General features: G+C 31.8%; 9 protein-coding genes across 14 annotated transcripts; 8 read left to right on the forward strand and 1 right to left on the reverse strand.

Annotated features, from left to right (window-relative positions):
- The first annotated feature begins 2,132 nt into the window (after positions 1–2,132).
- Positions 2,133–6,655, forward strand: LOC114377027 (protein TIC 62, chloroplastic-like). The gene is made up of 8 exons (XM_028335398.1): positions 2,133–2,248; positions 3,829–3,946; positions 4,542–4,652; positions 4,747–4,805; positions 5,112–5,167; positions 5,257–5,359; positions 5,500–5,688; positions 5,945–6,655. Exons 1-8 carry the CDS (start codon positions 2,133–2,135, stop codon positions 6,138–6,140), a joined length of 948 nt encoding a protein of 315 aa, XP_028191199.1. The 3' UTR covers positions 6,141–6,655.
- A 782-nt stretch (positions 6,656–7,437) lies between these two features.
- On the forward strand, positions 7,438–12,807 carry LOC114377650 (protein TIC 62, chloroplastic-like). 2 transcript variants are annotated; one of them, XM_028336268.1, is made up of 14 exons: positions 7,438–7,735; positions 8,132–8,249; positions 8,339–8,411; positions 8,500–8,545; positions 8,647–8,817; positions 9,116–9,197; positions 9,334–9,406; positions 9,485–9,595; positions 10,669–10,821; positions 11,035–11,168; positions 11,335–11,523; positions 11,765–11,959; positions 12,414–12,480; positions 12,582–12,807. In XM_028336268.1, exons 1-13 carry the CDS (start codon positions 7,468–7,470, stop codon positions 12,466–12,468), a joined length of 1,668 nt encoding a protein of 555 aa, XP_028192069.1. In that variant the 5' UTR covers positions 7,438–7,467; the 3' UTR covers positions 12,469–12,480; positions 12,582–12,807. The 2 variants fall into 2 exon arrangements, with proteins under 2 accessions (XP_028192069.1, XP_028192068.1); XM_028336267.1 differs by having other exon boundaries at positions 7,439–7,735; positions 8,641–8,817.
- Positions 12,808–16,140: 3,333 nt separating this feature from the next.
- LOC114374930 (EEF1A lysine methyltransferase 4) lies at positions 16,141–18,795 on the forward strand. 2 transcript variants are annotated; one of them, XM_028332656.1, is made up of 7 exons: positions 16,145–16,303; positions 16,391–16,487; positions 16,560–16,698; positions 17,242–17,324; positions 17,459–17,593; positions 17,677–17,781; positions 18,471–18,795. In XM_028332656.1, the coding sequence occupies exons 1-7, from the start codon at positions 16,248–16,250 to the stop codon at positions 18,600–18,602; spliced, it is 747 nt and encodes a 248-aa protein (XP_028188457.1). In that variant the 5' UTR covers positions 16,145–16,247; the 3' UTR covers positions 18,603–18,795. The 2 variants fall into 2 exon arrangements, with proteins under 2 accessions (XP_028188456.1, XP_028188457.1); XM_028332655.1 differs by lacking the exon at positions 17,242–17,324 and having other exon boundaries at positions 16,141–16,303; positions 16,560–16,784.
- Positions 18,796–24,829: 6,034 nt separating this feature from the next.
- On the forward strand, positions 24,830–28,638 carry LOC114375878 (probable E3 ubiquitin-protein ligase ARI2). 2 transcript variants are annotated; one of them, XM_028333744.1, is made up of 7 exons: positions 24,830–25,198; positions 25,676–25,708; positions 25,816–26,092; positions 26,279–26,759; positions 26,956–27,501; positions 27,582–27,715; positions 28,056–28,638. In XM_028333744.1, exons 1-7 carry the CDS (start codon positions 25,076–25,078, stop codon positions 28,058–28,060), a joined length of 1,599 nt encoding a protein of 532 aa, XP_028189545.1. In that variant the 5' UTR covers positions 24,830–25,075; the 3' UTR covers positions 28,061–28,638. The 2 variants fall into 2 exon arrangements, with proteins under 2 accessions (XP_028189545.1, XP_028189544.1); XM_028333743.1 differs by having other exon boundaries at positions 24,831–25,198; positions 28,129–28,638.
- A 13,596-nt stretch (positions 28,639–42,234) lies between these two features.
- On the forward strand, positions 42,235–50,557 carry LOC114375134. Of its 3 annotated transcripts, XM_028332884.1 has the most exons (12): positions 42,235–43,017; positions 43,157–43,273; positions 43,774–43,846; positions 44,035–44,118; positions 44,300–44,413; positions 44,507–44,941; positions 45,035–45,441; positions 45,595–45,694; positions 45,788–45,847; positions 45,927–46,013; positions 46,152–46,280; positions 49,830–50,557. In XM_028332884.1, exons 2-12 carry the CDS (start codon positions 43,182–43,184, stop codon positions 50,130–50,132), a joined length of 1,884 nt encoding a protein of 627 aa, XP_028188685.1. In that variant the 5' UTR covers positions 42,235–43,017; positions 43,157–43,181; the 3' UTR covers positions 50,133–50,557. The 3 variants fall into 3 exon arrangements, with proteins under 3 accessions (XP_028188685.1, XP_028188686.1, XP_028188687.1); XM_028332885.1 differs by having other exon boundaries at positions 42,235–43,273; XM_028332886.1 differs by lacking the exons at positions 42,235–43,017; positions 43,157–43,273 and adding an exon at positions 43,321–43,515.
- Positions 50,558–52,868: 2,311 nt separating this feature from the next.
- LOC114375239 (putative pentatricopeptide repeat-containing protein At3g18840) lies at positions 52,869–55,414 on the reverse strand. The gene has a single exon (XM_028333011.1). It carries the CDS (start codon positions 55,170–55,172, stop codon positions 53,094–53,096), a length of 2,079 nt encoding a protein of 692 aa, XP_028188812.1. The 5' UTR covers positions 55,173–55,414; the 3' UTR covers positions 52,869–53,093.
- A 1,735-nt stretch (positions 55,415–57,149) lies between these two features.
- On the forward strand, positions 57,150–59,282 carry LOC114375241 (plastid division protein PDV2-like). The gene is made up of 2 exons (XM_028333012.1): positions 57,150–57,593; positions 58,426–59,282. Exons 1-2 carry the CDS (start codon positions 57,396–57,398, stop codon positions 59,095–59,097), a joined length of 870 nt encoding a protein of 289 aa, XP_028188813.1. The 5' UTR covers positions 57,150–57,395; the 3' UTR covers positions 59,098–59,282.
- A 3,413-nt stretch (positions 59,283–62,695) lies between these two features.
- LOC114375243 (non-symbiotic hemoglobin 1-like) lies at positions 62,696–64,116 on the forward strand. The gene is made up of 4 exons (XM_028333014.1): positions 62,696–62,877; positions 63,053–63,167; positions 63,282–63,398; positions 63,741–64,116. The coding sequence occupies exons 1-4, from the start codon at positions 62,774–62,776 to the stop codon at positions 63,876–63,878; spliced, it is 474 nt and encodes a 157-aa protein (XP_028188815.1). The 5' UTR covers positions 62,696–62,773; the 3' UTR covers positions 63,879–64,116.
- Positions 64,117–67,299: 3,183 nt separating this feature from the next.
- On the forward strand, positions 67,300–68,712 carry LOC114375242 (non-symbiotic hemoglobin 1). The gene is made up of 4 exons (XM_028333013.1): positions 67,300–67,659; positions 67,761–67,875; positions 67,990–68,106; positions 68,347–68,712. The coding sequence occupies exons 1-4, from the start codon at positions 67,547–67,549 to the stop codon at positions 68,485–68,487; spliced, it is 486 nt and encodes a 161-aa protein (XP_028188814.1). The 5' UTR covers positions 67,300–67,546; the 3' UTR covers positions 68,488–68,712.
- The last annotated feature ends 562 nt before the right edge of the window (positions 68,713–69,274 follow it).

The raw sequence follows: 69,274 nt of genomic DNA on the forward strand, positions 1-69,274 counted from the left end.
TATTCAATTGTCAATTAGGATTCAAATTCGGATCACTTGGTTAAGGTATACAAGGAATCACTTGTATCAAATGGTTGTTGGTCTTATTTCACTTTAATTTTAATTACAAATTTTATCGCCAAACTTTCATTATTTTATGAATTTTATCACTTATGTTTTATTTTCACGAATTTTATCATTCAACTTTTAACATTTAGTAAATTTTACTATCCAATTTTTTAACTTTTGTTTATTTTATCATCATGTTGGTAAGAAAACAATGTAGAAAGTCATTTTTCTATATTTTTATACATTGATTGCATGGATGAATCTATGGCTAAGAGAATAAAGGCATTTGCCCTCACTAAGTTTTCATTTTGCTTTAATATGATATATAAATATTAATTATATTATATTACTCTCATTTTCAACAAAACGATAAAATAAAGAAATTTTTTGGCTAAATATCATTTGGAGTTCGTTTTAAATTATTATCCAAAATAGGATAAGTCATACCATCTTTTAGGACTTCTAAGTTAAAAGTCATAACTAATGTTACGACTTCTATTTTTTTAATTGAAGTCCCAAAATATTTTATGACTTCAGTTATTTTTTTTTAATTTACTACTTCTAAGTCGTAGGTCTTTTTTTTTTATGACTTTAAAGTCATTTAAGTTTTTTTTTTAATTTTTTTATAGAAGTCATCAATTCATTTACAACTTCTTTTTTTTTTGTTTTTCTTATAAATTTTTTTAAAAAAATTGTAAATAATTATTTGATTTAATTATCTAATAAATAAATATTTTTTTTTGCTTTTTTAGTTTTATTTAATATTTTTATATATGTTTTATAAGTTTTTATTTAATATTTATATACATTTTGAGTATTGTTTTATTTAATATATTTTCTAAAAAAATTAAATGGTTTTATTTAAATTTTTCTTGATTTTTGGTATATTATTTTATTTAATATATTTTCTATATTTAATGTTTCTATATTTTCTATATATTAAATAAAATGACATACCAAAATTTAAGAAAATTTTAAATAAAACCATATAAAAATATATAAAAAATATTAAATAAAACTAAAAATATTTATTTATTAAATAATTTAAATAAAAAATTATTTGTATTTTTTAAAAAAATATATAAGAAAAAAATAGAAGTTGTAAATTCATTTGTGACTTCTATAAAATTTTTTAGAAAAGGACCGTGTCGTAAATTTTTAAAAATTAACTGAAATCATAAAATATTATACGATTTCAGTTAAAAAAAAATTCATAACATCGATTGCAACCTTTAACTTAGGAATCGTAAAAGATATTAAGCATTTACCCCGTTTTGGGTTATGGTTCAAAATGAACCCCCAAATGGTAATTAACAAAAAAAAAACTTCCCCATTTAGTCACCCTCATTTTCTAACCAAAAGAAATATTGCCCTCATTGTTAATAAATTTTAATATTATTAAAGAAGATAAGCTATCAAATTCTAGTATTATCCTATTAATTATTCAATCTCTTAATGTATTAAATTGAGAAAAAAAAAGTTATATACAGATAATGTAAAATTTTTTACTCATTTATCTGATTACAACCTATCATGTATGATAATTTTATTGATTTTTAGAATAATTATCTTAAAGTAATTCAGAAGGTAATTTAAAATTATTTTAAACTATTATTGTATAAATATTAAACTCTATTATATTTTTATGTAGAAATAAAAAGACTTATATAAATACTATTTTGCTTCTCTTATTTTGTTCAATTCACAATTTTAATTCCTTCATTTTAATATAAAATAGAAATAATTGGTCTGCTTATTTTAAAAAATTTACAATTTTAGAAAATTCAGCCCACCCCCAAAGATATCATGCTTTGAAAGTATTATAGTATGAAATAAAAACTTGCGCATCAGAACTATTCATTCCACGTACAGTGTGAAAAAGTTATGATTGTGGTGAATCTATGTAACTCCTCAAGACTTGAGAGTCACACATGTGGGTATGGGCATCAATCATCATTTCACATTCACGCACAGTAGAGAATGACATTGGTGCCAATGGATAACATACACGATCAAAACTATTCACAAAATTAACAATTCCCCATCTCATTCTCAATCTAAGAGACATCCTTCTACCTTTGGCTATGGAGGCTTTCTCCGTACAGTCACTTATCACAGTCACCATTCCCTCCTCTTTGTCATGTAGAGAAGCCACTGAGAAACCTTTTGCCTCCCATGTCAACCTTTCCCATTTCACGAGGTACCCTTGCACCTCAAGAGCCACAAAGCACAAAATCCGTTGCACCAATGCTCAAGCTTCAGGTGTTATATGTTTCTTAATTTTGAGTGTCATTGCTGTGTGTTCATTTGTATTTAAATTGATTTTGAGGTGAAATGATTTATATTTGTATGTTGTTATAAGCAAGTTAGTAGTAGTATTCATTATAAGTTTTATATATATATATATATATATATAAAATACAAAGGTTATCTAAAATTGTTTTGACTCAAACAATTTTAGAGTGAGTCTAATGTTTGAATCATCTAACGTGAATCCAAAGTCCAAACTTGCATGTTATATACAAGGTTCAACAAAATCTAGTACTAGTACCGCTGAGGGAATTTCTGAGAAAACAGATTCTAAGGATGACAACTTAGTATTTGTTGCGGGTGCCACTGGTAGAGTTGGCTCACGGACAGTGAGGTACATTTATTAGTTCTTGATCTATAGTTCTCTTTTCTAGGATAATAACTTTTTAAAAATGCTTAGGAGTGATAGTCTCTCTCATCCAGGGAGCTTATAAAGCTTGGATTTAGAGTTAGCTAGGGGTGTTCACAGGTATGGGTTACTTACGAATCCGAATCGATCCAAACCGATTCAAATAGTTTAGGTTAAATCATTTATGTATTTAGGTCAAGACCGAACCAAACCAATCAAAACTGTTCATGTATGGGTTGGATTACGGATTTAGATTTATAAATCCGATCAAAATTTTTAGAGTTGTTTGGCTGCTGGTATGGAGCCTCCAAGTGTTGGCTACAAAGTGTTTGGACTAGTAGCATTGAAACCTTTAAGGTATTATTTTTAGGTACATTGTATTTGTTTTACCTTTCACATTTATTTTTTATGTCATATTTATAATATTAATGAATCATATTTTGTTCATTTGTTTCAACAAATCTGATAGTAACAAAATTTATTACATGAAATTAGTTTGTAAGGAATAATTGTGATTCAGAGTAAATTTCGTTGATGAATATTTTGTTTTAATTTGTATTAGTCTATTTTATAATATTATGTCGATGACATTAAATTAATCAATTTTACTACTTTCAGACATTTGATAATATTGCGTTAATTGTATTTTGATGAATCATGCTCTAAAATAATAGTTCTAGGTAAAAAAAGGATCAAATTTAAATGGATAATCTGTTGGTCCGAATCAAACCAAACCATTCATGAATGGGTTAGGTTGGATTTTAAAAAAAATTGTAAAAATCGAACAAATCAAATTTTATTGGCTTGAGTCTTAAATTTGATCAAAACTTACCTGAATCAGCCCACGAATACCCATAGTCACAGCTGGAGTGCAAAATGCTCGTAGGGCTGGTGCGTTAGTTCAGGTAGCGTAGTGATTAATTACGTGAAATGTTATATGACTAATATCTTGTATAAAATAAATATGCATTAAAGATTTAAATATGTACAGAGTGTTAAAAAATTGAAGCTTGATGGTACAAGTGCAAGTGGAGGGGGGTAAGGCAAGAAAGTTTGTAATCAACATGTCTCGGTTTCCAATGACAAAATGCTGCTGTATTGAAAATGTTTTTGGGTTTTAGTCAAGCTGTAGAGAAGCTTGAAATTGTGGAATGTGATTTGGAGAAACCTGAAACAATTGGATCTGCATTAGGGAATGCATCAACAGTGATATGTAGCATTGGTGCCAGTGAGAAGGGAGTTTTTGACATCACTGACCCTTTCAATTTCCAAAAGATTATCAGGCCACCAAAAATTTAATTGAGGCTGGTAACAAGAGCTTTCATTATGTTTTAGTAGTATGCTTATTGTATGTTTCGGTCTTTATTTATCTTAAAACTGAATTTTCTATTGTTTACTGATCAAATTTCGTTTAGCCTTAATCTTGAAACACTAAAACAAACACAAATGTTATCCTTGGAATTTCAATAAGCCAGGCGGTGAATATTTATTATGTTATTTTGTTTATACTTTTGTCTTGACTCTTGAGCAGTCATTAATTTGCATTGTACTAATGTTGAAAACACAAAAATGCGAAATATTTGTTCTCTCTATCTTGCAGCAACTGTTGCCAAAGTAAATCACTTCATATTGGTTACTTCACTGGGAACAAACAAAATTGGCTTTCCTGTAGCTATCCTCTAGGGAGTATGAGAGCTTTCTCAAGTACTAGCTGTGTACAATTTCAATATTTGTAGTTCGTAGTCAAGGAGTAGTTATATTGGCATATTGACATCATAAAGCAGTTTAACTGATTGCTTAATTCTTCTTCTGAAGTTTGTTTTGGGGATTCCAGATTTGGAAAAGGAAGGAAGAAGCAACATTGCTAGCCAGTGGACTTCCATACACAGTGAGTGATAGACCAGGCAACATGCATGAAGCCCAGCACGGAAGGCCTCAGAGGAAGGTCACACCTCCTCAAAATTATGAGACTGTTGATTTTTAAATAGGTAAGTTAGTGCTAGCCAAGTGCAAAATCCACTTATTCTGATTCATTGCAGATTGCTGAACTCATGGCAGTCATGGCCAAGAATCACGACCTTTCATATTGTAAAATAGTGTAGGTAATTGCAGAGACAAATGCACCACCAACTCCCATGGAGAAACTTCTTGCAAAGATACCTTCTCAACGCCCTTACATTTCTTCACCCAAGGTACTTCCATCCTTATATAGTACTGTACAATTTCAGTTACTTTATCAAAACTATTGAAAAAAATGGATGGTTGAAGCTTGAAAATAACTGTTGACCTCCTCCTGCTTATCAGTGCAACTTTGCACAGCAGGTGCTAGTCATTATTAACCATTCTACCTTGCTATTGCTAACAAGTGCTACATGTTAATTTGTTGTTTATTTGGATGGTTCAGGAACCGGATATTGCAGCTGTCAGTGTTCCAGATCCCTCGGCTAATGTTGTGGCTGTGTAAAAGGTCTATAAAGTCCGCTCAGTCAATCCGACGTCACCCTTTTTAATCGTTCCACCTCTGAAGCTACTCAACTCATTGAGGTGAGTTACTTCCTTCCAACTGAACTACCCATCAGCTAGCGTTGCCACTCAGAAAGAAACTGCACTACCTAAACCAGTGACAAATCAGCCACTTTCTCCCTATACTGTGTAAGCCAGATTAGTAATATTTCCTAGAAACAGATATTAAAATATTATGTAGTGAAATCTGTTACTCTTTCTGATTATGTTATAAGGATTAGGATTGTGAACTGTGGAGGCATACACTAATGTGATGTTTATTTTATCAGCTATGATGATTTAAAGCCGCCATCATCTCCTTCTCCATCTCAGCCTGGTGATGGGAAACAAACAAAGATCAGTGAGACAGTGCCAAAACCAAGTGCTTTAGATTCTCCAAGTAGCGTGCTAGGAGTACATGGCATCTCTCAGACAACATCTTTATCTGAAATGGAGAAGCCTCTTTTTCCTTATGTAGCGTAAGCCACCCTCTAATTTCCTGCTCATGTTAAATTGTTAATGCGCATTACTGTCTTTCTTACCTAAACATCCTACCATGTGTTAGCCTAATTTTATTCTTGTTATCAACACTTGGTAGTACTTTTAATTGTGGTGTGTCTATGCATTAGCACCCGACATTATGCAGTTTGGTTTCAAATTGTGACGATTCTGGCACTGCCCTCAGTATGATTTTATTGTTTATGTTTGTTCCCTATGGCCATGTTATGCATGCAGATATCCTGACTTAAAGCCTCCAACATCATCTCCTAATGCATCAACTATACCATTTTCCACATCTGCTGGTGACGGGGTGCCAGAGATAGCCACAGTTTCAAGCAATGGACCAGCCCAACTTTCAATAGCAGATGAACCAAAGGAAGAACATCTCCCAGAACCCAAGTCAAGATCACTCTCACCTTATACCACGTGAGCTGCTTCTGACTTGCCTTTAAGATTTTAATTTTTCTTTTCCAAAGACTCTTCATTCCTTAATGTAATGCATGTCGAGTAATTAAACTTTAGAAAAGAGATATAAGGGGGCGGGGATATCAGCTAATGACTCATTGCCCTGTATAATTGTGAGTTTTATTTTGGTTGGAAATTCAAGCGAGTAAAGAAGTCATACATTGCTAATGAATGGACTTAAGGTGAAAAGGTGGATAAACCAAACACATCAAGGCTTTGGGTCAAAATGTTATATGTCAAGTTCACTTTCACTAGTATGGTTTCTGACCCAACATTTTCGTATTAATTTGTTACTGGATCCATAATTGTTATAGAACTTCTGAAAAGTCTATGCCACAGTTCATATCGAGGATGGCCAGTTGGTCACTCAAATATGAAGAGAAGCATTTCTGCGAATTGAAAATTTCAGCAATGGCGTTTATTTTTCTATGACCTTTTGGTGAATCACAACGAACACTATTGTTCATTTTCGTAATTTATTTTTGGCATTGTACTTTTTACTTCAAACTTTAGGTTTTATTGAATTTATTCCCAAGGAATTAATTTGTCGTGTTTTACTTTTATTCTTTTTAAAACTTTTCAAAACTTGCCAACTTTTCAAAACTTGGAATAAAATAAGACTGGATTTATGTTTTCTTTATTGTACATAAAGTGATAAAACTAGGAAAAGAAGACGATATCTCAGTAGTTAGATGCAAGATCTTAATTACTAGGATTTCACTATCTAGATACTCGACCCTCGGTTTTTTTTAATTTAATTAAAATAATATAATCAAGTAGCATAATAGAAAAAGTTTAATTGGCTATTAATGTAAAACAGTTTTTGAAATTTGGCTAAGAAAAACCTTACTTACAATTTTTCTTTTTTTGACATATCAAAATCGTACGAAATTAAAACTTGTGCATCAGAGAGATAGAAACTATATATTCCACGTAAATTTGAGAAAGGAAAAAAAAAGTCTCTCAAAGTGTTTAGTACTAGAATGTCCAATGAGCGAAAAATTGGATTGATTAGTCCTAAATTATGTTTGTAGGATTAATCTGAGAAACTTCTAATATATTTAGAGATTAATTTTAAAATTTTATTTTTTAAGATTAATTTATCACCGTTTAACACTTCCATGATCAAAATAGATATTTGGAAGAAAAAAAAAACGTTATGATCTTCTCTCGGTGGCGAATCTAAGTAACTCGAGACTTGAGGTTGAGGAGTGACATATGTGGGGTAGAGGCATCATATCATAGCCACACACTGTAGAGGGTGGCACCAGTTCCAATGAGAGAAGATAGTAATGGATAACATAACAAACACGATCAAATTCAAAACTATTCACATCTTCATATTATTATTCTCATTCCCAGATATCATCCTTCTAGCTTCTCCTATGGAGGCTTTCTCCGTACAGTCACTCACCGCAACCACCATTCCCACCTCCTCTCTGTCACGTAGAGCTGCCACTGACAAACCTTCGGCCACCTCCCATGTTAACCTTTCCCATTTCACAAGGTACCCTTGTACCACAAAGCACAAAATTCGTTGCACCAGAGCTCAAGCTTCAGGTGATATATATATATATATATATATATATGATGCTCCTTCTCTCTTTCAATATATGTTTCATTTAGTTCATTTGTTTTTGTATGTTTTCATTCTAAAAGGAAGTTAGCTAGTAACAAAACTCAATATTTTTTTTATAGAATGCAAAAGTTACTTAAATTTGTTTCTAATATGTGAACATTTATCTAAAGTTATGCATTTAAACGGAAACGGAGATACAAGGTTGACTCTGGTTGGGGAAGGGAGAAGGGAGGGGGGATGAGTCGCGGTTTGAATCTTCTAACCGATATTTCTAACAAAAATAACAAATTAACATTTTCCGTTAAGAAAAAAATTACACATTTAAACGTGATTTTGGATCATCTAACGTGAATCTAAACATACATGTTGTATACAAGGTTCAACAAAATCTTGTACGGGTACTGCTGAGGGGATTTCTGAGAAAACAGATTCCAAGGATGACAACTTAGTATTTGTTGCTGGTGCTACTGGTAGAGTTGGTTCACGGACAGTGAGGTACATTTATTAGTTGTTACTCTGCACTTCTCTTTTCTATGATGATAATCTTTTTCAAATTCTAAGAAGCGATAGTCTCTTTCATCCAGGGAGCTTATAAAGCTTGGATTTAGAGTCAGAGCCGGAGTGCGGAGTGCTCAGAGGGCCGGTGCATTAGTTCAGGTAGTGTAATGATTAATTATTTGAAATATGTTATATGACTAATATCTTGTGTAAAATGGATACACGTTAAAGATATAAACATGTGCAGAGTGTTGAACAATTGAAGCTTGATGGTGCAAATGGAGGGGTACAAGGTAAGGCAAGAAAGTTTTGAAATCATTATGTTTCGGTTCTCAATGACAAAATGCTGCTGTATTGAATAACAGATTGTTTTTGGGCTTTAGCCCAGCTGTAGAGAAGCTTGAAATTGTGGAATGTGATTTGGAGAAACCAGAAACAATTGGATCGGCGTTAGGGAATGCATCAACAGTTATATGTAGCATTGGTGCCAGTGAGAAGGAAGTTTTTGACATCACTGGACCCTTTCGAATAGATTATCTGGCCACCAAAAATCTAATTGATGCTGGTAAGTGGTAACAAGATCTTTCATTATCGTTATGTTTTAGTCCTCTATGCTTTTTGTATGTTTTGATCTTTCTTTGTCTTAAAATTGAAGTTTTCATTGTTTACTGCTCAAACTTTGTTAAACCTTGATCTTGAAACACTAAAACAAACACAAATACTGAAATCAACCAGGCTTAATCAGTTAGTGTTTATTATTTTGTTATTTTTTTTATATTTTTGTCTTGAGCAGTGATTAATTTGCATTGTACTAAATGTTGAAAACACAAAAATGTGAAATGGTTGTTCTCTCTACCTTGCAGCAACTGTTACCAAAGTAAATCACTTCATATTGGTTACTTCACTGGGAACAAACAAAATTGGCTTTCCTGCAGCTATCCTCAAGTGAGTATGAAAGCTTTCTCATGAACTAACTGTGTTCAACAATTTCCATATTTGTAGTTTGTAGTCAAGTAGTAGTTATATCCACATATTGAGATCATAAAGCAGTTCAACTGATTGCTAAATTCTGCTTCTGTAGTTTGTTTTGGGGAGTCCTAGTTTGGAAAAGGAAGGCAGAAGAAGCACTGCTGGCCAGTGGACTTCCATACACAGTGAGTCATTCTGAATCTCTGATACTAATTTCACCCAAGTCCAGGTTCTATTTGACTAATTAGTTTGTCACTCTTCAGATAGTGAGACCTGGAGGTATGGAGCGGCCTACTGATGCTTTCAAGGAAACTCATAATATAACCCTATCAACGGAAGATACTTTATTTGGGGGTCTGGTGTCAAACCTTCAGGTACTTATCTTGTGATATGTTTTCATGTATATAGCTATAATTCTATAAATTATGATAGACATATGGAAGTTGTTAACTCTCTGATTTTCAAGAAAGTACCCAAGTACTGATAATAAATAAAAGTAAGTGAATTTCATTTTATGATGAATTGCAAACAAATTGGAATACTTTTGTGTATGATGGAATATGATCACAAGCTAGCTCTCATAGTTTTTTGCAAGCAAGTTGATTGAAAAACAATACTAATAAATGTTATTCTTATTCTATTTTGTTTTTAGCTCTCTTTTAGTTTGCGATTATATTTTCTATGTATGAGCATTGCCAATCTAATTTCATAAAAGTCAACAATGCATTGACTGGAAATTCTCATGAGGGTCATGCTAATGAGTGCCCTAAGACACAATCAACAATCAGAAAGTTTGTATTGGAAATGAGAGTGCATTAGTAGCATCAAATGTTACAATTTGTTATAAAACCACTTTACTTTTGATCCCTTAACCAGTGGATACTGGTTAACATTCTCCTTCTCATAATCCCCACCTTGACATCAGTGCAGTGTCAGTATCCGACAACATGTAGACTATAGTTCTGTTTTTTTTTTTTTTGCATTCTCATCATATCTCTAATCTCTTGTTCATAAATTTTATTTCTTCATTATTTTGTAAGCTTATTCTGAAAAATTCCAGTTATATTAATAAAATTTGAGCTCCCATAGGTTTTCTTTTCCTGTATCTAGCAGGTAATGTACACAGAACTTTAAATTTGAGAGCTACCTTTGCTATCTGCTGTGTTACCACAGCGTATATCTAGTTAGGACTACACATAATCGTATTTACTGAGGTTAATATAACCATTTTAATTTAATCCATGCTTGTTTAATTCTTGTCTGCACATACAGAACAGAATATATATTATTACACGCCGCACCATGTTGCTTGTATGTTTGGAAAGTAATGTAAATATGTTGGCAGTCATTGTTGCCTCTTATAAATGGGAATATATATGCTCTGATTTTCAAATTGGTAAGTGAATGCTAGCCAAGTGCAAAATTAACTTACTCTAATTCATTGCAGATTGCTGAACTCTTGGCAGTCATGGCCAAGAATCGTGATCTTTCATATTGTAAAATAGTGGAGGCAATTGCAGAGACAACTTCACCGCTGACTCCCATGGAGGGACTTCTTGCAAGGATACCTTCTCAACGCCCTTACATTTCTTCACCCAAGGTAATTCCTTCCTTATATAGTACTGTACATTTTAAGGTACATGATCAAAACTAGTCTTGAGAAAAATGAATGGTCGTAACCTGAAACATAACAATTGAATACCTCCTGCTTCTCAGTTCAACTTGCCACTGAGGGTGCTAGTCATCATTAACGCTTCTACCTTGCTATTGCTAACAAGTGATAGTTAATTCATTGTTTATTGGGATTTTTCAGAAACCAGATATTGCAGTTGTCAGCATTCCAGATCCCCCTGCAAATGTTGTGGCTAAGGAACCTAAAGTAGCCACTCAACAAGAAACTGCACAACCTAAACCAGTGGCAAATCAGCCACTTTCTCCCTATATTGTGTAAGCCAAATTCCAAATATTGCCTTGACAAAAGATATTAAAATATTATGTAGGGATATTTGTAAGTCTTTCTGATAATGTAATAACTAATAAGGATTTGGACACAACCAATTTTTTTCATTGTGGACTATGGAGGCATAAACTAATTTGATGTTTATTTTATCAGTTATGATGATTTGAAGCCACCATCATCTCCTTCTCCATCTCAGCCTGGTGGTGGGAAACAAACGAAGATCAGTGAGACAGTGCCACAACCAAGTGCTTCTGATACTCCAAGTAGTGTGCTGGGAGTAGATGGCGACTCTCAGACAACATCGTCATCTAAAGTGGAGAAGCCTCTTTCTCCTTATGTAGTGTAAGCTTCCCTCTAATTTTGTGCTCTTATCTTAATACACATTACTGTTTTTCTTACCTAAACGTCCTACCCTATGTTAGTCTGATTTCATTCTTGTTATCAGCAGCTTAGTAGTAATTTTATTTGTGCTGTGTCTATGCTTTAGCACCGGACCTTATATAGTTTGGTTTCAACTTATGTCAATTCTGTCACAGCCCTCAGTATGATTTTCTTGTTCCCTGAGGCCATGTTATGCCTGCAGATATCCTGACTTAAAGCCTCCCACGTCACCATCTCCTAATGCACCAACTGTATCAGTTTCCACACCTGCTGCAGCTGGGGTGCCAAAGATAGACACAATATCAAGCAATGGACCAGCCCAACTTTCGACAGCAGATGAACCAAAGAAAGAACATCTCCCTGAACCCAAGTCAACACCACTTTCACCTTATACCATGTGAGCTGCTTCCGACTTGCCTTAAAAAACAATTGTTTCTTCTCCAATGACTGTTACTTTATTCCTTATTTAAGGCTTTTTCAACAAATGACTCATTGGCTTGTATAATTGTGAGTTTTATTTACTGGTTGGAACTTGGAAATTCAAGTGACTAGAGAAATCATAGATTGGTAATGAGTGGACTAAGGTAGGAACGTGTAAATGAGAACATGCATAGATCAAATACATCATGACTTCGGGTAAAAAAGTTGTATCAAGTTCACTATTACGTCGTAGTATCCCTTTCTTTTTGTCCACTCTCCTATGTGTAGGGCTCTCTGATATTTATAATTTATTATCATTATGCTTAGGTTGGTGTCCTTAATTTTTAACAAATTTCTTGTTTAATCCATATTTGTCTTATGTTTCTTGGAGGAAATGTTAACATTCCGATCTCATTCAAATGAACATCCAGGTATGAGGACTTGAAGCCTCCTGCATCACCATCACCTTCCTTCAGAAATTCTTAGGAATTGCCTAAGGTTAGAAATGCAAATTATTATATGTATACCCTTGATTATATTCTACAATGGTTTAAGCTTTATTTTTACTGCCAAAATTACTGGACACATAATTTTAATAGAACTGTTGAAGAGTCTATGCGGCAACTCATATGAAGGACAAGGATGGTCACTCAAATATGAAGAGAAGCATTTCTACGAATTGAAATTTTCAGCAGTGTTTCATTTATTTCTTTATGACCATTTGGCGAAACTCAACGAACACTATTGCTCCTTTTTGTAATTTATTTTCCCTATGTTACAATTTAAATGAAGGAAAAAGCATCAGTTTTCATGTTCAATTTTTAATATTTGTTTTTATTATTTTCAGCTTTTCATTTCAATTTTATTTGCGGATAACATGTGACCGTTCCAGACGATTTTGTACGTACTGCAACTCACGTTTTTGCCGTCAACTAATGTACATTTTCTCTTCGAATATGACTTGCAAGCCAACTATGGAAATGTGCTACAACAAGAAATGTTTCTAGTTCATAGTACATGCATCGTTTGTATGCCACAATATGCACGCGTGTTGGGGAAGGAGTTCAAATGTCCAATCAAAATAGAAGTAATATTTTTTCGATTAAGGTAAATAAAATAAATGTGTTTTTAGAAAATAAAAATGATGTTTTATTTATTCATTTGATAAGGAGTAAAATAAAGTTCTTTTTTTATGAAATAATAAAATAAAGAAAAATAGAGTAGATAATAGGCTTATAGTACCCTAGCAATAAATAGGGACATATTAAGTCAATTTTTACCTTTATGATATGTTTCTGCATAAACTCAAACCTGATCCCGTAAAACTACAATCTCGGATCGACAAATGTTAATTGTTAATATATTAGTTTTTGTTAGGAAAAAACTCGAATCCACAATTTATCCCTCCCTCCAACTCTTATATCTCCTAAAATAGAACTAATATAATTTGGGTCATTCTCAACCTTAAGAATAGATATGTTATATAATTTGTTTATAGATCATAAACTACAATACTAGATAAATTACAAAAGCTTTCAGGAAAGAAATATAGATAAATTATTCAGGGACTCGTGAAATAAAATAGAATAGGTCATGACAATTATATAAAAAAAAAAAAAGAAGTACTGAAAGTTTTAATGGTATGAAACAGAATAAGTCAACTAGAATGACAATGTATATAAATATGTACAGATATGTGCTATAAGTTCTTAAAATAATAATATCCTAACTTATTAGTTGGTTGGTTGGTTTTATGTTTAGGAGTCAATTTTAGTGATTCAAATCAATTAAATCTCCATATAATAGTAACTGTGTCCGTCATTTATTGTGTGCTTCTGTCATGCAATGTGTTTTCTGTCATGTTGTATGGGAATGGATAGGATTTTCACTTAAATTCTCTCTAGTAAAAATCTCCACCATCAAAACTTCATATCTCCTTTTTTTATTATTTTAAATTTAAAAGATTATTTGAATGTGTGTCTAAACTTACCATAAAGGATTTACTGAATGTGTATCTAAACAATAATATCACACAGCTCTGTATATATGTGATTGCTTATTCTAAAGCCTAATAAGCTAACAATTAGGGATTCTACCACTAATTCTAACAAAATTCTTTCTCTTGTTTCTAATTAAGGACTGAGATTTCACTGGACAGGAATGCCATGAGGGATCTAACTAAACCCCTTTTGTGTGTGTATTTCTGTCATGTGTGTGTTTTCTGTCACGCTGTATGTGTGTTTCCGTCATGTAATGTGTTGTGTGTTTCTGTCATGTACTATTTAATGAGACTATGTTTGCTTTCCTTCAATTGGTTTCTAAACAACCTCTCACTGACTACTTTGTCACCTCACCCCATCTCAGTTAGTATTACCGTTTGTCCAATCTCTCGTGCTTTCTCCCACATTTCTCCCTCTCCGTTCTCACCCTTTTCTCATGTCAACAAAAGTACAGAACCTTTTTCCTCAGGCTTTTGTCAATATATTCACAATCTTTATCCTACCTTGATGACTCACATGGAACCTAGTATTGTCCAATACGCTTTAAAAGCATCATTTGCTAAATAAGATGTTTTGTTTCACAGTCGTTAACTAATTACCCTTGCAGTCACAGACCTTCAAGTCCCATTCCTAGTCCTAGCTAGTTATTAAGACCCATCCACAAGTAAGTGTCAATTTTTTTTATCAATCTTCATCTTCCTTCTTGGACCCTGAGGCCTCAACTCCAGTCGTTGCTGAGTGCACTTGTGACCAAAGATGAATGACGTGTTAAAGTCCAGGCTCTATGGTACAAAATAGTAATTTTGTTATCAATACTAGGTCTGAGTACTATTGGCGTCTATCTTGAGAACGTTAAGGCTGCTTTTTGTTATGTGATGTTGCACCAATTATAAATGAACATTTATGGGTAGAATATCAGCGTTCTCATTGCTATAGTAGTGAATATAATAATGGGAAGGGAAAGTCACTCATGGATGCACATTTAATCAGATGAAGTGATAGTAATCAAAAGCAAAAGCTCACTTGAATGAAACCATGGACAATATCACATAGCAACAACAAAGACCTTAACAAATGAAGAATATAATTTTGTCAAAGAATAGGATAGACAAAAGTCAATTGCACTAGCAACTAGTATTGATACCAAAACTGCTATTTTGTACCAAATCATTTTAGCTTTCTCAAATCCTTAATTACATGTGCAATCTTAGTTTCTTAGTTGGGATTTGGAAGGGTACCATCTCCCATATACACTCAAATCTACTTCTATTTAATAATGCACTATTTACATCCTTTGTAACAAAATACCTTGTTATCCAATGAAGTTGAAGTTATATGAACAATGAAGTTTGTATGGAGACTTACAGTTAATGAAACTAACCATGGTAACGAGGAAGCCTCATTCTACAACCTTACCCCAGCTTGCAAGTCAGTTAAATCGATCTCCAAATCTAAATCCTTGGCCAGTATAGATGACACCAATAAAGGGTTGGATGGTGAAACCGCAAGATGGTTCAGGTCGCACAAGCAAGGATAAAGCAGTAGACTGGTATGGTCATTTGTGAAACGTTGTAGTCTAACACATGTTGGTCAACGTGACGACGCTGAAAGTGTGATAACAATTACCGAGTTACTACAAAAAAAAACATTATATTTTTCAATTAAATTTGAAATACAGGACCAATTTAGGTCATCTCTCAAGGACACAATTCATCAATGTTCTAATCTAAATTGTAAGGTAACATGGGAGAATTTTTTGTTGATTTGCAAAATTTTAAGAATCGATGAGAATCAATTCAGAATCAATCAAATCAGTCCAAAATTAATGAAAATCGATATAGATAAGTGGTTTGAAATTAAGAAATCAACTAAGAACCGATCAAATCAATTAAGAAACAATGACATTAAATTTGATAAAAAGATATATTTTTGAAATTATTAAAAATTAATTTTAATACTCTAATATTATTAGTGGAAACAATTATGCTATTTTTTAAGAAAAATTATAGCATTTACTAATTAACAAAACACGTTAAAGCAATTATTACAAACAACTATAAATTTGATTTTTTTTTTTATCTGTAGCAATTATTTCAAGCAGCTGATTAGACCCCTAAACATTTGAATTTATAATTAGATAAGCATAATTTCTTTACACCGCCAAGTGTCAAGGGATACTAATAAAAATTCAAGTTAATCTGTTCCAAAGTAGTAGAGTAGAGGGGTTTGGTGTTAGGGTTTTGGATTGAAATTTGAAGAGTAACAATGGAAGATACGCCAACACCTTCAACTGCTTTGACCTACCTTAATCCTTCCTACTGGTAATCCCTATTCACTGATCAAAGCTTCTCAACAAATTTTGTAAATTTCTCAACAATTTAATTTAATTTTCCTTTCGTTGGTTTCAGGGACGAGAGGTTCTCGAAGGAGGAGCAATACGAGTGGTTCAAGGATTATTCCCATTTTCGCCACTTGATTCAACCCCATCTCACGCCCCATTCCGCTGTATGCTTCATATTCACACATTAGGGTACGATTTGTGATTATGGAATATGGCTAACGTGAAAATGTTTGCAGGTCCTGGAGCTTGGGTGTGGAAACTCACAAATGTGTGAACAGTTGCATAAGGATGGCACAACCAACATAACTTGCATTGACCTTTCACCTGTTGCAGTTCAAAACATGCAAAAACGGCTATTGTCCCGGGGATTCAAAGGTCAGCTTCCTCAATTATACTGTTGTCCTGTTTGGATAAGCTTCTCCTTAAGCACTGGAAAGATAGATATCAAAGAAAAAAGCGAAGTAAGCTTCGCCGTAAGCTAATTTGCTTAAGTTAAAATCATTTATTTTTGGACCACTGATAACATAATAGTGTAAAGTATCTGTCAGCTTTGTCTATCATTAATTTCTCTCAGGGAACCTGACTGACCACTTTAGTGGGGTCTTCCATCCCAATCATATTGTTTTCCATTCACAATCCGTGAACCAATCCCACTTATGGGAGAAAAGTTGATTTTAACTTATAGAAGAAACTTATTTCATTTTTTTCTTTTTATTTCTTCTGCTATAAGGTTTTATGAAGAAGTTTATGCAAACGAGGTTTAATTAATTATTACACATGAATGAATATATATATATATATATATATATATATATATATATATATGATTGACTATCTATATTAACTTTGTATTGTGAATCTGTGTTTCTGATTTGTTATGTCTATTTTTATTTTACATGTTTTCATTTCTGTGATTAGACATAAAAGTGCTGCAAGCTGATATGCTAGAGCTACCTTTTGAGGATGAATGTTTTGATTTGGTTATTGAGAAAGGAACTATGGTAAATTGAATAATTTTCCTTTGATCTATGATGGGATTTTGACTTGATGTTTTAAACTAATGATTATGGTTCCTGTATGATCGAGTGTTTGAAGTTTATGGATTAAATGCGATTCTTGGTTTTGAAATTTGAAGGATGTATTGTTCGTGGACAGTGGTGACCCATGGAATCCAAAGCCTGAAACTATATTCAAGGTCATGGCCACATTGAAAGGTGTTCACAGGGTTTTGAAAGCTGGTGGCACATTTATCTCAGTAACTTTTGGCCAGGTTTCAAAAATTGTTAGATGTGTTGTGTCTCTTTTAATGAGTATTGCTGTGATTGATTCTAATCTATCTAAAATTCATGCCAGCCACATTTCAGGCGCCCTATATTTAATGCACCAGATTTCAACTGGTCTGTTGAGTGGACTACTTTTGGTGAAACCTTTCACTATTTTGTCTATGTTCTGAAGAAGGTTGGTCCATATAATCTTACTTCTCGTTTTTCTTATGATGACAAAAGCAAATGTTTGTTCATTGCTATTTTTAAGGTATAGATACCAAAATCCCCATTCCACTGACTGCCTTTTAAAGTGAACAATCATTCTGGTCCTTCAAAGTTAACCTTGATGACTTCACATTACCAAATTGGTTCTTCAATAATGAGGAATATCATCAGTTTTCTACTTCAATGACCAATTTGATTTCATGCATATCTTTCGAGGACAAAATTGTTGAATTTTTAAATACAGGACCAATGTAATGTTGCATATACCTTTGGAAAATCTATTATGCTCTACTTTTTTGCAATTAAAAAGTGCTACTTTTGCCAATGATATAGATAATGATTCTATTCTCATGACGAAGTATAGATTTCATCATGAGCTGTAGCAGTATAATTTTTTTTTTTTTGGGGGGGGGGGGGGGGTGTAGGAGGAGGGGGAGGGACGCTTTAATATGCTATACATGTGAGGGTGATTCAATCTTGGATCTTCACCTTTGATGGGCCGCTAGGTGACATCTAAATTGTTGCACAAATCTAGTTCTGGTTATATGATTTAGAGTGGGATTATGCATAAGAGGTTGATAAGGATTATAATTCGTATGCTTGTGGTTTTAACTGTTCTGCATTTATGTTTTAACTGATTGGTGGAACTTTTTTCAGGGACAGAGATCATCATATGATGATATTCCACCTGTTAAGAGGTTTGAAGCATCACCTATTAATTTACTTCATGAAGAGTTAGAAAGTGAAGATTTTGCTTTCCGGATCAATGTTGACGAGTTGAACTATTAGACTGTATTGTATGAAGTTTTGCCATCAATTTCAATTTATTTTCCTTGCTGCAATTTTAATTCACTTGCTTCAAAAGAGGAATGCAGTTATCTTAACTATTGGATTTAGGCACACTGATGTTGCACCAAAATTGTAATTTTAATTTGTTGAAAAGTAAATGAAACCATCTCAAGTTGCTAGCTATGTTTGCCATTCATCCTAATGCTCCAATGTAATACGGGCTATGTAGAGCACCACTAACTTAGATCTCTCTCGTTCCACAGTGAGTTTAGGCGAAGTGCCTCTTGAATTTTAGTCACTTTTTATAAACGAAATTTGAAATATTAGAAATCTAACATGATGACCATAACAATAATTATAGTTATTTTCATATTTTTCAAGAAATAACAATAACTATTCTCATATTTTTCAAATTAAAAGTTAATAATTCCATAATTGATTTTATGCATTATTAAATTAAATTTTATAAATATAATTCACAGTATAAGCAATGGTAATATGGTGGCACTAATGATGATAGTGGTTATAGTGGCTATTGATGTAATATAATAGTAAATATCCTCACCTTTTTATTATCACCGTGTTTATATTTCTTGTATATATAACATTGATGGTGACTATCATAGTAAATATTTTCACATAAGGGAACAATTAGCTAATTTATACACATTTTTTCCTTATATGTTTACTCGGTTATTTTTACTTGTTTTTTTAAAAAAAATTCTTATTTATATATGGCAATAAAGTAAGAATGATTATAATAATGATTGTTCTCATTTTAAAGGAAATAATTGACTTCATGATATTATTGTTACTAAAAACATATGCATCACCCTCTTTCATTTGTTTTCTTCTTCTTCTTTTTTTCCCTTCCATTTGAACAAGATATAATATGTATTAAATCTATATTAGTAGAAGTTAGAATAAATGCATGAGAACTTAGATTTGATTCTCATTGTTGGCAATGTAAAAAAAAAACTAACCAAATGTTATGTAATATGTAACACCTTTTTCAATTTTATCTAATAAATCTTTCTTCTAATTAAAATAAGAATAACTATAATATGATAATAGCAACGAAGATAACAATAGTTATGATAACAATAATAACATGATCAACGATAATGATAACAATAATGATAATTATCATTCTGAATACTTTAAAATTTGGAAATTAAAAATGTTACCTAATGTACATATTACCTAATGTACATAGAACTTTTTGTGCTGTAGTTTTTTTTTTTTTGTTCATTACATGTATCCTCCATAAATAATCTTGTTTTAGGCACTAAATATGTAGGCACTTCTCCCAGCAAAGATCCAAGCCTTGGTTCTTCATGTTGTGAGTGATTAGCTTTTTCACTGGATTCCCCCCCCCCCCCCCCCCCTATCAGTTATATTGTTGTAGTTTGTTTTACGTTACCATAGATTGAATGGCTATTTAAGAAATTCCTTTAGAAGGGGCAGGTAGTAAGAACGGTTTGTTGGGTGGCATGGAAAACAATGTGTAGAGATAAGAAAGCATGTGGGTCGGGGGAAGGGTGGATATACGGGCCAAGGTTTGCAAACCATGTGAATAACAATCTCTTTTTTTAAATCCACATAACTATAGGCGAATTTGGACTGAGTCTGTGAAACCGACAGGCTTCACATGCTAAATCTGCGGGCTCACGGGTTAGCCTGCAAAACCCACAAAGGATATACTAAGACCTTGATATTTAATTTATAAGGTTTGAATGTTGGATGTTGTTATAAATCTTGATATGTTTTAGTTACAAATGTTGGTATGTTTTTGTTTGATAGATTTTAGATTAAAAAGAAAAAAAAAATCTCCTATTTTGATAGATTTTTCGCTTTTCGGGTTTTTTTAGATTACCAGTTGGGCCCATAGATTGGCCCTTTTATTTGCAGACTTTGCATATCGGATACATTTATGAAAAACTAATAATTAGGGTTATCCGATATGTATAAAATGTGGGCCTTGCACACCAGGTCTTAAACGGGTTGAATCAATTCATATACTCATTCCTAGTTGGAGGTGAGGAATCTAAGAGCATATATCTTTGATTTCCTAGGCAAATTGAGATGGGAAATGTTAGTAGGAAAGTAGAGTTTGTGGCATCAAGTAATTGAGGGTTGTTGAGATTAAATGACAACTGAAAATATGTGTATTTCTTTTCACTCGTTGACTCAAAGACTGTGTGTATATAGATATAAAAAAAAGAAGACAAGATTAAATCTAATCAAAATCTTAGAGATTTAATCTTATTAGATAGGATAAAAGTGTCCTACTTTCCTAGAAATAAGCTATCATTTCTCTTAATCTATGCCAAAACATAAATAGAATCATATCTTAATCTCTATCATATTATAACATAATCATATCTCCTTAATTTCTATCATATCATATCTTAAAGAGGGTATCATGGGACCATATGTGGGGAATTATGCAGGGTTGAACCTAAATGAGAAAGGTGGTGGATGGACATTTTTTGCTAAACATAGCCTTAGGATATGTTTGGCAAAACTAGGTGAAAAGCTAACTGAAAGTTGAAAAATTAGTTGAAAGTTGAAAAACGAAAAATCAACTTATTAAATTACAAAATAACATAAAAGCAATAAAACTGTGATTTATTTTAAAAAAATAATTAAAAATTTTGATAAATATATTAAGGATAAAAAGGAAAGAAGTATAAAAAGTTAAAAGCTAGCATTTTAAAAAAATTTAGTAGCTACTAAAAAAACTTATTTGTTGAACAGGCAAACAAACTTTTCAGTTAATAAAAAAATTCTAAAAACTAGCTGAAATATCTTGCGAACATAGTCTTAAGGGTTGGATGATGGTGGGAAGAAGGTAAAACCAGATTGATTTAGTGAGGTGACAAGCAAAGTGGTTGTTGATGGTCAGAGTACTTGGTTCTGGTTGGATAGGTAGGTGGAGGAGGCCACTTTGTGTTCAATATCCTAGATTGTTCTTGATAGCTAATAGTAAGGATGTTAAAGTTCATGAGATAAGACTTTGGGTGGATGGGGTGTAGGAATGGTCTCGGAGATGGAGGTAGAATCTTTTTCACAAGGAGGAGGAGTTACTTATCAATATCAAGATGAATATGGATTAATGTAAGCTTGTGTTGGGAGTTATGGTCATGTGAAGGTGGACAAAGGAAGTAAGCGAAGTGTATACAATACAATCTAACTATAACTATGGTGGAGGATGTATTGAATGTGGAGGATGATTTGAATAGGGTATGGAATAAATATGTCATCTTGAAAGTTAATAGTGCTTAGGTGGAGGTTGTAGTGAAAGAGAGTCTCATCCAAGGATAATTTAGGTTGTAGGAGAATTATGCCAAAAGAAGAGGTAGTTTGTATTCGTTGTGGCAATCAATTAGAATTTGTGGATCACCTTTTCATTTAGTATTCTTGAGCTAATGCAATATGGATAGAATGTTTGAAGCAGTTAGACATTTTCAATAGTGCTTCATTTGGAGGTGGTAAATATTTCTATCAGGTTCAGGGTTGTTACAACTTCACAATGTTGCTGTAGAAAGGGGTTAAATGTAAATCTTTTGGTTGATACTATGACTATGTTTAGTAAAACTAGCTGAAAAGTTAATTAGTAGTTGAAAGCTGAAAAACTAGTTTATTAAATTATAAGTGTTCGATAGAACTAACTATTGAAGTAGCTGAAAAATATAAAGTGACAGAAAAATAATAAAACCATGATTAATTTAAGAAATGTAATTAGGAAATTGAATAAATATATTGAGGATAAAAAGGGAAGAAATATAAAATGCTAGAAGCTAGCATTTCAAAAAAACTCTAGAATCTAATAAGACTATGTTCGACAAAACTAACTGAAAAACTTATTTGATCGTTCGGTAAATAAACATTTTTTTAGTAGTTTCTTAGTAACTTTTTAGGTTATATTTGACAAAATTAGTTGAAAAGCTAGCATAGAAGCAAATAACATAAGAATGAGAGGTTAAATTGTGTTTTTAGAAATTTTAAACTTTTTCTTTGACCAAAAACACATTTATTGTTGTATACAAGTTTCACAAAAAAAAAACAAATAAAAGGATGTTGAAAGAGCTTTATCAAACAATGATTTTCTTTATTATATCAAAACAAATATAAGATCTAAAAACAAATTTAAAGCCTTTATTAGTCAAACACAAAGAAAAGCAGTAAAGAATAACACACAAGAATTTATATTGTTTCCTTTCTACCACTTAGGTTACGTATAGTTATTTTTCAAAATTTATAAGTATTTGTCAGTGACACTTTCGACTCTTACAAAGACAAGCTCTAGCACAAGCTTGACTTTAACCTAATATTTTTTGTCTTATCAATCCACTGCTGGCTCTAAACAAATTATTAAGATTTGTTGAAACTTTACTAAGTGACTAAGATATGATCATCTTAGAGACATATATATCACTCAATATTTTTAATATTTTCTCTCAATATTTACAAGATGTTTTGAGAGTTTTGTATCTATACATAAAATTTACAGTAAGTTTTACAAGAAAGAATATTTTCAAGTTGATTCGTGTCTTATATTTTCAAAGTTTCTTCTATTTATAACATTCATCTTCAAGTATTCATTGTCTCTCAATGGATGAATTCTTCACTCTAGTTCTTCGTCTAAAGTCTTGTGGTTGTTGGAACATTTAATTGCATTAAATGTGTTTCCCTTCTTCCGTCAGAATTCATGTCTATAGGTTGGCGTGTTACGCACTTCAGCAAAAAGTCACTTCTTCTACTCAGAGTAGGTCTAGATAAGCATAACATATCTTTTGATGAAGATCTTTACTTTCAAACTCTAGACTTCATTTATTCTTCATAAGACTTTCACAAATCCTATGATAATGTTTTCTGCAAGAAAGAATCTCACAAAGTATGAAATGAAGGTATTAAAAACACTACTTAATGTTATGCCATATTGTCTTAGATGGGTGTATCTTTTGAAATTTTAAGACATAGATGTATTTTGACTTAAGTTAACTTATTAAATTATATGTATTTGATAAAACTAGTTATTAAAATAGTTAAAAAATATAAAATAATAAGAAAATAATAAAATATAATTTATTTAAAAAATTAATTTTATCAAACATAACCTAAGAAGTTACTAAAAAAAACTTATTTATTGAATAGTCAAACAATTTTTTTAATAAACAAGTTTTCAGCTAATAAAAACATATAAAAATCAACTAAAATGTCTTATCGAACCTAGGTTATAGTAGACCACTTGTAATGTAATAAATAAATTAATTTTTAATACAATAAACATAATTAAAATCAAACATTTATTGCTCTTATGAAAATAATAATTATTTATTCAAACAAAATACATATCTTGAATTTTTTTACTGCATTTATTATAAATTTTAAATATATAAATTAAACATTTATTGCTCATATTAAAATATTAATTATTTATTCAAACAAAATACATATCTTCAATATTTTCTACACCATTTTCCTAAGAAAGTAAGAAACGCATGCAACTTATTTTCCTTGCATTAAATGTACTTTGTTTATAATCAATGGTATAGTGATTTATTGTGTTATGATTATACGAAAATGAAAAGTTATGAAAATTCAGAAAAGAAAAAATAATGTACTTCAGTTATTTCTTTTTATCATTTTTTTTAGCGAGACAACTTAGCCTCTAAGTTATCAAAATCTCAACAAATTTCTTAATGTTTTATTTTTTTTTTAAATTCTGTCACATCTTTTAGATTTTTCTAAATCACCAAAAAATTTAATAAAAACAAAAAAATTCTTATTGTTCTGAATCCCAAATTGTTTTTTTAAGAGGAATCATAAATTATGAAATAATATTTACTGATTATAAAGGAAAACGTTATAAAAAATAGGCAAGTTTTCAAATAATATAATTTTTTTAGGAAAAACAATGTGACCTGTACGCAAAAATAAGTGAGGAAACAGGAAAACAGACAAACACTGCTATAAAGTGAAATTCTCAAACCTCTTATTTTATTTTCTGTTCTAATAATTTTATTTTTTTGACGAATTCTGTTCTAACTCTAACCTGAGGCAATCAATGAAATTAGACTTCAGACCAGAGGAAACAATGAATTATTATTATTATTATTATTATTATTATTATTATTATTATTATTATTATTATTATTATTCAATATAATAATCATCCTTATCATTAATAATAATAAATTTGTTTATATAAAGCATGCAAAAACTTGCAAAGCTAGAAGAAAAGGTTCTCTCCCTCTCTCTCTTCTTCTCTTTCTCTGCGTGTGTGTTCGTGAGTGGAGTGGCGTATGTGTAGCTGCGCTCTCTATCGCCGGCGCTCTCGTCGGAATTTCCGTTATTGATTTTTCCGATCACCGGATTCGATCCAATCCCTAATCCCTAATCCCGCGATTCCATCAATTGAAAAAATTGAATAGCCATTGAACCGTTTCGTTTCGGGGGTAGCGGAGATGGACGTTTACGCGAGCAGCGACGAAGATTACCATTACGACTCCGACCACGAGGACTCCGTCGAGGCCTACGAAAACGACGAGAATTACGCCTTGCTCTCTTCCAAGGGCACCACTACTAAGGTATACGATACGCCGTTTTGGGGTTATCCCAATTTTTATTCTTTTTCTTTTTTCTCATGTAAAAAACCCTCTCTTGTTGGGTTTCTTTCTCGCGATGATTTTCGTCCGTGTTTCTTTCTTTTTCTTTATTGTATTGGGTTGTGAATTGATTGTTTTCTTCGCGAAGTGCCATTATATTTGATGGTGTATTGAGATAGGTTTGTTGAAGGTAGGGCTTTTAGAACTATTTTCGATTGTAAACGTTTGGGGATTCCTTGAATTCGTTTGTGGGTGCTGAATTTGTGGTTGGAGTTTGAAGGGTTTCTATATGAATTGGAATACCCTTCTTTTTTTTACTGTTGGCCTGGTTGCAATTTTTGTGGGTTGTGTGGTTCTATGATCAATTTTATTTTTTACTATTGTGTGAAGCTGGGAACTTTGTGTTTTTTTCCTTGCACTGACAATGTTCTGATGAACGAAATCCTTTGGCTTTTGCAGGTGATTACAAAGGAATCACTGCTAGCTGCACAGGTAACATGAGAAAAAATTTAAAAGAAAAGAGATCACTTTGTGTGTTTTGTTTGGATAAATTATATATTTTTTAGGTTTTACTGAGATCATTACCCACATTTGTGCAGAAGGAGGATTTGCGCAGAGTGATGGACATGCTATCGGTGAGAGAGCAACATGCTCGGACGCTGCTTATTTTTCATCGTTGGGATGTGGAGAATCTGTTTGAAGTGTTAGTAGACAAGGGGAAATCATTTCTCTTTGCTGAAGCTGGTGTTAGTGTGGATGAACATCGCAACTCTGACTCACCTGTTCCTCCTGCATTCATGTGCTACATCTGTATGGAGGAAGTTCCTAGTAGCAAAACAACGAGAATGGACTGCGGTCACTGCTTTTGCAACGGCTGTGAGTCTTTGTTTTGTTATTCATGGCCTTTGGTTATATGAAATTTCAGATGTGTTAGGTGGATGGCGTGGCTTATAATGTTTTTCATTTGTAATGCAGTAGTAAGAGTCAATCTTGGCTGCACAAATGAAAATTCATGAAAACTTCATTTATGAGCTTCTTTTGTGTTTGTGTCTCTTTTTACAGGTTGGATAGAGCACTTTATTGTCAAGATAAATGAGGGTCAAAGTAAGCGCATTAGATGCATGGAACACAAGTGCAATTCCATATGTGATGATGCCGTTGTAAGAACTCTACTCAGTAGAGAGCACCCTCATATGGCAGAGAAATATGAACGCTTTCTGCTTGAATCTTACATTGAAGACAATAAGAGAGTTAAATGGTGCCCCAGCACACCTCATTGTGGGAATGCAATACGGGTCGAGGATGATGAACTGTGTGAGGTAGAATGTTCATGTGGTGTACAATTTTGTTTTAGTTGTTTGTCAGAAGCACACTCCCCTTGTTCATGTCTGATGTGGGAGCTTTGGGCTAAGAAGTGCCGAGATGAATCAGAAACAGTTAATTGGATAACTGTTCATACAAAACCATGTCCAAAGTGTCACAAACCAGTGGAGAAGAATGGTGGTTGTAACTTGGTTAGCTGTATCTGTGGCCAAGCATTTTGGTGAGCTTTCCTCCTTCCTGCATTATATATTTTCACCCAACTTTTCTCTCTTCTTTGGCATATTCTATATTTGATTATAAAAAAACAGTTAATTAAATATGATAATAGGGGGGGATCAGGAGTCTAAGCCACGTTTGACTCTTGGAGTTGACATTTGCTTCTTTTTTTTTTATAAATTTTCCCCCTTTCGCTGCAGTTGGTTGTGTGGTGGAGCTACTGGCCGAGAGCATACTTGGTCAAGTATAGCTGGTCATAGCTGTGGTCGATACAAAGAGCAAGAAAAGACAGCTGAACGTGCAAAGAGGGATCTATATCGTTATATGCATTATCATAACCGATATAAAGCTCACACAGACTCCTTTAAGATTGAAAGTAAACTGAAAGAGACTATACAAGGGAAGATTGCCATTTCAGAAGAAAAAGATTCTACACTCAGAGATTATAGCTGGGTAAATAATGGACTCTCCAGACTTTTCAGATCTAGGCGAGTCCTATCATATTCATATGCATTTGCATTTTATATGTTTGGAGATGAGCTTTTTAAGGATGAAATGACAGATGCTCAACGGGAAATAAAACAGAACTTATTTGAGGATCAACAGCAACAGCTTGAGGCAAATGTTGAAAAGCTCTCTAAAATTTTGGAGGAGCCTTTTGAAACCTTTTCAGATGATAAGGTTGTTGAGATAAGGATGCAGATACTCAACCTTTCAACAATTATTGACAAACTTTGTCAAAAAATGTGAGTGCTGCTTTAAATAAGGTCCTGGTACATCACTTACTTTTGGTATTGATAGTCGTGAATTGTGATATTTGATGCAGGTATGAATGCATTGAGAATGATCTATTGGGTTCTCTCAATCTTGGCATTCATAGTATTGCTCCATACAAGTCAAAGGGCATCGAGAGGGCATCAGAACTTTCAGTTGGCTGGAACAACAAAGTCAATAATACTGGTAAATGCCTTTTGTGGGTTTTGTTTGAATAATTAGCTGGACCAAAACCCTTTTGCGTTAGCATTGCCATTGTTTGTGATACCTCCTCTCATAATGCATTAACAGGAAATTAAGTGAGCCAATTTTGATTTCTTGCTTCCATTTTTGTTTCTTTTGTTATGCATTAAAATGAAGAAGTATTACTTGTAGATGAGGTTACGTATATAATTATGCTTATAGTGCTTATTGTAGATCTTGTTGTTATTTACCAACATGGAAATATGGTGGCAACTCATAAATTTATATTTTTAGCTTCCTTATCTTATTATGTTATGAATGTTCTTATGTATGTCTTCTTCAGTTTGACTTTGTGGATGCTCATCAGAAAATGTTACTGAGTGAAAAGGATTATTGTATATATGCTGCAAGCGTAGGTGTAACAGAAGAACTTGATCGACCATCTGGATCAGGGAGTTCAGACGATAATGGATGTTCTTCTCGTAAACGTGCTAGAAAAGAGGGTCTTGGAGGTGGTGGTTTTTTTGATCTAAACTTGCCAGCAGAGTTTGTAGACAGAAATTGACTTTGAAGGACACCTTATTATACGTACAGGCGTACAGGTCTAACAACATAAAATTGCTTTGCTTTGCTGCCTTTGGAAGGAAGGAATTAATCTTTTTGGATTTCATACCCCATTTGCTTTCTCATATCTTTCTTTTAGCCAGCCATGTCTCTGCTGAGATAAAAGATATGTTTCCAAGGTTTCTTATTCCTATGCCATCTACCTTTCTGTTTGAAATCCTAGCGCTGTATATAGATAGCCTTGGGGCATTTATTTGCTAGTAGTTTTATGTAAATGGCTACCTTGAGGACAACTAGGATGCTTTTATTCCTATTTTATGGAGTTATAGGTGGAGGTAACTTCACTGATTTTTCTTCTCTCATGTTTACACTATTTTAACTTGTTTAAGTTACAATTTTCAAGCGATATACTTTCGACTATTCTTATTCGTTTCGTTACTCGATCGATCCTTGCACTCGTTGCAATCTCTTGGCCTTTAATTATGTTAACACAAAAAAAAATCCTCTATTTTATATTATTTTCAATTTTGTGCAAAAACTGATGTTTATAAATTCAAAAGTTAATGTTTTTCCAAATACGCCCTTCGTTTAAAACAAATTGAGTTACTGTTGTATTAACACTTGTTGTAATATAACTATTTCACTTAGCCCAAACATGGCGAGTTCTTGTGTGCCAAAGCCAAACTCCTTACTTACCGTGTGTAAGTAACTTTTTCAATGGTTACGATCTTATTGGCTAGGATTGATTTTATGAATCCGGTTGCAAGTACTATCATAGATAAAAGTACATCACACAGTAGGTTAAACACATTTTCTATATCTTTTTGCATAAAATACTATTATTCAATACAAAAATAACCAATAATTAATTTCTTCAATAATGTCGAATTTAACAAAATTTAAAAATTTCATTTAAGACTTGACAATATTCCTTTAAATTGTATTTGTACTTAGAAAATACTCACACTTGTCTCATAACGATGTGGATAACGACTTTAATTCTTAACTTTATACTCAATGAGTACTTATAATTATCAAGGCCGGTCTATATATTTTATGGATTAATGAAAAAATATTCTTATATTATGTATTTAAAAATAGACAAGTAATTTATAAAATAAATATACATTTTATTTCACTAAATAAATAATATAATTTTAACAAATCTGAAAAAGATGTATCACATTTTTTATTTAATTTATTATTATTTTATTATCTATTATTTAGTTTATATCTCTAAAAAATTAAATACACAAAAAATTATTTATCAAATAGGCATGACAAAAGAACATAGTTGGAGGTGGATTTAACTCTCCTTACCTCCATTACTGCAAGGTAGAAAATATTTGATTTAAAAAAGATAATATTATATTTTTTGAAACCCATTCATACTCCCATTAAATTTTATCAAGTTTAGATAAACTCATATGAAACTTAATTCATTTTTTATTTTAATTTATTTTAAAAATATTAATTATTTATGATTTAATTTATTTTTTATATTTGGTCTTTCAATGAAAATTCTCCAAAACTCCATCATTATCGTCTATCAATGACAAAATATCATTTCAAATTAAAACTTACATATATATTTTTTCTTTATTAATATACTGATTATAGTTTTACTTCATTTGTAGTTTTAATTTTTGTTTGTTTCTTCAAATATGCTATCATTCATAGAGCTGAAAATTCATTCAATATAAATATATGGTTGTAACACATGAGGAAAACTAATTAAAAGAGTCATATTTTTAATCACACATCACATTTCAATCTAAATAAAAAAAAAATAAGACAAAATAAAATAACAATTTTAATTTATTTATAAAAAACTATAAAATAATATAAAAAAATATTACAAAATTATAATTTTATTACAAAAAATGAACACCTTTTAGTTGTGGGTTCAATGTCATTGCACCTCTGGATGACACTCAGGGTTGGCCTGTACTTGTATTTGCGACTCACACTTATGTGTAAGGTCAATAAATCAATAAAAATATTAATTTTTTAAATCATTTCTTCAAAGCTTCTAATATCTATAGGTCTTCTTCTTCATGTATGTGTTGCCTCTAAACAAATATAATCCTTTACTTGAGCTTGACTACAAAGATGGCTATTGGAGCATTTAAAAAAGTAACATGTGGGATATTTACAGATAATCAAGGTTTAGATTACCTAAACCTTAATTAAGGAAAAATTACCTAAATGGTAATTTGTCCACGAAGGCCCATGATCCAATGCCCATAGAGGTTTGTATAAATAAGGTAAAACCTTCCAATAAATATCATAGTTCATTCTATATTCTTCTTACCTTGTAACGATTTACTCACAACCAAAATTTTACTTGAGCGTCGGAGTATATTTTTGTAGGTACCCCCTTCTTCGGCCTAGACATCACTTTAGAGCAAATGGACCAAAAATTTGGAGCAAGAGGAAACGAGGACCCCTTTAGCCAAGGGAGAGATCTTGGTCGGAAATTGGCATGATCAATTATTATTATAATACATAATAAATATATTTTTAAAAAATTTTAAATTATGTTATTATTAAAATTAATAATAATTATTCTTAAGAAATCCATAATAGATAAATTTTTAGAATATACAAAATATATTTTAGATTTATAACAAATAATTTCAATTGTAATATAATGTTATTTTAAAATTGAAACAAATAGGTGATTAAGAAACTTAGGGAACATTTGTTTTGTAGATTTTTTAGTCCCAACAAAACAAGAGGGGAAAAAATAATCTGGTGTTTATTACGAAGTAATAAATTAATTAATCATGGTTATATTTTTTTATACTAGGTAAGCAATAATCCCACCTTCAATCAAATTTTAATCTCGACAGAGGGGGTAGGGAATATTTATTTCCATGGGACAAAAATTCTCTCTCTCAGTAAAAAATACACATATACCATCTTCTTATCCATTATCACACTCTCTTCTTAATTATCCATTCATTTATGTTCTTTAATTTTTGTCATTCTCAAAATTTTCATTCATGTGTTAATTTTTATTTACCACCAATCCGATGAGTTTTACCCACAATAGTTTTTTGGTTTCCCTCCAATTGTTCCTTGTTCATGTTTGATGTGATGCAGATAAGTATATCTATATTTTGGTTCATACTCTAATGAATAGTAAATGAGTAGTGAAAGAGATTTTGTCATAAGAATGTGAGGTATATAACATTTTGAGTTTAATTTACTTGTCATTTGTTGGTATAAAGTTGTTTGTATTAGGAAAAAATTAACATCTTTAACATAATAAGGATATTTTAGTAATTTAATATATATTCCAAGGAAAAAATAATTTAACTAAACAAATCTCTTAATTATTTCTTGAAATATAAAAAATATTCTCAACTAACTTTGTAGTTAAGCAAACACATTTTTTTATTAAATACTTAAAAATAACATTCTCATGTTTTATTCTTAGAAATAATATTTTTGGAATTAAAAAATGATTCATGAAAGAAGCATCCTTTAAAGTATATATAAAAGACATAAATAAAGAGTATTTTGATATACTTTTTGTCCAATTTATAGAAAATGTGTGTGAAATGGACGTGACAAAAAGAGGAAAAAATGTTAATTTTTGTTTACATTTGTGATTCAATGTTAATGAAGAAATTAATTATTGATTATTTTTGTATTGAATAATTATAATTTATGGAAAAAATTGAGAAGACTTGTTATACCTCTGGTTTTATATATATATATATATATATATATATATATTGACAGTGATAGACTAGAACCTAAATTCACATAGGTAATGTAAAAATTGCAATCGAATTTGTAAAATCAATCCTAGCCATTGCTTTCAAAATAAGATGGCAACCATTAAAAAGTTACTTATGCACCGAAGGAGTTTGACTTTGGCACGACACCCCCAAACATATAAGAGCCTTTCAAGGGTGGAGACTAAGGTGTTTAAGGCAAACCCATTGTAGATATAATCAACTCTTTAGATAAGTGAGGATTATGGTGCACATACTTACACCAGAATAAATAAATAAAAAAAGAATTTGTCGTTGTCCTCTTCCCTTGGTCTTCTCTGCTGTCAGTGATGTCAGCATCGTTTATGGTCAGGTGTAGCATCCTGCAAGATTTTCTCTCTTTACGACAATAAATGTGAACACATTGACATAGATCGTCTCTTTTTGTTTCTTGTTCTGCATCTCGTATTTCCATCAACAGAAAAGATCAAACATCACAACAACATCGACATCGATTCTTCCCACGTGTGAGATGTTACTAAACATTGGAGTTTTCTAAAAAGGAATTTTTGCTTGAGGTTTTTGCTTTTGCGGAACAACCAACTCGACAATAAGGAGATAGAAAAGGACAATTGTGGCATGGGAACAACTAGATCAAGTGAGCACAATTTCATTTAGTCGTCATCACATGCACTTTAAAGCCTTTGCCCCTAAATGGAACACCTTCCAAATAATGATATGGCAAACTACAAATATGAAGAGACAATTACTCTCTTCATACCTCTAGCTAAAAAAATGTTATTTTCACCCAAACAAATATTTTAAAGGTTTAAGAATACACGGAGGTTGAGTGTGGAGGACGTCAAGGATGAAGTTATACGAGTCCGTGAGGATTGCTTTTTTCAAATTCAACTAAATAAATATCATATATACCTCAATCCGAACCTACCTACTCAATTCCTACTTGAGCTATAAGCCCATGTACCATCTCTGGCAACAAAGAAACTTGTTTGTCTGGACTGGAAAAAAAAGTCTGTGACTATTTAAACAAAAATCCTTTATGCACATATCTGTGTATATTTAAGCATTCTTTCTACAAAAGTAGGATCCTTTTTTATGTCATGACATGGAACATGTTAAATGTCAATTGATCAAAACTTAATACAAGTTCGGTTATTTTTTTAAAAGTCATTTCTTATTTTTAAATTATTTTATTGAAAATTGAATAAAATAAATAATTATTTACTAAAGTAAGATACATTACAGAATACATTTAATTGTTAAGAACCATCCATGAGCATGATTTAAGAAATGCACGCGCTTACGCTTACGTACGATAAATCCATTTTTTTACTGACCTTTTTATTTTTTTATTATACTAAAAGTTGATTTTTGTGTTGTTCTACAAACTAATTTCAGAAGTGAATCATAAGTGAAGAACGAGGGTGCGCACGTTATTTTTATATATAGAGAGGATCAAATAACTCTGTTTGATAATATTTTATACATATTGAATTAAAAGTTCTTATTCAATAGATTAAGTTTACAAAATTTTATAAAATTTTAAAATTACTTAATCATTTATTAAATAAATTCATTTTAATGTTTCATATAAAATTATATAATTATAAATGCCTAATTTATCTAAAATTTAGTATAATAATTGAGATAATATTAAATTATTTAACAATTAGATTATTAAAATTTAATATATACAAAAAATTATTGAATATAGCGAAATTAAAGTAATTCAGCAAAAAAAGCTCGAAAAAATGTTTTATTTTATTGTGTAAAGATTAATTCTTCAACGCTATCGTACTTGGTTTACCTATAAATTGGAAGAAATGCGTTTTGTTTGATAGTAAATAGATTTTGGTTTAATATTTAAAAGAAATAATTTGGTTTTGCTCACTTTTTTTTTATTGATAAATGTTAATTGTTAGTTTGTTAATTTTTATTGGTAAATTTTTATCCTTTATCACTAAATCAATTTTATATGTTCGATTTAGTCCACCAAGAGTGTGTTTGACAAGATATTTTAAGTGGTTTTTAATTTTTTTAATTAGCTGAAAAAACTTGTTTGACCATTTAATAAACAAATTTTTTAGTAGTCTTTAGTGTTTTATGTAACGTCTAATTTTTCATAAAATAAATAAAAGAATTTTATTTAAAAATTAATAGAATTTTTAGAAATTAAATAAATGAGAGAAAAAAGGTTGTTGTTAATTAAAATAAGGGTTTCATAATATTAAAAAATAAATAGAGTAAAATGATATTTTAGAAAATAAAAAATGTTTTAATTGGTTATTTATTTAATGAAATAGTAAAATAGAGTTACTTTTTATAAAATAAAAAAATAAAGGAAATAATAGGCTCATAGTACCTTATCTATAAATAAAGATATATTAGGTTAGTTTTTACCTTTACAATATGTTTATATGCTCTCTCTTCCTTCTAAAATTGTTCTCTCTTCTCTCTTTTTCAAAACCTTTTATTTTTCTTGCATACATCTAAACATATCGCATAAAACTACAATCTTGGACTCCTTAATCATTGGATTATCCTAAAATTTGGACACCATCTTCGGAACTCATTTTCTCACATTCTCATTGTTGGGATTTGTGAAATAATGCCAGTAGAGAGAGAAATTTCCCTTACTTAGAGACAGTAAAATTAAGGCTTCAATCTCTCCCCCTTCTTTTTAACGCTTGGAAACTCTAGCAGAGCAATCAAAGGAAAAACTTGAGGAATCTTTGGAAATCGTTAGAGACACCATTATCATTGTCGGACTACACATGTGAGTCCGCTTAGAGGTAAGAGATGAGTTTATTGCAATTGGGGTTAGAGTGAACATGTGTAGGAATCCTTAGAAGATCAAGATAGGGTTAATTTTGGGGTGTTTTTATGCGTTTTAATTTTACCTGTACAATGATAACTACGAATTGTTCATGTTTGACGGTTCAATTGATGCCCTAATGCGAATTGAATGGTTTAATTGAGTGTTTGGCTTTGAGTGTTAGAAACCTAGAAATTTAGAAATTCTTGATTCTTGTATGTTTTCTTGAAATTAATTGACGGGTTTTGTTCCCCATGATGTGATCATATGCCTTAAATGTTGAAAGATTGTTATTGTATGATACACACACACATACACAATATATATATATATATATATATATATATATATATATATATATATATATATATATATATATATATATATATATATATATATATATGATGTATGAAAAGTAATAATGTGTTAGTGACAAGGTGTGATGAGACATGTGCTGTGAACAAGCGTAGGATTAATATATTTCTCAATGTAATTATACATGTTATTGTGAAGTGTAAAGTGATGACATTGAGTTGTGAGCTATGAAATATACAATCACACAATTGTAAGACCCTTTAAGGGCGATGATTTTTTACACAACGAGTATTGTGATGAGATCCACTGTGAGAACCCGATGAGTTGAATCACTTTGAGGCGTGATAAGTTAAAATGATTTTGAAAACAATTTAATAGTTGTGCGTATTGCATAATTCATAGGTAAAGTCTGTGTTTGTGTCATGTATATATTAATATTGTGTGATGTGTATATGATTCATGAGGTGTGATAACATGTTGCTTTGGGATTATAACATTGTGATTGAGATTGAGTGTATGTGATTAGTTGAGTATGTGTTAAATTGTGAGATCACACGTGTATTGAGATGTTATGTGCATAGAGTTGTGAGCTATGAACCGTACAATCACACGACTGTAAGACCCTTTAAGGGAGATGAGTTAATGTATGATGAGTATTGTGATGAGTCCACTGTGGGAACCCGACAAGTTGAATCACTTTGAGGCGTGATGAGTTAAAATTATTTTGAGAACAATTGAAGAGTCGTATGTTTTGTATAGTTCATAGATAAAGTCTGCGTGTTAAAATATTTTCCGGGTTGAACCTAAATCAGGAGGGAAAAGCTCTGTCGGACTCTTCGAAGTCTAGACCTTGGGGGTAAATACACCCAGTTTGAGTGTTCTTTTAAGCCTGTGCTAATCTCACATGGTTGGAACATTCTCGTAAAATAGTGTGATCCTTACTAGTCTCCCTATGATTTTACCTAATGAGAGTGACCTGACTTACCAGTGTTTGGTCTGTCTTGTCATGTACTCTTAGGCGCCCGATGAGGTCTTAGTGTATCTGTTGCATAACGTTTGTGTAATGATCATTATGACTTGTTATGTGATGGTGGATAATGAATTGTGTGAATGTGAGATATTGTGTTGTACTTGAGATTTATTATTTTGAACACGTGATTAATGTGAAGGTGTGAAATGTGATTTTGTGATTAAATCCTTGAGACAAAGTGATGTTCCACAATGAGTGTTAAAATGATGTCAATTGTGCTAAGTTGAGTTTGTTATACTTATACTATATATAAGTGTCTTCGTTTATTTCTACATGTTTAGGAATGTGATAACTTACTCCCCGTGTGTTGTTTGTGTTTGAATCTTATGATGATCTTGAACATTGTGTTTGTTGGAGCAGATGACTATGTGAATTGCTTTAAGAAATCTCGTGCTAGAGGACGTCAGGACACAGTACTCTAATAGGATGTTGTGAATGTATGTATACATGATTTTGATGATGTCAAAAGAAGAATCAAACAAGGCTCATTTGCTTCAAGATTAATACAAGATTGTTTCAACAAACAAAGCCTTGATTCAAGATTTCTTCAAGATCAAGCCTTGTCTCAAAATGAAAAGGTTTCAAGTCATCCAAGACACATGTAATCGATTACCAAGACACATGAAAGTGTGTAATCGATTACACATCATATGTAATCGATTACCAGAGATTCGGAACGTTGGGAATTCAAATTTTAAATGAAGAGTCACAACTGTTCAAGAAAAATAACTGTGTAATCGATTACACTAATGCTATAATCGATTACCAGAGAGGATTTTCAAGGAATATCGCCAACAGTTACATCTTATCATTTGGATTTTGAATGGCCATCAAAGGCCTATATATATGTGTGATTTGGGACGAAATTGGTAGAGAGTTTTGCTGGTCCAGAATGTCTTATCCTCTCAAAAGAAAATAAGAGAGATTCCAAGAAAACTTTATTATCAAATGCTCTTTCAAAAGAAACTCTTGGGCAAACACCTGCAAATCTATTAAGAATTCATTCATGGACATCAATTGTAATATCCTTCTCTTTAAGAGAGAATTCTTTTTTCTTTCTTCTCATTCAAAGAGATTGTTTAAGGGACCGAAGGTCTCTTAAGTTGTAAGGAATGTTGAACACAAGGGAAGGGTTGTCCCTGTGTGGTTCAGACTTTGTAAACGGATTTTTACAAAGGGAGTGGAAAATCTCAAGTGGGTTGCTTGAGTATTGGACGTAGGCACGAAATTTGCCGAACCAGTATAAAACTGTGTTTGCATTCTCTCTTTCCTTATCTTATTGCAATCAATTGTGTCTTTCATGTTTAAAGAACATTATTAAATTGATTGCTGCTTCTTCTGTATTTTGAGCCCATCTCTTTTAGAAGGGGATTAAAAGTTCGTTAGTGGAAAATTAATTCATCCCTTCGTAAGTTATTGAGACCACAAGATCCAACAGATGTGACATTGAGACATGAGTTTCTATTTTAATTGCATGATGTTTCAAACATGCCATTTTACTTTATTTTATTTAGCTACTTAACTTGAGTTCTTTTGTAAACTTGAACGACTTTATTTTGAGTTAGAAATGTTTTCATACCCTTAATTGACAAGTTTTTAATTTGTTGATTAATGTGAATGTGAACTTTTTACCCTCGTGAACTTCTTTATGTTTATTGAATAAAATTATTTTATGTAATTCCGCATTTTCATGTATTTTATTATATAAATATGTATATCAGGATAGAGAGTGTCATATTTTCCGATATGTTACTTCAAGTAACATTTTGTAAACCGCTAACTTCTTGTTTCTAACTTTTTATATTTATTTTTTTCTTAAAATATTTTTATTAGAAATTTTGAAATCTTTTCTATTTAAGGTTAAAAAAAAATATTTTTATCCTTTATATAATTTTATATTTTTTAGCTACTCCAACTGATAACTTTATTAAACACTTATAATTAAATGAAATAACTTCTTAACTTTTAACTAAATTTTTTATTATCAGTTAACTTTTGAGCTTCTAACTAATTTTGTTAAACATTAACAATAAAAAAAGCCGAAAAAGAGTCCATAGAGAAACAAACAATCAAAAGAAATTTTTTGGAGACAATGCAGTCTATGATGATTATCATCAAGTTTATATCAGTGAAGTTTTGTTTGCTAATCACAATTTACATATTAACAAAAAAAGAGAGCAAAGTTTAACTTTTTGCAATGTACACTCTGCAGATGCTAATATAATCGTGACAATGAAGGTGCTATTTCTGATGTGCTTTTGAGAGTATTTCAGAGAGTCCAAGTCATATATTATTTGATTTTACTTTTACTTTCAAATACATATGCGTCAACTTTTGTTTAGAGCTTTCAAAGGCATGAGTGTGCATGAGATTGGCCTAAATGGATTTGGTGTAGTGCAAATCTTCGAATTTGTCTCTCTTGCACTCAAAATGAGCCTCATAGATTTTAATTTTTTCCCCCTTCGATTATTTTCAGAAATATCATTTAATTTTAAAGTTGAGCTTACATGAAAATAGATTTTTTTAATCTAAAAATTATTTAATCCAAAAAAATAATGTTTATTTTAATTTTCAAATTTATATTACTTAAACCCTTATTTAGAAAACCCTTTTAGTGATTAACCCTAATTTTGCAAATACGCTCCATCTCTATACCTCTCTAAAATTTCTTAATAGCTGGGGTTCTTTATCAATTTAATTTTGTTAGCTCTGTGTCCTTGATTATCATTGACAAGGATTTGCTAAATTCTGGGAGGCTTACATACTTGTACACACAAGTCTTTGAAGACATTATTATAACTATTACACATCTCAGATTTTTCCACTTGCATATTTTTGGCTACGATAGTTACAAATTCTAAGATCGTATCATGGGCAATACGGCATGGATTCAGATATTCTCGTATTGTTAAGTAACATTATATTAAAAGAATAATAGACCCAAAGTTAATTATGGTAAGTTTTTATTTGACAAAAAATGACTTTTTCTTTCTAAAATAATCATAATTACTCATTTCGGCATGACTTTGCTTGCTGCTGCTAACATTTTGTATCTGTTACTGGTTTCCAATTTCCATGCCTTTTGTCTCTCTTTCTCTCTCTCAGTCTCACACACAGAAGGGCAGGAAAACACTCTCAGTCTCACTAATCACAACGATAAGATTCTGTTTTATTTGTTTTGTGTTGAAAGAAACTTCGGTTACTTTCTGACAAGATTATAAAATGTTACCAACCCCAATATGCATGCATTGGTTCCATATACTATGAGAGGTGCGGCAGCTCATTCATTAATTGGTGCATTAAGAATATCAGTAAATGGTTCGTTTAATAAGTTTTCATATTGATATATGTGCCTATACCAAACTTTATTTCATTTAATTAGTTTAACTAATAATTCATTGGTTTGAAAGTCATATTGAATTCGATAGCTTTAAATAAAGTTTTAGGTTCCAACCTTTTGTCTATGTATACTCTGAATCAATAATATCATTAAAAAAATACCAAACTTTAAAGCTCAATAACACAAGTTCTAGCTTGTTGCATCTCTCTTCATAAATTATAAATTTTGGTAAGCTGTTTGACCTGCTGCTAATAAATTTCTGTATAATAGCTGAAGTTTGTACTGTAACTAGCTGTTCTAGGAGAGTATTTAATAAAAAATATATTATTTTAAAATATAAAATTTTTAGTCTCCCAATTTCTATGTTCACTTTAGTGATAGTAGACATATTAATAAATACTGTAATTAGGAAGTCATATTCGACTTTATTTTTAGTGATCTTGTCTCTGGCTCAAACATAATCATAATTGTTTCCAAGAAAAAATATTTGTAAAAAAATAAATGACCTTATCTCATGACACATTAATTAGATACGTTTGCACTAATTTTGAGGTCTTGAAATTAGTAGAATTTTGGTTCGCATTGGATTATTGAATGAAACAGTCGTACAAAGCTCTGGTTTACATTATTAAAGCCACAAGTATGTCTGTCAGTTTCCTTTAGAAAATTGACACTCCTAATGGTTTTGCTCGATCAGAGAGGCTAATTTCTAATTAATTATTTCTGTTTGTGTAGATCGGAGTCAGATACTTAGATTAGGGACTCCCAACAAAGGGAAATACTAAAATAGAAGGACATTGGTTCTCCAGGTTTAACCAAGCCACAAGTCAAACTAGAAAGTTGAAACTTCGTGACATATCAGAAAGTGCGTCAGAAACTCAGAATTTAGAAGTTGCAAGAGCCAAAACTGGTTTTAAGTTTTAATATATATAGTGCACTGTGCACCCATCTGATATATATGGAATTAATAAAGCAGAACAGATCTTTTTTATTTTTTACATTTTTATTGAGATGCAGGAAAAAAAGATATAGAAGTTTTTTTTCATTCAATCATCTATAACCTGATTAATGTTTAATTTAAAAAAAAACCTGATTAATGGAAACATGATAAACTGTTCTAGTGTCTACATTTTTTTTGGACTTCTTTATCTTTCAATTGATATAGTAAACCATCTCACTATTATGTTTTAACATCTCAATTCAGTGCTGTGCAAAAATAAAAAACATCTGAATTCAGCGACTTTTCCTTCACTAAGCTACCCAATATATAAAAAAGTTATACTAATTGTTCAATTTCCAAAAAATAAAAAAATTGGACAAATAAACGTGCATATTTATATTTTCCACTAAACTAACAATGATACAAGTAATAAGGACTTGTGCCTCTCAATAAAGTATTTTAGAATTTGAATTACAAAAATTAATCAACAAATATTTAATAAGTTTGTTCTATGTCAAGAAATATTTCAAATTAATTATGACATTATAAAGGAAATTTCACTTACCATATACATGCAAATTAAATTAAAATAAAAATAGAGGGTGGGCATATTCTATTGTCAACTTGTAAAAGCTCTTTCCATCTTTTATTTATGGTCAAAGATGGGGAAAAAGAAAACAGTGTTCATAAAAGGGTATTATTTGTCTAATGCAAAATATGTGTACATAGTAGTAGTATTAACTAAACAAGCATGCAAATATCTATACCCATTATTGTAACTACATAGAGACATTTTTTTTATGCTCTTCCCTACGTGTATAGCACCCTCTCCAATGACAAAAGGCAGGGCACTTTTTCCCACCAAAGTCATTGACAATGCAAGAATTGGTTGTATCCAAGTTTCTCTATGAAATTAGACAAAAGATAGCCCACCAAAACCAGTCACTTCATAACAAAAAACATACACTGGTTCTTCCTTTGACAATAAACTTTCAGCCCTTTTGAGGCTGCTTTTCTATAAGTGCGTTTTCCTTTTTATTCCAAGTGACCAAACTCACTGTGTTTTCTTCTTCAATCTTCCCGGACGTTGGTAGCATCGCCTAGTGGAGGGGTCATGAGGGGTAACACTATAAATACGTGCTGCAATTATTAATATATTTTTTACATTCTTAAAATTATCTGTAAATTATGTAGCGATATGTTGAAACCACTATAAATGGAGTCAGTCTCATATTTCTCAAGTAAAATCTTAAATTTAACTCTTTTAGATAAAAAAATGTAATTGTATTTTTTTTAATTAAAAACGAACAACTAAATTTTCCAAAAAAAAATAGTTTTTGACAAAATTAGTAAATTTTTTGGACCAATATTAAAATTTCTTGTATAAGATAGTAACTAAGTATATCCTTTATTTTTTTTGTCTATATAGCATTATAATTCTTTAGACAAATGTGGCCAATAGTTAGACTAAATACTTTCAAGATTAGGTAGTGAAGTTATTACCAATCGGTTTCACCTGCCATTGTAATAGGAGGATCGTGTCAAGTAGTCTAATTGGTAGGTAAAATTTGTTTGTGTTTAGTACTACTATAAACAATTAGGGGCCATGTTTCACTTTAAACTAAACTAAGTGATAAATTTACCTTTCTTTAATGAAGTCGAGGGCAAAAGAAGGAAAAACAAAAATGACTTGATCAAACTTCAAGGATACTACACTTTTACCATTTAAACCAAATGATAGTAAATGATTTGTGAGATGCATCACATGACATGGGAGTTTGCTCTTGGAAGGGCATAGAAAAGAAATCAAGTGCACGAGTGGATGGAACTGTGTGCACCATTTGTCCAACAAAACTGGCATCTTAATCACCACTCTGTATTTTGTCACTATGTTCCATTCTAAACGGTGAAGGTCTCAGCTTTTAGACACTGCTATAAGATAAAGGGAAAAACCAAACTGATGTGCTTCTTTTAATGCGATGCATAAAGCCAACCAGCACAAAAGCTTCAAAGTTGATGCCTTTAAAATGCATGCAATACATTTGCATCATTATTGTTGATAGCATAATCTGCAATACCACATACCTCAGTTTGCCTCCATGTTTCTTGTCTTATCATTCTTTTCTAATCCCCAAGTTTTACTTTGAAAATACATTCTACAAAAGCTATGACATGATTTTCCTCCTTTTAATGAAATGCCAAAAACCACAGCAACTTTTTCAAAGGCTTCCAAAAGGGTGTGGTTTGGTTAGTCATGTGAGAGTGTGACTAGTCAAAAACTAAAAAAAAGGGTCTTATGAGGTTCATAGATTGTTTGTCAACAGAAGTACAACATAAATATACTCTTGTTCTTTTCTTTATACCATAGACCATAGCAGTTGAAAATAACATTAACCTGACGTATATTAAAAAAGGACAATGTGTTTTTGGAATTGAAATAGATATAACTGAGTGAGGCTGTTTGGATTTTGAACCACCAAACTTGGTTCAGCTTTCCAAAAGCTTGTCTGTGTGAGAAGTCTCATTCCATCAGAGTGGAGATTCTGCTACTTGTAAGCGCAGCTATGCTTTAAAATTAATGTATTTCGGATGTTTCTTCCTATTTTGACAATGTCACATTTATGAAACTTTGTCAATATCTGGTCCTGGCGTCTGCAGCATTTAATGGTTTTTTGGTGCATTTATTGTCAGTGTTTAAGCCAATTCTGACACTAACATGCATGAAATAAAGTGGCGCGATTCTGGTTCCAAGCAATTCAAGTTCATGGACCCAACAGTTTCAATTTCAAGTCACAAGCGCTCCAACAGGTTTTTGCAGACACAATTCGTGTCCTACTTTCAACATTTTCTATTCTTTCTTTTTCTAAGTTTGTGTCTCTGTCTCATTTGAGCAACTTTTTGTCTTTCTAAACCAAATAAATTCAAGAAAGAGTGGCAGTGACACACATCATCATAATCTTCTTCTTCTTCAGTATATTCACTTTTGAACCAAATGGTTTTTCAAATTATCCAGAATTTTTGCTTCTTCAGATATATGTTACTAAATATAGGTAATCTTACATTGTTTCACAAGATCATAACACTATATTAACCTAACAGTTTATAGTTTCTAATACTGAATCTCACATTCCTTGAATACATATAATCATTAGTAAGTAGTTTAAAAAAACAAGGTTCAATTCCGTTGTCTACAATGCCAAAATTGGTCCCATAAGGAAGTTTTTTGCAGGCTAACAGGATCAATGTTAACTTTAATGATGCTATGTGCTTCATTCCCTATTTTTGACATTTTTGTTAATGTTTGGCAGTGACCCAATGAAGAGGAGAGTCATGGGAGATGGATTAGGGAGCATCAGTGAAGCTTCTTGTCAGCCTGAAGTGGTATTTCTCCATCCGCCTCTCTCAGACCGTCTTTACCTTCTTGCTGCATATTTCTGAGCATTATATTGAGCATTTTCCTTTGATTTATTAGCCCAGATTTTAGTATTCTCATAAAAGAATGTCTTTCAGATCATAGAAGCAAATACTTATACTCTTAGTAATTTTCTCTTTCTTTTATATTACCAAAGGATCCGGGGGAACTAAAGCAAAACATTGAATCCAAGAAGAGGCAATACCATAATATGGATCTTCAAAGTTCTTTGACTCAAGAGGTACAGTTCGTAGTAGTAAGCTTATGACTAGAGTCGTTTTTGAGTATTTCTAGTAACATTAGAATTGTCCTAGTTAGACATGGCTTAGATAAGCCTTGAGTCAAAGAATTCAGTATTCATTTTTATTTATTTGCACTTGGTTGATAGCTTTTCATAATATATAGTTTTTGTATATCTGAAGATTCTTCAGCTTCAAAAACGACTACAGCAACAATTCGTGATACGGCGCGCATTAGAGAAAGCATGTTATGTGCCTTTTTCACAGGATGCTACAATAGAAAATTCAATACCCAAGGTACAGTTACATGGAAGTACAGTTTTACTGTCAATTGAAATTTTTGATCTTGCTTCTGACTAACAATTATATACATCTCTTGTGTAATTTTAGGCTGCAAAGGAACTGATTAAGGAAATTGGAATATTAGAATTAGAAGTTGTGCATTTGGAACAATACCTACTTTCTTTGTATCGGAAAAGATTTGATCAACAAATTTCAACTCTATCAACCAAGGAAAGAAGATTGGAATTAGCTTCAGACACTAATCAAGGAACATCCGCAGTGCCTGGAAATGATGCTATCTCTGACAAAGAAATTTCAGTTGTGCACTGTAGTAATGTCATTTCACCCAGAAATTCATCTGGGTTTAAGCTTAAGGAATGCAATAACCAGTTGGGAGCAGAAACTGGTTTAGACTCTAGTATTCATCGATGTCACTCCACACTATCTCAACGAACAACATGCTCAATTGAAGCTTCTCCTGGGAACATTGAGACCAAAGCTGTTGTTGACTCTTACCATTCTCTACCATTATCCATGTTGGAGGTAAAGTATAATGAAAACCAGAAAAGTGGTGGCATCCTTTTATTTCTTATGCATACCTCTCTAATATCTGGCTTCCAAAATTTATTTCACCAGCAAGCTCAGTATGCTAAATCAAGTTCAACCAGCCTGGCAGAGCATCTTGGGAGTAGCTATGTTGCTAATGTTCCAGAAACACCAAATTGGCTTTCTGAGGAGATGATTAGGTGCATATCGGCTATATATTGTGAACTTACAGAGCCACCTTCTCTTGGTCATAAAAATGCTCCATCACCTATTTCATTCTCATCTTCTGGTAACGAGTTATCTACACAGAGCCAGTGTACTAAGAAGGGATCACATTGGAAGGAGCATTCATCCTTCAATTTAAACTCCACTAACCCTTTCCACGTCAGAGGGTCCAAAGAATTTAGTGGACCTTATTGCTCTATGATAAGGATACAGCAATTATGCACAGATAGTCAGAAATTAAAAGAAATTGAGTACATGCTACGAAGGTTTAGGTAAACCATCTTATAGTGCGTATTTTTTATCTTGTTTTATTCAAATTCATAAGTTTCCCTTCTAAATGATCTGTTAGTTGGATGGAGAATACGATGAAAATTGTGCACCCCGATGTGTGTGATAGAATAACTACATATCCTACTTTCTTGCAGGTCACTTGTTTCTCGGCTGGAAGATGTTAATCCTAGAAATATGAAGCATGAAGAAAAACTTGCCTTTTGGATTAATGTGCACAATTCCTTAGCAATGCATGTAAAATTTCTAAATCTCTAATCTTCTTTATCTCATGCATTGTATTGCTCCAAATCAGTGAACCAACGCTATCATGTTGTCTGTCCTCCACAGGCCTTATTAGTTTATGGAGTTTCAGCCAACCATGTTAAAAGAATGTCTTCGGTACTGAAGGTAAGTTTCTCATTCATAAAACTCCAGGGAATTGGCTGGTATGTATGAATTTTTACTAAAATAAGCCAGGATATTTCAGGCCGCATATAACATTGGGGGACATACTCTAAGCGTAGACCTGATACAGAACTTCATTCTGGGATGCAGATTGCCTCGCCCAGGACAAGTAAATCTGATTTCCAGAATCTTCTGAGACTGCTGCATATTTCATTTTACATAGTAAAATTATTAGTTTAGCATAGATCAAATACTATTGTCCATACACCTTTGTTAACACAGTATTGCACCTTTCTTTTTCTACTAGTGGCTGAGGTTGTGGTTTCCTTCAATGACAAAACCAAAGGTTAGAGATGCAAGAAAAGGATATGCTATACATCGTCCAGAACCTTTATTACTCTTTGCTCTATGCTCAGGAAGCCATTCTGATCCTGCGGTAGACTTCTGGTCTTTTTGTACTTATTTCATATTTGTCAATGTTGATATGTACTCTGATACATATAATGAAAGAAAATATGAAATAACGGAACTAATTTAAAAATATTTATTTCACAACTCAAAATAAAACTTTTCAACGGAATAAAAGGTCCACATTCACAATTTAATCAGTTAAAACTTATCAGTAAGAATATAAAAACGAGTTTCAGCTCCAAACAAATATTGTACCGGTATTATAATTGAAATTCCAATGAGAAACATAAAAATAAATCATGTTCAACTACATATCTCAAATAGCATATGATAAAAACAACATAAAACCCTAAGGTCCGATGTCACATCCAATCAGAGCATAATGTCCTCTTGTAGGTAGCATAAGGTTCTCCATAATCATTCACTTAACTATCTTCTCCCACAAACATAAGGTTTGAGATAATCACAAGATCTAAGCACAAACAATACACAAGGAGTGAGTTATCACATTCATAAACATGTAAAGATAAACAAAAGCACATATATATAATATAAGTATAACAAGTTTAACTTAACACAATTTACATCATTTTACCACTCATTGCGTAACATCACTTGTCCCAAGGATTTAATCACAAAATCACATTCCGCACCTTCACATTAATCACGTGATCAAAACAACACATCCCAAGTACAACACAACATCTCACACTCACACAATTCATTACCCACCATCACGTAACAAGTCACAATAATACACAAACGTTATGCAACAAATTCACTAAGACTTAATCATATATATAATGTAGTGTCATGTCATTGAAAAACCTTATTGGGCGCCTAAGAGTATATGATAAGACAAATCACACACCGGTAAATCATGTCACTCTCAATAGGTAAAATCATTGGGAGACCAGTCATGATCACGTTGTTTTACGAGAATGTGTCAACCATGTGAGATCGACACAGGCTTAAAGGAGTACTCAAACCAAATGTATTTACCCCTAAGGCCTAGACTCCGAAGAGTCTGACAGGACCTTTCCCTCCTGATTCAGGTTCAACCCAAAAAACATTTTAACATGTAGACTTTATCTATGAACTATACAAAACACACAACTTCTCAATTGTTTTCAAAATAATTTTAATTTGTCGCGTTTCAAAGTGATTAAACTAGTTGAATTCCCACAATGAATCCTATTACAATACTCGTCACGCATTAAGTCGTTGCCCTTAAAGATTCTTACAATCGTGTGATTGTACGATTCATAGCTCACAACTCAATACGTACAATATCTCAATACACATGTATCTTACAATTTAACACATACTCAATTTATTACATACACCCAATCTCAATCACAATGTTATAATCCCCAAAAAATATGTTATCACACCTCATGAATCATATACATATCACACAATATTAATATATACATGACACAATCACAGACTTTACCTATGAATAATGCAATACACAAACTACTCAATTATTTTCAAAATCATTTTAACTCGACATGTCTTAAAGTGATTCAACTTGTTGGGTTCCCACAGTGAAGCCCAACACAATACTCGTCGTGCTTAACTCGTCACTCTTAAAGGGTCTAACAATTGTGTGATTGTACAATTCATAGCTCACAACTTAATGCATACAAAATTTCAATATGCATGTATCTTACAATTCAACAAATACTTAATTTATCACTTATACACAATCTCAATCACAATTCATAATCACAATATAACAAATTATCATACCTCATGAATCATATTCACATCACACAATTTTAATATTTACATGGCCCAATATATATATATATATATATATATATATATATATATATATATATATATATATATATATATATTAAATCAAACTATATTATTTTCAATTAAAAAGAGTTTTTACAATTATTAAATTAAAATTATATCAAAATAAATTACTACTAAACATTAATTTTACAACTTTCTTTAATTTATTATTTTATTACTTTTATTATTAAATGTATATATAACATGTTGATTATCATTGTGGGAGGATACATGACAAAGACAATAAGTTGTATAAAATAAGCAATTAAAGAGAAGATTATTTAGAGTACAGTTCACAATCTTTAATAAAGTGCAATTGATGTGCGTGGTGTCAACGCATGTAATTTCGATTTGATTTAAAAGTTTATTTTAATATAACATCACAATGCCTTTTTCGATCCACCGCAATATGCAAAACAAACAAAGAGGGATCTTTTTTTTTCTTTTGACCATTTATTCTTTATCAATTCAGTTTCATCAATTCATGCTAATTAGAAAAACAATCAATTTTTAGGGTTCGCACTCAATACAAGAATACATCAATTTCGTATCGGAACATCAATTGACCGTCAAACATATATAATTTTCAGTTATAATTGTAAAGATAAAATCAAAATTGTAGAAACACCCCAAAAATCCATCCTAATTAATCTTCTACGGATCCCTATACATATTTTTTCTTCTCCCCAACTGTGAATAATCCATCTTTTACCTCTAAGCGGACTCCCTTGTAAAGTTCAACATCCATAGTGGTGTTTCTAGCAGTTCCCTAAGATTCTTTAAACTTTTTCTTTGGTTGCTCTACTAGGATTTTCAAGCGTTAGAGAGAAGGAGAAGTGATTGGAGCCTCAATTTTGTTGTTTTCATACGAGGGATAGTTCTCTCTCTATAGGAATTATTTGGCAAATCCAGCAGTGGAAATGTGCAAAAATGAGTTCTGAAGATGATGTTCAAATTTGAGAACGATCCAACAATTAACAATTTCTTAATTGTAGTTTTACTATCTCAAATTTGGGTGTATATGTGAGAAAAGAGAGGATTTAGGGAGAGGAAAAAGGGAGAACAAATTTGAGAGGAAGAAAAAACTTAGAAACGTGTAATAATTATAAGAACTTAGAGACGTGTAGTAATTATAAGAACTGACCTAATATGTCTTTATTTATAATTAGGATTCCAAGTCTATTATTTATTTTTTTTTATTTTTTTATTTCATAAAAGAGAGTTTTATTTTACTCCCCATTAAATAAATAAATAAAACATCATTTTTATTTTCTAAAAACACATATTTATTTTAAATATCATTATTTTAATTAATAAAACTATTTCGTCTTATTTATTTAATTACAAAAAATCTCATTATTTTTCTAAAACATTGTTTATTTTTAAATAAAACTTTTTTTTAATTTATTTTAAAAAAAAACGGAATGTTACATGTACAAATCTACATTTTTTGCTGATTTACCTCTTCTCCTGGTAAGTCAAGGAAATAGAAAGTCCTATCTCTAACGATGTAGATTTCCAAATTGAAACATTGACTATAGGTCTGAATATAAATGATTTGAATAAACGAAAGTTTTCAATAATAGATATGACTTAAGATTCTTGCATTTAGATAGTTACAGCCTTCTTAAGATTAATGTTAAAAATAATAGACATGACTCTATACTTGGCATATATGTAGCTTTCCAAAGCCCCCTGCCCTAAAGAATTCCTCTTATTGGTCATTTTCAATAATCTCACCTGGTTTTGGTTGTAACCTTCTCAGGTACGTTTGTACACATCCAAGAGAGTCTTTGAGGAGTTACTATGTGCCAAAGAGGAATACATTCAGTCCACCATCACCATAAGCAAGGAACAGAAACTAGTTCTCCCAAAGATGGTTGATTCCTTTGCAAAAAATTCAGGTCTAGGAGCATCTGATTTGGTGGAGATGGTTAAGCCTTATCTACCCGATTCTCAAATGAAGAGCATTCAAGAGTTTCAATCAAAGACAAGCTGGAAAAGCATTGAATTAACCCATCATAACTTCACTTTCCATTACTTGATTTCAAAGGAATTAGCTTGGTAATGGAATGCCTTGGTAGGATTCATCCGTGTATGTATGTGGGTAGAATAATCGTCTGTCTATCCATATCTATCCAAGACTTACATTTGATGGTAAGCACTGATGTAATGTGCAAGAAAGAAATGTGTCTGCCTCAAAGCATAACTGGTGAATAATAATTGTCTGCCTAGTGACAATCTGGAAATTTTGGGAGCATGGACTACAAAAGTTTTGCTGCATAACTCTAGTTTAAGGTCCCTGTGTTTAAGTATTTTACCATAGCTATATTGTTTTTCTTTTTTCAATTGAATGTATATTCTTAATTCTTTTCCTCAGCATCTGCTTTGTCTGATGGAACAATCCTGAACAATTTTTCTCACTGTGCTCAGTAGAAATCTTTATTGCCACCCAGCAATACTAAGAAGCACATTCTTGTGGCCTTTTGATCATACAGCATGAAAGGTGATAAGAGAATCATCGGGAAAAAATCATTTACTCCAAAATTTTCTCAAATTTTAATTGTTCCTACAAGTTATTTAGATAGAACCATGGTTTCTCGTTTTTCTTTATGGAGAGAAATTAATAAATTTCAATCTACTTTAAAATTTAAATCACATTACAGATAACATTATAAACTGATGAAAGTGTTAGAGTACTGAATTATTAACTAACCATAAACATAATAGGTAAAATGTATCTAAAATATGTCCAAGAACCCATGCAAATTAATCCTTCAGAGAAACACATAACATGTAGGTGCAGCAAAACTACGCAGGGTGAAGGATGGTTCTTGTTGCATGTCTTGGTCTGCATGTGTCCTTTATCCACAAACTGCTTGGCATGAAGGCGAAGGAGTCTCAGCCTCTAAAAACTGTCTTAATTACATCTCTTCCAAATACACTTCAATGAAAAACAAGTCTTCCAAATAGTTTTGTAGCAGTACTATAACTCCAATTGGGAGATATAATGTTTTGCTTGATGGTGAAGGGAGAAGGGAGGAAGGGATAGGTCACGGGTTCGAGTTCCCCCACTAAAAAAAACTAACAAATTAACCATTAGCATCTGCTGATAAAAAAAAAAACAATAACTCAGATTGACTAGAAATCCAATTCCTTGCTGCAATAGATCTAGTGGCAGATCTAGGACTCGGAATCAGTGGGGACAATTTATTTTAAAAAATAATAATTATTACCATCATGGTTTTAAATTGTGGTTGTGATTGCAATTGCAGTTTTAGTTTTGTTGCCATTCTTGATATTGGGGAAAAATATGGTTGACACAACTGCAATTGCATTTGTGATACAGTTGCATTAAGTCCCAAAACCTTTACATTGTGACTTTAATTGTGGTTGTGGATCACAATTAAAAATCATGATTATCATTTATGTGAGTGTTATTTCATGTATTTTCTTTGCAAAACTCACATTTGAACATTAGTTTTTATCGTACAGTAGTGCAATTACTCAATCAAGTGAAAAAGTTAAAAAATGCACAATTTCATGAAGATCTAATGTTATTTTTCCTTGATAACAACAGTGGTACATTGATCACGCTATGATCAACCAAGAAGGCCATGGTAAATCATTAGGGTCCTTGTCATTTCACAACATCTCAAGCTTTAACGCTAGGATTATGATATGGTTGTGGTGGATATCACCATGACCGTAGTGAGCTTAATTAAAAAAAAAATATCTTTAGATGTCTAATTAAAGTAATTATCTTTAGGGATCTAATTGGAATATTTATTTATAGTGCACCTAATTAAATTAATTATCTTTAGAGATCATATTAGAATATTTATCTATAGTGTGCCTAATTAAAGTAATTATCTTTAAGAGTCTATAAATAAGAACTTGGAGTTTGTACTTTGGGGATTTGAAATTCATTATACATTTTACGAACAACAATAGCTTTTGAGAGGAGAACTACATCGGGAACAATTGGGGTCCGAATGTGTAAGATTTTTCGATCTTTTTTATTTCTAATGCAATATTGTATGCTCTTTAGTTATTCTATAACCATGGTTGGCTAAACCCCTTGGAACTCAAATTGTGATGTAGTTGTACCTATGTACTCTAGTTCATCTTTTTAGTAAAGTTCTTCAATGTTATTCAATTAATTGTATCTTTTTATTGTTTTCACTTTTATATTGGAACTAATCACTTTGATTATTAGTTAATTGCATGTTTGTGACCATCTTCTCATAATTAAATAACTTATAGAATGATAGGATTCATAAAGCTTGCATGACCAAACTGGCAGTATGAATCTCATTTTTACACACTTCTTTATTATTTATCATTAACCCTAAATTAAATCCCCAATGATCAATGCAGTATTTATTTAGGGGAAAGAGTATTTTGAGACCTTGACCACAGACTGATAATTAAAATAAGAGGTATTAGACAATTATGAAATCATAATCCGAGTCACTTTTTATTCATACATATTTTTTCTTTAAAAATATTGTCTTGTCTTTAGTTTTCTCAATGCAAACATAAACAATCTCCAACTCAAGATAAAAATCCAAATTTATTTAGTTTATGCGATTTAGATTATTTGAGAACACAACTAGTCTTTAGGATACGATATTGAAACTTTCGAGTCCACTGATACTACAACATAGGATACATTTGTCCTTAACGAGTACATATTTCACGCATCAATCATACATATGAAAATAAAACAAGAGATGAAATAAAATGTGCAATTGGATAAAACAAAAAATATATAGCGAGCTAAAAAGAGAGCAAAACATAAGAAAGAAACTATCCAATGAAAAACAAAATTTGACAATGGCTGAAAAATTGGGGTATATACATGTATTTTTCTCATAGTGGGTGCATTTGCACCCTCTCAATCCTACATAGGTCTGCCTATGATAGTATCTATAAGCATGTTGCATTGGATGGTGGTCTTATGATCCCTATATGGCAGAGGATCCACTTTTAGTGGCATTGGCTAGTTAACCATCAAAATATATCCTCAACAATCAACATCACTTTGAATTTCATAAAGTTGCTTCTGTTCTTTGAAAGATAAATACAGTTTCCCATTCAAGCATGTCAGAGTTGAATATACTGCTTCTGCTTTTGAATGGGATCTATCACCAGAAGTAAATACATGAATGCCATTTTCCACATATATCCAACTGCAACCAGCAAGCTTCTTAGCCTCGTGTCCTCTCATTTTCTTTCTTATTCTTCCCATCTCATCCCATTTCCCTTTGGCAGCATACGCATTGGCCAACTGCACATATCTGGACCCATTATCTGCCTCAACTTTCAATAGTTCCTCTTCTGCCTGTTTGACAAGTGCTGCATCGCTGCTCATCTGACAAGCGTTAAGAAATGCTCCCCAGATTGTAGCATCTATCTTTATGGGAATCTTCCTCATGAACTCTACTGCCTTTTCTAGTTGATTAGCCCTTCCATACATATCCACCATACATGCATAGTGGTAAATCTCAGGCAATACGTTGTAATGTTCCATGGACATAAAAAATTGCTCTCCTAGTTCTACTAATCCACGGTGTCGACAAGCTGATAGAAGTGCAACAAAAGTGACTGCGTCGGGCTTGACACTTTTATTCAACATTTCCTGAAAAAGCTCAATTGCTTTATTTTCAAAACCATGATGAGCATAACCAGCTATTATGACATTATATAAGATTGCATCTCTATCACTATCAGTAACTAGTCTGAAGAGTTTCTCGGCATATGCAACATTCCCACATTTTGAGTACATATCAACCAAAGAACTCAGTAATTTCTTATCCACCTTAAATCTCATTCTCAAGATGTAAGCATGAATTTGCTTTCCCAAACTAAGGTCAGCCTGTATTGCACAGGCACCAAGAATACTGACAATGATCATTGCATCAGGAACTAGTGCTTCTTTAGTTCTAAACTCTCTGAAAAGTTTGAAGACTGCTTCACATTGTTGTGATTTGACATAGCCAGAACATAGAGCTGTCCATACAACAGAGTTTCTTTCCAACAGTGAATCAAAAAGCCTTTGGGCTTCTGTCATGTTACCCTGAGATGAGTAGGCTGCAATCAACGACGCAACTGCAAATGGACTTTTAATCCCAATTTTTGCATAGACTAACTCTGCATATCTTATATTCCCGCACTTAGAGTAGAAGTCAACAACGCCACTGCTAATAAATTGATTTGAACTATAACCCTTTTTTAACACCCAAGCATGGACAGACTTGCCAAGTTTTGAACATTTTAGAGCAGAGCAGGCATTCAAAACACTTGCTAAAGTGTGTTCGTTGAAATCAATACCATTTTCAATCATCTCAACAAAAAAGGTAAGTGATTTCTCCATATAGCCATTCTGGGAGTATCCTGCAATCAATGTGTTCCAAGATACAGTATCCTTTAATTCAGGATTTTTCCAAAATACATTTAAGGCCATGTCCATCTTTCCTTCCCTACAACAAGCTGCAACCATTGCATTCTTAGAAACCAAGTCCACCATCTCATCACAACTGCCAAATAAATTGCATGCTTCTTGAAAGCAGCCACATTTGGAGTACATGTCTATGAGAGAACTCAAAGCAAACTTACTTAAATCATTTGCAGTTTTCACCATATACGAATGCATCTGTTTTCCATAACACAGCACACGTAGTTTGGCAGCAAGGTTAAGCATGTTTGTGAGAGTGATCTCATCAATCCCAATTGTGTCACGTGCAGATTGCATTCTAGTAAACAAATCAAGTGCCTCAGTCTCGTACCCATCTGAACCAACATAAGCAGACAACAGGGAATTATAAGAAACCAAATCTCTGTGAGAGGCAGAGTCAAAAAGGGCTCGCGCTTGAGTCAAGTTGTGTGCTTTTATGTAAGCCATGATTATGGCATTCCAAGAGAATACGTTTGGATGGGGCATTTCATCGAACAGTTTGTGGGCCTCTTGTAAAAGGCCATGGTTGGAATAAAGGTGAATGAGTTGATTACAAGTGAAAATGCTTGATACCAAACCAGATTTTATTGCTTGGACATGGTCAAGGTATACCATAGCATCTCTCACTCTCAGGGATCTAATTGCCATTGCCACTTGTTTGTTACTTCTAGGACCAAAATAAAAAGGCTAACACCATTCAAAAAATTTGGACAAACAAAAATATTGAATTCATCAAAAACATCAAAACATTGAATATATGTGGTGACGTTCTAGGTTTGCTTTGCATTTTAATTTACGCTCCTATAATTTATGCATGCATATCAAAAGAAATGGGAATAAAGGTGCACGTGAACTTGTGTGACTTTCACATTTGGCACCGTTTATCGGAAGCATCTCTTCCCAATCAAAAAAAGCTAAGTACAACAATAATTCATTATTACAACTCAGCTTATGATGGGATTCATCAAAATAGATGAAATTAATTGTCATGGATTTAAATTTAAATTGTTTAAAATAAAATCAAATATTTGATCAGTCTGTTTAAACTTAAACAAAATTATTTTAACTTTTTTAAGAAGCAGGATTTTCTTATAAATAAAAGTAGAAAACTCTAAAAAAAATAGACAAACACCTTAAAAAAATAGAAAATTATTTATTTTATTAAAATATTTTGTAATAAGCTTAAACAAACGGCCTCATAATATTTATTTTATTTTATACTTTTCTATATCACGTGTTATTAAATATTTAAATATGCTTGATTATTATTTGTTTTTATACTAAAAAACCTTTTTTTTATTTCTCACAAGTCATCTTTTGAAAATAATTATGCTCCAGATATGGTTGAGAATTAAAGATGAAAGTGAGAACTCAAACTTTTTTTTTGTGCTTGGGGTATTTTGTTGCCGAAAGACATAGATTAGTCACTAAAAGTGTAAATTTATTTTAAAAGTTCACTTATTCTAATATATATATATATATATATATATATATATATATATATGAACTTAAAAATCAAATTCTTAATCATATACTACTTAAGAAATATTATTATGTATTATCCATAATACATCATGTTGATTGCGGGAGTTAAAATTTTGATAGAGAAAAACTTACTATTTCTATTATGTAAGTCGCATTATTATTTTTAAAGAGAATCTCATTGGTTAAATCATAATTTCTTTAATAAAAGATAGGATATCTCTTAACATAGATATAAAAAGTTATGATAAAAATTGAGTTATGTATTTAACATTAATAGACAAATATTTTACTAATATAATATAGGATATAGTTGATAAATAACATTATCCTTTAAACATATTATTAAGAGTTTAATATTTAAGTCAATATATATAGATAAACATATGTTAAAAAATATTAATTTCTTAAATAAGTTTTTGTATTTTAAAAAAATAGTCCTTAAATCTTGAATAAGATACTCAAATATCTTATTTCATAAAAAGGACAATTTTTTTTTTAAAAAAGTTCTCAAATGTACTATTAAAATTCATGCAAGTAGAAGCACCATTTTACTCTAAAATAGCTCATCCAGTGCGAAGAGATTAGTTAGATGCGAAATAAGAAGGATCAGATACATCTAGTTAAAAAAACACATGTATATATAAATATATATAATATTAATCTTATTAAATACAAGACAAAATATACTTTCTTTAATATTTTATGAACTCTAATAATTTACTAAAAATGTAATTTATATTCATTAATCATTATTTTAGGTCCTATAAATTATGAGACATTATTTTGTCTTAGGTTAGAAATCACAATATGTTTTTTAAATCACTAAATCAAATACTAATCTAGATTATCATGAAATTTTACCCACAAAAATCAAATATAAAATATTCTTGTTAAATAAATAGTTCTCCATATGACAACAAGATTTTTTCATCACTTTATCAATCCTTTAGTTAAACCACCATACATATGTAAATTAATTAACCCAAAATTATTTTACCTTAACAAATAATGTTGAAGTACTATAGTGTGGTTATACCAAAACCTAGCGTCCCATAATATAATATTTATAAGAACTATTGAAGAGAAGAAAAATAAAATAGTAGTAGTATTTAGTGGAAATGATAAAATGTGTCCATATTATTTGTCTGATTAGGAAGTTTGACAAAACGCAAAAGTGAGGGAGAATAGATTTTCTATGTGTTTGGGAGCACCACAGTCACTAAATCAGAATCCCCACCCACCACTGGGTCTGAGAGGAGACAGCGAAAGAGGAAGCAGAGGGGTGTTTTTTGGCGGGTTTGTATTTCATATCAAACTTTTCCAGGGTTAGAATAGAACCCAACATAAGAAAAAAACAAAGACAGAGCGAGCGAGAGAGAAAGGGGAATGGAAGAGGAAGGCATAGGGTTAGTGTTGGCGAGAGCCACAGAACTCCGATTAAAAATCAGCAATTGCATCCAAAGAGCCACCGCCAATGGTCCCTCGCCGCACGCTGACGACGACGACGACGATGAAGCCACCGAACGCCTTCTCAACATTTGCGATGCCCTTGAAGCCTTGGAGACCCAGCTCTCTTCCTTGCAGGTACCCTCATTTCAAAATTAGGGTTTTTTTTTTTATTTGGGGATTTTTAGTTATTGGGAATTGTGGGGTGTCATGGTCTGTCTTTTTTTTGGATTGGGTTTTGATGCTTACTTGTCGCTTACTTGATTCCAAGTGTGAATATTTCTGTTATTATGATGCTTGCTTTAGTTCATTCTTGTCACTAACTTAATCTAGTAATGAAAAACTAGCTACACTAGCTGGGATATGTTCATGTTCGAGAAGGCTGTGGTTGGCTGCCACCATAGTGTTTGCAGCCAAGAATATTTTAAAGGTTGTATGGTCTGAGAAAATGTTTTTTTTTATTTTATTTATTTCCTGTTTTCACTTTTAATTACAACAATACTATCTTATTTACATTTTGTTTCATGTTTTTAAATTCTTTTATACTAACTAGTGAAAATAACTCTTTTATTGTTTTAATGGTTTTCTATACGAATTGCATAAGATACTTGATTCGATTATTGTGAAAAGTGAAAACTCGGTGTATACATTTGTGCTTTCTTACAAGCACACAATTCCGTTGTACATTTACATTCTAAATGAATGGTTTCCTCATTCTTGATCTAGCAAATCCACAATGTGAACTGAAATTTGATTCATTGGTTTCACACTCTTGGCTACTTTGTACCACTACAAGAATATGATTTTGTTTCTTAGAACTATGAGGATAGTAGCATTGAGCTTGTATTAGTGCTTGTAAGATGATTTTGAAAGTTTTTCTGATTTATTTTTATGCTTTGCCAGGAGGAAATAATAAAAATGTGAATAAGATAATAATTTGGGAATCATATGTATTATGTGCAAATTACAGGTTCTGCAACAACAACAACGGTACGAAAGAGAAATTGCCTTGGCTGAGATTGAAAGCAGCCGTAAAATGTTAATTGACAAGCTCAAGGAGTACAAAGGTAAGGAATTGGAAGTGATACAAGAAGCTTCCACTTTTGCTAGTGAAACAGTGGAGCCCAACAATGATCTACTACTTCCTCCATATCCTAGCCGCCCTCCATACTCTGTGTCTATGGACAAGGAATATCTCTCACAGATTCCTTCCGTGAATAAGTCTGGTCGCAATGGGTTAATCACACTTGATCCAATGATTGAGGCTAACAAGAATCTCAGTGAAAAAGAGCAAAATCATGTTGAAAATGGGGCTAAAAATTCGAGAAAAGGATTGGGATTTTTTATAACTTCTGCAGCCAAAGCAATGCTCACGGTAGTTGGTGTGGTATCAATATTAAGTTTGTCTGGTTTTGGGCCTAAGTTGGGCGTTCGTTTCAGTGTGCAAGGCTGGCGTCACAGAGTAGAAAATGAGGAGAGATCTACAACTAAAAATGGGGGTGAGAGACCAAATATTCAGTGTCCACCAGGGAGAATTCTAGTGTGGGAAAATGGGGAAGCTCGATGCCTAGTGAAAGAGAGAGTTGAAATTCCATTTTCAGCTGTTGCTGCAACACCTGATATAAACTATGGATGTGGTTGACAATAGCATTCGTTCTCCGTATTGTAAATCATTTCACTCCTCCCTTTTCCTTCATTTTTTTTACTTTGTTCTACTTTTTGTCAATATGCTATTTAAAATATTATATTCAGTGGCTGATTGTCTTGATTTTGGTAGGTGATGCAGTTGACCCTTTATTTTGAAAATGGGAGAAATTTTGATCTGAGGTCACTTATACTTTGAAAAATATGCTCTATTTTTAAAGTTTATGGTAAGGCATTAATGCTGTGCCTCATCGTTTGATGACTGATGAGTACACGGTAGGTTATCTTGAGTTGGGGGTGTTTTACACCCAATCAAGAGACTAGGTATTCAAAACCTTTAACTCGATCTCCTCTTTTTCCTTGATGGGTTTGATGAGTGTCATGCTCGTGTCATTCAATCAAATTTTTATTAATAGTATGGTAGTATATCTTGGTTGGTTTCTATAAATGACCTGCAGTCCAATCATCTCTTAAGTTACTTATATTTAAACAAAGAGAAAAAGGATTATATAGTGATATTGTAAAAAGTTCACGTAATCATTCAATTATAAGTCATCATGCATGTTAAGTTTATTGACTTTTAAAATAATTATCTTAAAATAATTAAATGATGATTTGTGATTGGATATTGTTAGTATATAGATATTAAACTCTTAAATAAAGAGAATATCAAATGCTGAAACTTGTAATTATTTTGTGAAGCCTCAAACATGAAAATTACATGTCTTGGATTGTGCACAGTAGGGAGTATCCTACCCAGGGTATGATGGAAGGAAGTGGGAATCTATTCTTCACACACAATTGAATATGCATAAATAACCAATTAATCCCCAGTTATATTTGGTCTCCCCAAAATCCTTTAACTATGTAAATCATTGCAAACACACCTTATTTACTCACATGAGTAAATAAATATATTAATTAATTATATAATATTATGAAAGATTATATAGAATAAAAATATGGGAGATTCAATTTGCCTATGTAGTTGGAAGCTAGTGTTTAAATAAACGGGGATGGTGGGTGGATGTATAGTCAGTGTTTCGTGAGAAGTATTAGTTCACGTCCGCATCTTCTAAGATGCGGCATGAATTAATAATATTTCTTAATAAGATTTATTATATGACTTGCAATATATCTTTTGTTTTATGTAAGGCATTTGCCATGTGACTTGTAGTAGAATATCATGGACTAGTATCTTTTATAAGATATTTTCATGTAACTTGTAATGCATGATTTTTTTGGGGGGAAACATATCTTGTAAACTAGCATACTTTAAAAGGTGTAAACACGTGATAATCATATTAATTTTTAATATTTTCTAATTTATAGTTCATTACACTGATGGCGAGTCTTGGCATATTGTTATATGTGGTTTTGTCATCTAATAGAAGTTACGAGTTTAAATCTTGAGAACATTTTCACTTGTTGAGATATGATTGCATATCTCTTAGAATATATATTTTTACTTAATAATAATAATTTTTAGAAAATAAAAAATTCAGTAGTTATTTAATAAGTGATATTCATTTATTAGGAATAATTTAACCTAATAGTCATTAAGGCTATGTTTGAATTAGTATTAGTGGTAGAGAATGAAGCGGAAATGATCAAAACATAATAGAACAGAATGGGATGAATTTAAAATACCATTTTATTGTTTGGATAATTTATATTAGAATGGAACAAATATCCCATCCCATCATTTGGAAAAAGAATGGAGTAGAATAAATTATAATTTCCCAATTTTCATATTATCCTTATTATAAGGTGATTTTATAAATAATAGCCTTGGAATCAATTTGTACTCTTTTCTGTTGATAGAAATATTTTCTTTCTATAAATCTGATCCTCTTTAAAAAACTTTTTGAAGGATAGAGTGCTATGTATTTGATATGTAAGTGTGATTGATAAGGTGATAATCCTTACAGAAATCCTTCGGACTCATTAGATCTCAGATCACCATGTTTGCATCAAGTGGTGGAAAGTTGGTAAATGGGTTTCTGCATGAGGGATGAGTCACATTTTCGATAGGTTTCTTTGGCAAATTTGGCAACAGAAGATGATGAACATGATTTGGGAGTGCTTCGTCGAGGTACTATTCGCGAGATTTTACGTGTTCAGATATCTGGTTGGTCGCGTACATCAACATTGGGGCATTGGCGGTGGAGAAGTTAAAAAGGACAACATAGTAAATTCATAATAAAAAGAGATAGAGTAAATTTGGGAGGTAAGGAAAAAGGTTTAAAACAATGGAATCAGGTAGAATGAGTTCTATTATGGCCCATTCGATTCTTTATATCTGAATCCAAACAATGATCATTAAAATTAATCCGTCCCATTTCTTTCCATTAATCCAAACATAGATCGGAATGAATCTAGATTTTTCTAAAAATTCAACGTGTGTTAGTAACTTAATTATACTAATTGAGTTTATTCTCTCCACTAATTATTTAAGATTGTTTTCTTAGTAGATCTTAAAATAAGTTTGACCTTATAGTCATTTAAAAAAACATCAATGCTTTATCATTTGATTAGTCTTCGTTAGTCTCGATTTTGTTTTTCACAAGAGTTGAATTGTTAGTATAATTATGAGTCTATACAAATAACATAATGCAATGATAATATATTAATTAAATTGTTTGTAAATATGATAGCACATTATATTTATTTTGGTGCAATAAAAAACATGATATTATAAGTATATACTCATTACCAATATTTACCACCCGATTCCTATTAAATAAACATTATATCAACCAGGATAAATCTAATGATAAATTGTTAATAAATATTTTTTTATTACAAGTCTAGAGTTTGTTAAAAAGTATTATCGATCAAGTTGCTAATATTTCCCTAAAAAATGATTTTGTCCATATATGGCTTAAACAAGGGGTTGCTCAACACGTGTTAAAATTGGATTGTTGAAACTTCAATCCACGTCGTTGGCTGGGCAACACCGTTATCATCTCGCGGTCGCGGCACCTTGTTTATGGGCACATTCTATGGACGTCACTAATTTGGCATTTGGCCAATTCATGAATCAAGTAACGGTGGGGACCGGAAAGGTGTAAATGAAATCAAACGTACTTATTTTAAGATCCTAATTAATTACTTAATTAAACTTTATAATAAAACCAGAGAGAATATAAAGTTTCATTGACATACATTTTTTATACCGTCAATTAATAAAATATCATTATTATTATAATTTTAAAAATAATTATCATAAAATTTAACAAACTTGTTATATAATCAGAAAAAAAAATTGTAATATGAGAGTTTAAAATAATTAGAAGACATTTTCAGTGCATATATTTATCTTCAGTCAAAATAAAAAGTGCATATATTTATTTATTGTTATTATATACGCATTTTTATTTCATTTACCTCATTATATACAATTTAATTGGTGGCAGATAATGTGATGCTATTTTCCATCTTATTGATATGGTGATTATATTAATATTTTAATTGATATTGTTTGTTTCTTGAAAGCTCAATCAAAGAACGTGGCAACCAAAAGCATGGGAATGCCTTCCCATTACATTGAAGGGGCAACCTCATCTTGAAGGGGAAATATCTCACTACAAAACCAAGCTACAACATCAACCACTGCCATCATATGACAATCATATATACCAATACTAGCTAGTAGCTAGAGAGTAGAGAACATGGAGGGCAAAGGTTTCACGGAAGAGCAAGAAGCTCTGGTGGTGAAATCATGGAACGAAATGAAGAAGAATTCTCAAGAACTCGGTCTTAAATTTTTCAAGAAGTAAGCCGTTTAATTTCTTCATCTCTTTCAACCTTATCTCCAACTAGCTAGTTAGTGACACATTTTGTTTTTTTTATATTCTATCAGCTAATGTTAGTTAGTAACACAACTTAATGCATGTTTTTGAACAATTGAAGTAATGAGTGATATATGACTAATTCAATTAAACATTTAGAATATTGGAGATTGCTCCAGCAGCTCAGCAATTGTTCTCATTCTTGAAGGATTCAACTGTTCCTTTGGAGGAAAACCCCAAGCTCAAGCCCCATGCCATGGCTGTCTTTGTCATGGTAAGCTTATTAGCTCCTTCTACACCCATTATCATGAAACTCATGAGACTAGCTGCACCATTTGGATGGATAACAACACATGAAAAAACTAAATTTAAAGTTAAACTATTATAGACGTGTGAATCAGCTGTTCAACTGAGGAAAGCTGGTAAAGTCACTGTGAGGGAATCAAACTTGAAAAGATTAGGTGCTACTCATTTTAAAGCCGGTGTAGCAGCTGAGCATTTCGAGGTATATCTACTTTCAATAAGAGCATATATATATATATATCTAAAAGTATGGTTTATTTGTTAGTTAGTGTCAACTATCAACATGTATAAAATTGAAAATAACATTGGTCAGATTTGTTATATCAATGTTTGCATTAAAATTTGACGCTAGTTGTGGCATTAAGGATTGAGATTCCATCCAAATGCATGAGAGTAGTATAAAATAATATAATAGGGGGGAAAACATGTACATATCTCAGCACTTTATGATAATCTTGCATAGTGAGTGCTTGTTTTTTTGTGGAGTAAAGAGAGTGCTTTCTAGAAGAGTAATGCATAGTTTATTCTTTTGCTTTGTATTAAGGTAACAAAGTTGGCACTATTGGAGACCATAAAAGAAGCAGTGCCTGAAATGTGGTCACCAGCCATGAAGAATGCATGGGAAGAAGCTCATGATCAGCTGGCCGAAGCCATCAAATCTGAAATGAAGCCCTCTGATTAGACTCTAGTAGTTGCTTTCTCTCAAATTGAATAAGATTGATAGGGTGGTGGTGTTTGGGTCTGTGCTTCTCGTTTGTATGAATTTTAATAATGTATCTATGTTGCTATTGGGGTTGCTATGTCGGAAAGTGTTCACATTTTAACAATTCAGTTATTGAAGGTGATGTGAATTGTAAGGAAAGGGAAAATGATAAATGCATGGATGGTATGAATTGTTACAATTTTATTCTGTGTCTTTAGAATCCATTTGCTATATAAAATGAATCATCATTCATTCACACGCGAACAGTGCAAGTAACACACTTTTTTATTGGTAGGTAAAAATGCATGCTATGCTAGTTCTCCACTAATTAGTTAGGGTCTAAATCTTATTGAAAATTTATATTTGTAACTTTTTGCACAATGGAGAAAAAGAAGAATAAACAAAACTAATATTTTAGAAAGTGTTATATGAATAATATAATTATTTTATAAGTAAAACTTGATGTCACTTACTAATAAATTGAACCAAGAAGTTATTTTATGAAATAATAAGAATGAGCCCTTGATAGCTCGGACTTGGGTATTATTATTCTTCAATGTAAAAACTTATGCAACAACCAAACTATATTGTTCAGTTTGTGAGGAGACAAACAAATGTTTTGCTCATTCTTTGACTAAAGTGGCAACTTCATGTGAGTCTTTCATTATCATGCCATCATGTAAAAAAAAATGAGTTTTTTTTTTGGGAGTAATCATATTATTGATACTATAAAATATTCAATAATTTTTAATTAATGATTAATCTCTGTCAAAAACTTGATTTATCACTTTTATTAATTAATTATATTTTTTTCTATAAAACTCGAAATTGAGACTTTACTTTAAAAAGATCAAATTAACTTTTATTGAAACCAATATCTGTATATTTGGAATAATAACACTTTTGGGATTTGGAGAGTGGCATGAAGAAGTATACATGTGATACAAATGAAGCTCTTCACTAGGATCCACACAGGGCAATACTGAGCCAAGCCAATTGGCATAGACTCTGAGATGCAGAGGAAGCAGTTGGGGTTTTGGGACAGGACATGCCCTGCTTTCTTAGGCTGTTTGAATTGCTGTAGCCTACTGTCCAAGTGAATAATAATATTTACATTGGTTTGTCAACAAAGTTCTTCACCTTTTCTTTTGATTAGAGAGGACGTACACATACCCATATGTCTCTGTGTTTGTGTAATTGTGTTTCTCTCGTAGAATGGGGAAACACAGAAGATAGTTATGTGGGGCTTTTGGTTTTGTTGGAGCGGTGCAGGGAGTAGGGATTAGGAAGCTAAATGTATTAACCATGCATGTGATTATTTTTCTCTATCATTTATTCAAACATAGACTTACACGTATAAACTTTTGCAATAATTAATTTAAAATCATTTTTAAGGTGAAAACGTATTTTTTTATATTAACATTTTTTATGTCGTTATATTAACACTTTTATCTTTGTGATAATATAATATTTTTAGTTTTAATGCTTATTTACAATTTTGACTTAGCTTTTTATTTTCAGTTTAATTAAAATATAAACGATTTTCTCATTTCAATGATAACCAACAACAATCAAATAAATTTCTTTAATAAAAAAGATGGGTAAAGGAAAATACTTCCAATAGACACTAAAAAATTATTTTTTTGGGTTGAATTTTTTTTCAAAAACTAATTCAAGAAAATTTCAAAGCTCAAACCTATCCAATTGTTTCTCACTCAACCCATAGATATTTTTTTTTTGTATTTAGTTATTCTAATATTTATATAAAATTTGTTATTTGATGACATTGTCGATCTTTTTTCCAATTCTTTATTAATATATTTTTATAGTTTTGTTCTTATTACTTGGTATGTTGTATCTTCTCCCCAGTATCTTAATCTTTCTTTCCGACAAATTTAATTAATAACTATTTTTAAATGAATTATTAATTATATACACAGGCCATTTTAAAATATAGATAAATACCAAAGTGACCCATGCAATGATGTAAATGCATGTGTACCGGGCTGGTATATACTTTTAAAAGTTGAATTCTTTTGTTGATATACTGTGCATATCAGTTGTGTTTGGACACACGAGAATAAGTTAATCATCAAGAATGGACTGCCTTAATTACTATAGGAAAAGGAAAAACGTCGTTGTACTCTTTATTTTTTGGTTAAGTTAGGTTAATGGATTGCCTTATTTGCAATAGAAAAGGAAAATCGTTTTGTACTTTTTAACTTTTGGTGTAGTGGGTAAAAAGGAAAAAAAAAAAAAGAGTTGCAATAAATAATATAAGATACTAAGATGAAAAATATATAAAGTTAAAATAGAGAGATAATCAAATTAAAAAAATTGTGAAAGTATATGAACAAAAAATAATTTGATTTGGATGGGTTCGGTGGGTTCACCATTACTATTTCAGAGGGAGGGATGCGTGAAATTACAATACTTCTTCGTCAGATTCAGTTTTGATAAAGAAAATCATTTAAATAAGGGACTTTATTATCTCTAAAGAGTTAAGTACTGAAGAGGCCAAAAAGAGGATTCAATCTTGGAGCACCAATGAACAATTGCTTGTTGGCAAAGTCTATGAATACATTAGAGGTGTCAAGCCTACTGTTAGTTGGTGTTCTGTTATATGGAACCCAGCAATCCCCCCTAAGATGTCTTTCATTTTGTGGCTTGCTAGAAGGAATCGGCTGCTTACTCTTGACAAAGCTGCTTTTTTGAACAAGGGTTCCCTCTGCCCTTTATGTTCAAATGAGCCTGAGCCAAATGCTCATTTGTTCTTTTCTTGCCGGAAATCTCTCCAAGTTTGGGCTCACATTCGTGATTTGACTCTTTTCCGCAGGCGTTTCACTTCTTTACAACGCATTACTGACTCTTTAATTAGGGGTAGATCCACATCAGGTGTTCAAGTAAAATTACGTTGTCTGATTATAACAATTACAGTCTACTGCATTTGGCTGTCTAGGAACAAGCTGATTTTTGAAGATTATCAAAAATAGAAGTTATTAGCAAGATTAAGTTTCTTATATATAGACAAGCGCATCTATTGCATTTGTTTTAGCATCTTGATATAGTTATTCTTGTATTAGGGAGACTTTTGATTTTCTTTAACTGCGGGGTATGCCCCATTTATTATTGTATCATTTTGGGTTTAATATAATTTACATTTTTTCCCAAAAAATAATTTGATTTGGTCATGGCTTACCCAAGGAGTGGTCAACTAAACTAATTGAAATTCAATGGCACGGTCATGTTGACTGGCCAAAACCATTTTTTTCTCGCCGCAAGCAGCCCCTGGTTTTGGGGCACGAGCACCTAGTATGGCACATTGCAAGTGTACCTTTGTATTTGGATATATAACTAAGGTGGCATGACTCAAATTGATTCAGATATAATCGAAAAAAATTACTGTTTGGATATATTCCACTATTTAGAAAGCAAAATGGACTACGAAAACTTGAGTAACAAGGTAAGCCACACAAATGGGAATGACTCCCCATTACAATGAAGGGCCAACTTCATTTTCAATGAATCCCACTATAAAAACTTTAGCAATGCAAAAGCTAAAACATCAACCATTTCCTCATCCACTTTCACTGGAATCACAATCCTGAAACAAAAACATCTTAGCATTTAACATACTACTAGACAACATGACCACCACATTGGAAAGAGGTTTCTCGGAAGAGCAAGAAGCTCTGGTGGTGAAGTCATGGAATGTCATGAAGAAGAATTCTGGAGAGTTGGGTCTCAAGTTTTTCTTGAAGTAAGCCATTTTTTCAACTCTTTAATTAAACTCTCTTGGTTATATTTCAATTTTATCTTGCTCAAAACAATTGAACTAATTAATGACTTCAAACTTGGTAGAATATTTGAGATTGCTCCATCAGCTCAGAAATTGTTCTCATTCTTGAGAGATTCAACGGTTCCTTTGGAGCAAAATCCCAAGCTCAAGCCCCATGCCGTGTCTGTCTTTGTAATGGTAAGCTAAAATTAAATACTAAACCAAATTCCAGTTAAACCATTATAACCATAAATTATAGAAGCCATGTCTCTTAATTGGTAATATCAATTTATTTTGTTTTTGTCATTGCAGACCTGTGATTCAGCAGTTCAGCTGCGGAAGGCCGGGAAAGTCACTGTCAGAGAATCAAACTTGAAAAAATTAGGTGCTACCCATTTTAGAACCGGCGTAGCAAACGAGCATTTCGAGGTATATAAACATCTTAGTATGAGTATAATTGCCAAATTAAACATTGTTTATTAGCAAGGGTCAATTTATAGATTGAAAATGACATTTGCTCATAACTATTTATATCAATTGTTACATTCAAAAATATAATTGGCATAAATAAGTGATGGCAAGACTTGTATTTATTTGTGTTTTTTAACTACACTTTGGAGGGTAATTCTCTAGAAGCATGATGTATATAGTTTATTGTTTGGTTTTAAGGTGACAAAGTTTGCACTGTTGGAGACCATAAAAGAAGCTGTACCAGAAATGTGGTCACCGGCTATGAAGAATGCATGGGGAGAAGCTTATGATCAGCTGGTCGATGCCATTAAATCTGAAATGAAACCACCCTCCTCTTAGACTCCAGTTTAAGCAGTTCCTTTCCTTCCCTCTCAATTCTCAAATTGTTATATTAATAAAAGTGAGAAAGTTTAGGCTTGTGCTTTTATTTTGTGTGAATGTAATATACTTTGTGTACGTAGACTTGGCTATTGGGAGTTGCTAGGTTGGGAAGTGTTTCGCATTCAACAATTCTGTAGTTGAAGGTGATTAAATGAATTATAGCTATTTGTTTCTTTATACTTATCTGCGATTCAACATAATTCTTCCCGATCACTTATGTGATTGCACCAATATCCTTTGTTGTTTTTATGCATAACACACACGTTATGGCAAAAGATAACCCAGTTGGACATGATTTACACTAAATGAGAATTTTACTGAATATGAAACTTATTTGAAATATTTATATCAAAACATTATTTTGAAAATGAAAATATTATGACCATAAATCATCGTAATAATAATAATACCAGTAAGTCAATTCCTTGTAATGTAATTGCATACCTCTCCTGAAACTATTATTGTTTATATCTCTCTTCTGCATTCACAAGGGACAAATCAGACCAGTAATGACTCCAATGTTGGTGAAGAACGTTGGAAGTCAGCATTATTTACAAACTTTAACTTAATTTTGGTACGCGCTCTTGGAATTGCTGTACCCTACCATCCAACTAAATTTTCCACCTTTGCTTGTGAATTGAGAGAATGCACATGTGATATGTACCCATTTGTCTCTACGTGTTTGCGCTTGTCTTTGTGTCTCTTTGCTAATGGAATCTGGAATGGGCACCACATAACAGGGGAA

Source organism: Glycine soja, chromosome 11 (assembly GCF_004193775.1).
Source record: "Glycine soja cultivar W05 chromosome 11, ASM419377v2, whole genome shotgun sequence".
In the NCBI taxonomy this organism is placed as follows: Eukaryota; Viridiplantae; Streptophyta; class Magnoliopsida; order Fabales; family Fabaceae; genus Glycine; species Glycine soja.

What these genes read in the sequence shown, in the direction of transcription:
- LOC114377027 (XM_028335398.1), top strand. Translation starts at nt 2,133, where the DNA reads ATGGAGGCTTTCTCCGTACAGTCACTTATCACAGTCACCATTCCCTCC. An exon ending in AACCTTTCCCATTTCACGAG is followed by an intron (nt 2,249 to 3,828) that starts GTACCCTTGCAC and finishes TTTGGGTTTTAG; the next exon opens with TCAAGCTGTAGAGAAGCTTG. An exon ending in ACGGAAGGCCTCAGAGGAAG is followed by an intron (nt 4,653 to 4,746) that starts GTCACACCTCCT and finishes GATTCATTGCAG; the next exon opens with ATTGCTGAACTCATGGCAGT.
- LOC114377650 (XM_028336267.1), top strand. Translation starts at nt 7,468, where the DNA reads ATGGATAACATAACAAACACGATCAAATTCAAAACTATTCACATCTTC. An exon ending in GTCTGGTGTCAAACCTTCAG is followed by an intron (nt 9,596 to 10,668) that starts GTACTTATCTTG and finishes AATTCATTGCAG; the next exon opens with ATTGCTGAACTCTTGGCAGT. An exon ending in CTTACATTTCTTCACCCAAG is followed by an intron (nt 10,822 to 11,034) that starts GTAATTCCTTCC and finishes GGGATTTTTCAG; the next exon opens with AAACCAGATATTGCAGTTGT.
- LOC114374930 (XM_028332655.1), top strand. Translation starts at nt 16,248, where the DNA reads ATGGAAGATACGCCAACACCTTCAACTGCTTTGACCTACCTTAATCCT. An exon ending in ATATCAAAGAAAAAAGCGAA is followed by an intron (nt 16,785 to 17,458) that starts GTAAGCTTCGCC and finishes TGAAATTTGAAG; the next exon opens with GATGTATTGTTCGTGGACAG. An exon ending in TCTCAGTAACTTTTGGCCAG is followed by an intron (nt 17,594 to 17,676) that starts GTTTCAAAAATT and finishes AATTCATGCCAG; the next exon opens with CCACATTTCAGGCGCCCTAT.
- LOC114375878 (XM_028333743.1), top strand. Translation starts at nt 25,076, where the DNA reads ATGGACGTTTACGCGAGCAGCGACGAAGATTACCATTACGACTCCGAC. An exon ending in TCACTGCTTTTGCAACGGCT is followed by an intron (nt 26,093 to 26,278) that starts GTGAGTCTTTGT and finishes CTCTTTTTACAG; the next exon opens with GTTGGATAGAGCACTTTATT. An exon ending in CAACAAAGTCAATAATACTG is followed by an intron (nt 27,716 to 28,128) that starts GTAAATGCCTTT and finishes CTGCAAGCGTAG; the next exon opens with GTGTAACAGAAGAACTTGAT.
- LOC114375134 (XM_028332885.1), top strand. Translation starts at nt 43,182, where the DNA reads ATGCATGAAATAAAGTGGCGCGATTCTGGTTCCAAGCAATTCAAGTTC. An exon ending in CTTCTTGTCAGCCTGAAGTG is followed by an intron (nt 43,847 to 44,034) that starts GTATTTCTCCAT and finishes ATATTACCAAAG; the next exon opens with GATCCGGGGGAACTAAAGCA. An exon ending in ACAATTCCTTAGCAATGCAT is followed by an intron (nt 45,695 to 45,787) that starts GTAAAATTTCTA and finishes TGTCCTCCACAG; the next exon opens with GCCTTATTAGTTTATGGAGT.
- LOC114375239 (XM_028333011.1), bottom strand. Translation starts at nt 55,172, where the DNA reads ATGGCAATTAGATCCCTGAGAGTGAGAGATGCTATGGTATACCTTGAC.
- LOC114375241 (XM_028333012.1), top strand. Translation starts at nt 57,396, where the DNA reads ATGGAAGAGGAAGGCATAGGGTTAGTGTTGGCGAGAGCCACAGAACTC. An exon ending in CCCAGCTCTCTTCCTTGCAG is followed by an intron (nt 57,594 to 58,425) that starts GTACCCTCATTT and finishes TGCAAATTACAG; the next exon opens with GTTCTGCAACAACAACAACG.
- LOC114375243 (XM_028333014.1), top strand. Translation starts at nt 62,774, where the DNA reads ATGGAGGGCAAAGGTTTCACGGAAGAGCAAGAAGCTCTGGTGGTGAAA. An exon ending in CCATGGCTGTCTTTGTCATG is followed by an intron (nt 63,168 to 63,281) that starts GTAAGCTTATTA and finishes AAACTATTATAG; the next exon opens with ACGTGTGAATCAGCTGTTCA. An exon ending in TAGCAGCTGAGCATTTCGAG is followed by an intron (nt 63,399 to 63,740) that starts GTATATCTACTT and finishes CTTTGTATTAAG; the next exon opens with GTAACAAAGTTGGCACTATT.
- LOC114375242 (XM_028333013.1), top strand. Translation starts at nt 67,547, where the DNA reads ATGACCACCACATTGGAAAGAGGTTTCTCGGAAGAGCAAGAAGCTCTG. An exon ending in GGTCTCAAGTTTTTCTTGAA is followed by an intron (nt 67,660 to 67,760) that starts GTAAGCCATTTT and finishes CAAACTTGGTAG; the next exon opens with AATATTTGAGATTGCTCCAT. An exon ending in TAGCAAACGAGCATTTCGAG is followed by an intron (nt 68,107 to 68,346) that starts GTATATAAACAT and finishes TTTGGTTTTAAG; the next exon opens with GTGACAAAGTTTGCACTGTT.